The sequence below is a fragment of the Geospiza fortis genome, unplaced genomic scaffold, assembly GCF_000277835.1.
Source record: "Geospiza fortis unplaced genomic scaffold, GeoFor_1.0 scaffold397, whole genome shotgun sequence".
NCBI classification, from domain to species: domain Eukaryota; kingdom Metazoa; phylum Chordata; class Aves; order Passeriformes; family Thraupidae; genus Geospiza; species Geospiza fortis.
In genome coordinates this window covers 702005-754872 of record NW_005054537.1, presented here as the reverse complement: position 1 = coordinate 754872, position 52868 = coordinate 702005, and the positions used below count along the sequence as shown (strand labels likewise).

The 52868-nt window shown below is 37.2% G+C and overlaps 2 protein-coding genes across 2 annotated transcripts; one reads left to right on the top strand and one right to left on the bottom strand.

The window, feature by feature from the left end:
- Window positions 1–3375: 3375 nt before the first annotated feature.
- On the top strand, window positions 3376–37338 carry RGS7BP (regulator of G protein signaling 7 binding protein). The gene is made up of 7 exons (XM_031063872.1): window positions 3376–3455; window positions 3678–3762; window positions 6463–6629; window positions 25746–25876; window positions 33334–33481; window positions 34739–34809; window positions 36311–37338. The coding sequence occupies exons 1-7, from the start codon at window positions 3376–3378 to the stop codon at window positions 36400–36402; spliced, it is 774 nt and encodes a 257-aa protein (XP_030919732.1). The 3' UTR covers window positions 36403–37338.
- Window positions 37339–43865: 6527 nt separating this feature from the next.
- SREK1IP1 (SREK1 interacting protein 1) lies at window positions 43866–50696 on the bottom strand. The gene is made up of 4 exons (XM_031063871.1): window positions 50627–50696; window positions 49071–49211; window positions 46786–46864; window positions 43866–44470 (listed from the first exon to the last, which is right to left on the bottom strand). Exons 1-4 carry the CDS (start codon window positions 50694–50696, stop codon window positions 44281–44283), a joined length of 480 nt encoding a protein of 159 aa, XP_030919731.1. The 3' UTR covers window positions 43866–44280.
- Window positions 50697–52868: the final 2172 nt, after the last annotated feature.

Sequence of the window (52868 nt, the reverse complement as noted above, 5' to 3'; positions counted from 1 at the left end):
TTCTCCTCACATTTCTCAGAAATTGTCTCTCTTTCATAACTTATCTAGTCCATTACATTCTACACTCTCTTGAGAAATAGCATCAGAAGCCAACAACCAGAGCAATAAATGGACAAAGATTACAACAAAATGGAACAAGATAAACCCACAAGTTAAAAAAAAAAAAAAAAAAACAAACAAACTTTAATCTCAGTTGATGTTTTGGAATTACCATACAGGCTAGGCAGAGGAAAGCCCACATACACACTTTTGGTTCATTATGAGTTATAGAGCTGCAAAGAATTTGACTATAACAGGCCATGCACTTTCTGAACTTACTTCAAGGTCACCTGCCTGTGGTCTTGAGTGGATGCCATAGGAGGGGGCAACAAGCCCCTGCTTCCTGCAATCCATTAAACATCAGGAGATTAAGCTAGAGCAAGGAATAGGTGACAGAAACACTAGTTCAGACAAGAAGAAATAATCTCTTCAAGAAAGTTTTCAACATACATGCATCTGCTTTCAAGAGAGAGCATTTGTTTCCTGGTGATATACATTTTCAAACCTTGCTGTTTCTTGTTGCTTCCACTGCCTACCCTGCAACAGCCTTTGGTGGCTTAGCTTGGAGCTCTTTCCCCCATCCTCATTCCTGGGATGTCTACAAAAATCATTGTTTCTTATGCATCCCAGACTGAGTTGATACTTGTCATTCAGGTACCTGTCACTCATACGTTTCTCCAACATAATCCTGGGTTATGCTGATGAAGTGTCATCAAATTCACTACATTCCAGAGGTCAGCCAGAACAATTATGAAAACATGAAGTCATACAAATTACAGAATTACCATATCCACTTCCAAATGTGGACATATTGAATACACCATGTGAAGTGAAATAAGTCACTAAAACTTCAAAACTGTTCCAGATGCCGGCTGACAGACAAAATTCAGCTGTGACTCAGCTTTATACAGGGCAGATATATCACCAGGAACTAAATTCTAATCTTTCTTAAAAGCCAGTGGGACTTTGGTGCTGATTTCAAGGGACCAGAGCTTCAGCCAAGACAGGTAACGTAAAAGTAAATATGCTGGACTCTTTGATAGATTTATTGTTATTGTTGTTTGGTTTAGTATTAGCATTTTTTCATTACTGCTATTGCAGTAGCTCTTAATAAGACTAGAAATAGACTGAAAAAATACTGCAACATTTGACTAAAATGATCCTTAAGCAACAAATAAAACACTAGCACTGGTATAGCATAGTGTTGTATTTAATTTCCCTTTACAAATTTTTTTTAACCTGTATAGATGTGTTCATTTTGCTTTTTAGCAGTATTAAAAATATTTTTCTTGTCATTAGGAAATGTCATTTCTCTATATTGTAGCTGTACGATGTTCTGGCCCAAAGCATAATTTCATACATTTGCTTCCTATAAAAGAATTAAATTAACTATGGGAAAAAAAAGTGATGTCCTTAAAACTATCAAACTGCAAGTTTTTCTGCACAGAATGCTGAAAATCTAGTATTATGTTTACAAAAGTAAAGTTACAATTACAAGGTCATTTTAGCTTTAACTAAGCTGATGACAGCACTTGCAAGTGCTGCAAATCCATCCTTACAACCACATAAGCCTACATTTTTGTGAAAATAGTAGGAGAAGTCTAAAAAGAGTTTCAATGTAGATTCATAGGCCATATCCAAATTAAAGTGGATATTAGGTTGTCTGTGTTACAGTATTGTTCAGTACAGCCTGAAAAGAGCTTCTCAAGCTGCCAGAGTGCCATTGATGCCATATTGAAGCTCCCTGGCAAGATGGAGGTTACTCTGTGTGATGTGTTTAATGTTGCTTTGGATTCAAGAACATTACCAAAACACAAAAAAGCTCTTATTCAGCAGCCTGAATTAATACAATTATACCAAAAGAGAGCTAAACAGCCATAGCTCCCTGGGTACAGAAAGGAACAGGACCAGCAGAAGCTGAAGTTGGCTCAGGCCATAGCTCGTGCTGGGGCAGTGCAGTCCCCAGGAGCCCCCGGGGAAGGGGGCTGCAGGCACAGAAGGGGCACAGCCCCATAGCCCTCTGCACGGCAGGGGCTGTGCCCACAGCCTGGGAGCACTGTGAGCATCAGCCTGGTGAACTGCAACTGCACTGCGCTCCAGGTGCACAGAGTTTCTCCACTCAATTATTATTTAATCTTTCCTGCAAGTAACAAATACAATCTTGTTGCATCAAAAACACCAAACTTTTTGTTAGAGCCCCAAAATATGAAGTTTTTTTACAGACAGAAAGTCATAGTATCATAGAATCTGCTGAGTTGGAAGGAACCTATCAGGACCACTGAATCTGCTCCTGGACCTGTGCAGGACACTCCAATAATCCCACTATATGAATCGGAGTGTAGTCCAAACACTTTTTGAACTCTGTCAGGCTTGGCGCTGTTACACTTCCCTGGCAAGCCTGTTCCAGTGTTCACCACCCCCTGGGTGAAAAATTTTCTGATATCCAACCCAAACCCCCCCTGACTCAGCCTCATGCCATTTCCTCAAATCCTGGCACTGGTTGTGAGAGCGATGGGATTGGCACCCACCCCTTTGCTTCCCCTCATGAGGATGTTGAAGACCACAGTGAGGTCTCCCCTCAGTGTCTTCTTCTCCAGGCTGAACAAACCAGTGACCTCAGCTGCTCCTCATAAAGCTTCCCCTCCAGATCCTCCACCATCTTCGTGTCCCTCGTTGGGACACTATCTAACATTTGACTAAATTTGGTAAATATTGAGCAGCGAACAACACTTTTTGAACTCTGTCAGGCTTGGCGCTGTTACACTTCCCTGGCAAGCCTGTTCCAGTGTTCACCACCCCCTGGGTGAAAAATTTTCTGATATCCAACCCAAACCCCCCCTGACTCAGCCTCATGCCATTTCCTCAAATCCTGGCACTGGTTGTGAGAGCGATGGGATTGGCACCCACCCCTTTGCTTCCCCTCATGAGGATGTTGAAGACCACAGTGAGGTCTCCCCTCAGTCTCCTCTTCTTCAGGCTGAAAACACCCAATGATCTCAGCTGGTCTTCAAAAAGACTCCCTTTGAGTCCCTCCATCAGCCTTGTGGCCCTCCTTTGGATATTCTCCAATAACTTAGACCACTAATACTGAACAGACTCGACCAGTGGGTGGTTGGACACAAAAACCCACTGTAGAGTCTGATCTCTAGGAAAGAGCCAAGTCTAGGATTTCTGAGAAACTCATGAAAAGTAGCAGCACTGAACACAGCAGAGGGGAAATCATAACAGACAATCAACTACACATGTCTTTCAAGTGCAGTTAAGTGGGATCTCTGTCAGAATAGCTCGCCCAATTCTAAATTCTCGTCTCAAGGATTATGTTAAGAAACTGAGAAGATGGTGGCCAGTGGTAAGAGCAAGAAAATGACTACCAGAGATTTTCCTAAGGAGTATTTTGAGTACAAAGGCACAACATGGTACCATCAGACCAGAGTTATATATCTGCAAGGAATTCACAAGGCTGTTAATTATTATAGATCAAAGTACAACACAATCTAACGACCAGCACAGCAAGGTTCATTAACCTAAAGTCAAAACAACAGGTTTTTTTCTTAAAAAAAGGTGAAGATAATTTTTCATCACCTCTCTTACTTTGTAGCAAATTGGGTGGTATATCATTGTGATTTGTAAATTAATAGTGGCTATTTTTCCCCTCTAAAAAAACTTTCAAGCAGGAATGATAGCGCCTACCAGATCCAGAGAACCCTGGACGACTGTAAGATGGTGGGTACCCCGGACGGGCTGGCCGTAGTTTTTTACCTTTTCCGAGCTCTCCCGGCGCAGGCAGAGGTGTCGTTCCTCCCGCCACCTTGGCTATTCCCATCACGTGCAGTTGCACGGTTTTTTAAACCGCAGTCCCCGCCGGGGTGCTGCCCTGCGCCCCAACTCGCCGCGCTTCCAAAGCGGAGCCGGGAGGTTCGAGGAGACCTGCGGGAGCCGGCTGCGGGACAGGGAGCGGAGCCGGGCGCCTGGATAGTCCTCGGGAGCAGGAGTCGTCGCCCCAGTACACACGCCGCAAAGCAGCTGGAGTTGCTTTTTTGGTAGATCCGTCCAAATCTGTACCCAGGCTTAGGCGCACTGAAGCCTAAATGGGTAAATAGTTGCCTCCAGTGAATCACTGCTTGCTGTCTTGTGCAGCAACGGCATGTTTGCCCTAATATGCGTCTAAATAAGGAGACACAGAATTAGAGGCCCTGAAATTCTGTTCCTGATATATATGGTACCTGTTACCAGTCTTCTCAGAGTAGCTGGTTGCAGTTGTGAAACCTCAGGTGAAACACCTGTGTCTGTGTTATTTATGGACTGTCACATTCTGGTATGAGATTTTTCCTCAGTCATGTTCAAAATGCTTGGATTCTGACACTTTCCTCCAAATCAGCACTGTATGCCCCCTTTCAGGCTCCCTGAGCTACAGTCAGCCTGACACTGGGCCCCCAAATTACTCCTCTAGCTAGTGACAGATGTAAAAAAGAAATGAAGTCACTGCTCCTTTTCTGGGCAAATCTGTACCTGGCTAAAGCTCTGTCCAGTGGCAATGGAGCTGCTACTTCTGCTGGATTCTGCTGGATTCTGGCAATTTTTTTTTCCTCTGGTGCTGAAAAACATGCTGGCAGATTATCCGCTCTGATGCTTCAAGATTGGGAGCAATTCCCAGTGCATGGAGGAACAAAAGCTGCCACAGTAGCTCTATAAATATACCCAACAAGTGGATCTTAGTAGGTTCTGCCTGTTTTCTTATTCTCAACAGCATAATGTGGTTAATTGCAGAGAAGTTTTTAGAATTGACTGATTAGAAAAAAAGTATGTTTTATAGATGGACTATCAAGTTGTGATAGGATTTGGGAGATAAAATCAGTGTGGTTTTTTCCCTTGTTCTGTGTCTTGATTCAGCAACATATGTGTGGTTTTGTTTTCCTGGGCAGTGCTAAGGTGGCTGGATGAGTCTGTTTAAACAAGGGATGTCAGGTGAGAACTGGCAAAATGGGTCTGGTGCAACCAGTTACCAGTTGCAGGATGCGACATTTTTCTTCATATTGCAGAATAATCACACTATGACACAACACAGTACAATTTTTTTCCTCTCCATTGCCTTCATGCATTCTCTTAAGCTACAGAATGATAAAATTTGAGGACTTGTTTTGCAAATATTGTGCCTAGGGCTTTGTTTGGTGTGTGCTTTTGGGTTTGTTTGGGATCTGGGTGTGGGAGGGTGCAGATGCATTGAAATGCACTTGGGTTGACTTGCTGCTCCTGAAGCAGAGGAACCTATTTGCTATTCTTAAAATGAAATTTCAGAAAGCATGGTCAAAACTATTTTTGATTCCAGTTCTCAGCTCTTTGCAATGGAATGCATCAAGGGTATGAATATAATACTGCAGAAATGACTCGTTTATTTCCTGAGCATGAGAATTTGAGGATTTGGCTTTAAAAATTGGTAGCTCTGATAGACTCTAGGTTCTCAGTATGTTTTTATGTTGGGGTATGTTGAACTTCTGGTGGTAATGATGACTGCAGAATTATGAGCAATTACTCTTGTCTGTTTTTATATAGTTTGGAATTGAGGTCAAAACACAGATAAATAAATATTCTGTTCTATTACTCTAATCCTTCCACCCCCGCTACCATGTGGAGCAAATGGTCTTATATGTATTCTTTCAGAAGACAGCAAATGCTTCATTTCTTTAAAATATCATTCCATGTACGTGATCAGTGGAACTAAACAATAATGGTCTTTCCATCACGCTAAAATTATCCATTTATCCAATAAGATCTGTATGTATCTGCTGGATATTGGATTTCTGTACAGGTTATAGTGTTTATTTACTGATTTGTTTTTTTTTCCCACATTCACTTTAGAAAAGGTGCTTTCTGGAATTTTAACAGGAAAGTGCCTATCCGGTACATCTTCTCAGTCAGTAACAGCAGATGAGTTTTAAGTCAGAAATCTGGGTTGAAGGAAAGTGACAGAACAGAAATTACAAAATAAATTAGCAAAATTGCCAATTTAAAAGCAAATGCTACATTCCAGTCTCTGAACATGCTGTTAATCAGGAAGCAGGAGAAGCAAAGGCAATAATTTCTGGAGATATTTTCGCCTTTCATGATAGCAAAAAATAACCTCATGCTACTAGTAAAGCAGATGTTTTTTTGTCTGCTTAATATTTAATACTAATAACTCAAACACTTTCAGATATTAAAAGCAGAAACACTACTTTCCTCCAGATGAACATTTATAGCTCACAGAAGAAGCAGCTGCCACGGAGGCTCTAGTTGTTTACTGAATCGTGTGCTCTTGATCCTGTGTGCTATGAAATTGTGAGAAGCAGGAACAAGCCCTAGATTGGGCATGTTTTTAAAAAACTGAATTGTTTTTACCAGTGTAGTTAAAAATTCTCATGCCTGTAAATTGTTTTTGTTTTTCAGCTTGTCCAGGAGTTCAATACCCAGGTGGCTCTCTATCGGGAGCTGGTCATTTCTATTGGGGATGTCTCAGTCACCTGTCCTTCTCTGCATGCAGAATTGCACAAAACTCGAACCCGAGGATGTGAGATGGCCTATCAGGCTCATCAAAAACTAGCAGCAATTTCTGGGTAGGAGGCAACTTATCTTTAATTAAAGCCGTATTCATGTGCAAATCTTTGTTAAGTACTACATAATGCTTTGCCTGAGAGTTTCCATTAACTTATCTTTCTGTTTTAGGTGTAGGGGTGTATGACCACAAATTTTGCAGAATGTCTACATCCTTACAATAGTACAATTTTGGATCAAATCCTGGTCCCCTCACCAAGAACATATCCTTCTAATTTTGCTGGATGCTTTTATGTGAGACAAACAGGATTTTACTGCTTATCACTACAGATCAAAGGGGAACTCACACCCTTCAAGGGTGAAGTAGCAATAGCTTTCTGTCCAGTCTTTCATACCTTATTGAATAGTTAAGAGACAACTAGCTCAGTTCAACTAGAGACTCAACAAAACTAAACCAAAATTAGGTGCAAACCGAGTGAGTGTAATACAAAAACTACTCTGAGAACTTGTGTTTACCTTCTACATGTTTTTAAACCCTTGTTTGTGTTGAAATAAGAATGAAAGCTTTGCCTGCATATCATGTTTTAATTTATTCTTTGGTATTATGTACATTCCTTTCCATGGTGACAGAATGTATTATCACATACTTGAGACTATGCCTCAGTGCAAGATCAACCAGCATAAATAGCTGTTTCCTTAAAAATGGGAATTCGTGCAGCTAATTCCATGTGGGTTCTTCACAGTATGGTGACTGGGGCATTTGTATTTATCATGTACCCCCTGAGTCATGTCTTTCTGATTACACTTTGTCAGAACTCTTTGCATCTGTCTTATCTACCATAAGCTATTTTGCACCACTAGAAAAAGAAAACACCTTCTTTTTTTGTAGCTCTGCCTAATCCCCATTGAATTTCTTTTCATCGCTGTAATATATAAAGAAGTCTGTTATAGGCGTGGTATATAAGGGGAGCTCAAACTAACAAACCAAACAGAAGAGGATACTTGTTGGATATTTTAGTAGAATTTCACCATTTTCAAGTAAGACTTTGTGCAAAGTCACTTAAGTTGGTTTTGTGACCTCTGATTTGTTTCTCAAACAAATTGCATGCTTTTAAAATACTAAAGTCAGTGGGAACTTTTAAAAAAACAGCAATGACAGTACATTGAAAATGTGAAAACAAACAGTAGTGAAATTTATCTTTTTTGCTTTCAGACTCAAAAGAAAAAGTAGTATGAAGCAAAATAATACATTTGAATAGCTGAACTTATTTTGTAACTTTTAAATATTTTTTCCCTCTAAAGAAAACAATTGGTGCATGCTCATTTAGAAAGTACATGGGTTTTTTAAGCAATCATTTCGCAGCTGGAAGTCTGTCATATGCACAAAGATGTCCTGAAGGTTGTGCAGCTGCCGCGAGATTGACATTTGGCTAATCTAAAACTGTTTTAAATAACTCTGATAGTAGTGTGATATCCATAACAACTGGTAGGTGTTAGAAACTATCTGGAAATTACTGGTTTGGTTTGACACACATTTTACAGGATATGCTTTGCATCCCCACCCTTCTATAGCTGAGGAAAGCCATATGAGACATTAACTTTTTTTATGTATTTGTGAGGAAAAGTGGAAAATGGAAGATTAAAAGAAAGCAAAAAAGAAATAGAAGGAGAGGAGTAATATATAGTCGTAGAGCTTTAGTCTTCATTTCGGCAAAAAGACTGATAAAAATATGTATGAAATAGGATCTGGAATAGGAATCTAATTGGATAGGAAGAAGAAGTATCAGGAAGAAAAATGCTTAGGGACAGGAATGCATTAAATCATCCTTAGTATTAGTCAGGAGGGTAGTGTGCTGCTCAGAAACCACTCTTACTCAGCATATGGGATGAAGGCTTACTTAGTTCAAAATGCACAGCACTGCACTGGGTAACATGACAAGTTCTGTCTTCCAGAACTTATTAAAGAAAATGTGTTGCTTTTCCACCCAGAAATAGTAATAGCGAGTAGCTGTTTATGTTACCAGACTATAACATTTCACGAGGAAACAGCATTCTATTAATTAAGGCCATCAGTAATGTTCAGTTAGTCTCTAAGTGATCTACCTGAGGTGTTGCATGGCACTCTTACTTTTGAGAAGTCTGCGTCACTGTCTTAAGAGAATACTAAGTTTATCTTGTTTGTGCTGTTTTCCTTGGAAAATTAGCAGACACCTTTAATGTTATGCTGTTCCTCTTTGAATATATCAGGATTTTACAGAATCATGGAATTGTTAGGGTTAGAAGGACCTCTGGCGATCATCTGGAAATCACCTAGTCCAGCTCCTGTTGGCACTAGTGCCTGTGAGACTCTTAAATGCACACCTGACTTGGACAATTAGAAGAATTCCCTTTTGTAATTCACTTGTCCTACAAGACTAAGCAAGGTAACAAATAGGAAAGATGCAAAGACTTGGAAAGAAAACAAAAGCAAATCCTCTGTGGTGGAGAAGGGAGCTCTGGGAAGAAATCTGGAAATTATGGAAAGGGAAGGAAATGCTGAAGTGGAGATAATGCATTAGAAACTGAGCAGGATAGAAGTCATGAGGACCAAAAAAATACATTGGTCATGGGCATATCAGTTCTGGAATATTAGACAGACATCAGAGCAGGACAGCGATGTAATGTGAACAAGAAGAGAAGGCTGCAAGTGTACCTGTAGAAAAAGGCTACGCTGATATGCCAACAAAAGCAGATTCAGCTGTAGAATCAGAGGAAGTGAAAGTCATGCTTATGTTTTAAAAACTGAGAGAAAGAAAGACAAAGGAGATGATGAAAAAAAGATGAAGTAGCAAGGAAACATAAAACGTTATAAAGTCCACACTGAATTAGACCATATCACCCCATCTAGCTCAAACCTGACAGCTGCTGGTAGCAGTGATTTCATTAAAAAATAAGCAAGGATACAAAAAACAGGTTGTACATAGAACGATGGCTTCTCTCGGCAGCACTCAGTAAGTAAAGGCTGCATGTGAACAATCTGTATCTGACAAATGTGATTTCTCTAAACATTAAGATCTTTTACTCAAAAAATGCTGAGATTGAATAAGGACATCTTTACACTGTGATGTATTTAAAAACCTATTTACTAAAAAAATATTACTAAAAAAAATTTCAAATTATGTCTCCAACTTAATAGGGCCTCATAGATATTACATCTTCTTCTTTACTTGCTCTGATATTTTTTCTTATACAAGTAGTGAGATGTTAGCAGAGGGGAATAAAGATTAGAAATAAAAATAATCTAAATTGAAATATCCTAATTCTAATTAATGTTCCTTTAGGAATGCAAGTCAAAGTAAACCCTCCTTTCAATGTTGGTTTTCTTAGGACTTTAGGTCAATGCCTGCTCTTACACTAAAAGTTATTAGAGATTTTTAATGAGCTGCCTTCTGAAGAAGGTGAGTAAGATTCAATCCTTCCATCACACTTTCTTCTGTATAATGTAGCAGAAATTAAAAATCTCTAAGTCTTTACATTGTTCATCCTTATAGTATTAGTTGTCATGGTCAAAACTGGAGAAAGTACAGCAACAAGAAAATGAGTCAGCATGATTTTTTCCAAAGAAAAAGAACGGAAAAAATATTTGTAACAGTAAGAAGATGAGGGGAAAAAGATGTGAATCTCTGGTATGGAAGGGAGTCTGCTTTATGGAATGATAGAGTGATGATCTTTTAGAGTTCATCAGATGGGGTTTCATCAGCTGGTTTTATAAGTGGTGTCCACTGAGTCTGGAATGTTAACAGAGAGTTAGCTCAGAACTGTATTTTAAGATACAGGTCTGCACAACTGTGCACACGCTTTTGTAAATGTCCTTACATATTTTCAAGCACTTGATATGCTTACATAATGTGTGCACTTGGCACACTGAGACCAGAACTGGCAGTGTCTCTGTGACAGTCTGATATATATATGTTGGCAGTGGCTTTTTTTGCATGAAATAAAACTTGTGTGAGGAGCTCACGGGTGCATGGCAATGTACATCTGTGTGAGCATAGCTCTAGAAGTGATTTTTCTCTCTTTTTCTGACTGATGTTGCAAAGTCCAAAATCTAAGGAGGAATAAACCTACTCTCTACACTAGTACGTGCCGGGGCATCAGCTTTGCAGGAGAGGATCTTGGGGGTTCTGGTGAACATCAGGTTGAACATGAGCCAGTGCTGTGCCCTTGTGCAAAGAGGGCCAGCAGCCTCCTATGCTGCTTTAGGAAATGTTGCCAGAAGGTTGATGGAGTTCATAATTCCTTTCTACTCAGGGCTGTTGAGGCCATATCTGGAATACTAGGTCCAGCACTGGGCTCCCTAGTAGAAAGGAGGAAGGGACATCCAAATCAGGTCTAATCAACTACCGTAAAGATGGTTAGGCAACATCCCACGTACAAAGCAAGGCTGCTAGACCTGGGATTGTTTAGCTTGGAGAAGAGAAGGCTGGGAGAGGGATATTATCCATATGCATAAAAACTACCTCCTGGAACAGTGTGAAGAAGATGCAGTCAGACTGTTCTCAGTGTTACACAGTGGTAGGACATCAGGTAAAAATTGAAATACAAAGAAAAATTGATTTAAAATTTTAAACTCCTTTTTTTTCCTGTGAGGCAGGTAGAATATTGGAACAGGTGCAGTGAGAGGTTCTGGAGGCTCTGTCCTTTGAAATACTGAGAATTCAACTGGTCATGGTCCTCCATAACCCTCTGTAGCTGGCATTGCTTTGAGTAGGAGGCTTGGGCCAAATTAGTTCTAGGTGTCCCTTCTAGCCTGTGATGAAGTCATCATAGATCTCCTTGGGAAAATTCAAAGAAAGTTTCCTTGTTTGACACCCATGTGCATCTGTTACTTTTATTAAATAGTTGTTAATTTTAAGTTCCCCTAAGTTCATGAAAGGTTGAGAAAGTCAGCTAAAAATCACATCCTGATTGCAATCATTTGCACAAAAAGACTATCATAGGCTTGCTTTAAGTTTTTAATTTTATGTAATTTCTACTTTTGTTTTCCTTTGCCATCTACAGTAGGAATTCTCATGTTTTCAATAAGCACCAAATGGTAATTTTCTCAGAGCTAATTAATATTAGATTGTTTCTTAAAGCTGTTTTAAAACATTCTGCTGACACCCAATTGTGGCCAATTTTTTAATTGAACTGTCTGAATTTTCCCTGAATTACAACCCCACAAAATTATTATCTGCGTTCTAAAGGACACAAACAAAAAAGATTGCCTCAAATATTTTACACATTAGGTGAGAAGAATACTGCAGACCTATAAGTTATGAAAGCTGTAATCAGATAGGCATAAGAGAAATAATTTTAACTGTTTAACTATGTTAAATAAAGCTCTACTGGCAGTCAGTATTAGCTGAGCAGAAACAAAGCACAGAAACACTTAGCTCAACAGGGAAGAATTTTTATAATCGTGATTCAAAACCAACTTTATACCAGCAGTTAAAGCAACAAACCAGAGGTCTGCCCCAGCTAGATAGTGATGGAGCAGCATTTGTGGAGATCTCTGTCCTTCTTAGACATCTTTGCAGTCACTGCTGTGGTACTCCTGTCAGTGTATGTATCAGAGATGGGGAGAGTGATAATGTCGATCATGGGGTTCTGAATCACAGGCGCTGCTGGCTGTACTCAGCTCTGGGTTGGAGTTGTTAGCATTGTTTCAACTGCCAGATGGAAAGTTAAGAAAAAAGGTAAGTGCTTCACAGAGATTGCACCAGAATGTGACCTGATTAAAGTATAGTTAAATATCAAAAATAGCGTTATGATATGTAAGAAAACAAGGAAAGTAGTCAATATTCACTGCAAGAATCAGTAATGTTACACATTATAGTACCAGTAGCTTAATGCCCTCTGAAGGTTTTGTGATTTCTTGCTAAAATGTTGCAGATGTTTTAAATTGTAACAGCTTGAAGTTGTGACCTTAAAAATCCTGTCAAGTAAAAAATACTGAGATCCTCCACTTCAGAAAACTCTTGGAAATTTTCTTACATGCTTAAAATTTTCTTGTAGTTTTGAGCATATCAGATTCTAGAAGCAAATTATTACAGTGTTTATTCCACTTTGTTTGGCTGGCATATATTTACTGATTTGTACATCCTGAAGTGATTGCAAATGTAGTACTGTGTATCAGAAACTACACCTGATCCAGTGACTCAAATCCTGTTTTGACTAATGGGAGTTCCTATGCATGGGAATGGGAATGTTTTGACAAACAAGCTCAGATGTGGTTAGTTTAATGTACCCCTTAAGGACCATGAAGTACATGATAGTGCAGTAGGTATACCATAGCTTACTCTTTTCACAAGAGGGTAAGATGGACATGTATTGTACTGAATAGATTCCTTGTCAAAAAATTTCTCTGATTATATAATCCGCATGCTTCTAAAATGATGGAAAAGGAGAGCAAAAAGATAAAACTATTTTCTGTGGGATTGAGTTAAGGTACCTTTGCTTATTAAGAATAAAATATATTTACTCAATTTAAATGCAAGTTGAAAATGAAGTTGTTTAAGTCAGGCACCTGAAGTTCAGAAAGCAAGTAATGGAAGAAAAACAAGGTTATTTACTAAGGCTAGAACTCTCAAAATAGCTGACCTCTATAGACCGACATTTTCTTTGTACCTCTGGCTTTGGAGGAGCTTTAATAGGTGTTTGGGACTTGAAGATCCAAGGTATTAATATCTCCCTTTATAGATCTGTCTTTCATAACTGCAGGCCAGATTTAGTAAAGGGCAAGCAGACCTAAAAGTGGATTTATTACTCTATTATTTTTCTGTGTTCAGAACAGCATTTTGAAAATTCTGGAAGTTCTACATCTGCAGTAACACAGCATAAGTTAGTTTTGACAAAGTAGAAGAGCTTATGGCAACCTGCTTAATGATAAACCTCACCAGCAGTCAGAAGGACAGCATTCTTGCTTGTGCAGGATCTGACAAGATTGTTCCCAGAGGTGCTGGCAGAGCATCCTCAGAGTCTGACAACTTTGGGCCCGTCACAAAACGCAGTGGCCCCTGTCACTTCCTTTTAGCCAAAGCTGAAGGTGAGTCAAACTTAATTTCTAGACCACTTGCACCTGTGTAGCAGAAAAGGCATGAAAGTGAGAAAAGGGGAAAGTGAGTGCTAAAAGTAGAATGGACATTGTCAGTCAGTTATTTACCCCTTTCTTCAATCTGACACTCAATTAACACATTCACAGCCCTTTCCAGTGCAGTGCTGCCACTGCTGAGACACTCCAGGACTGCTGGGTAAGCCAGACAGGTAAGCCAGCTGCTTGCATGATGGGTCCCTCTAATAGCATGGAAGTCGTGTCCCAGCCCAGCAGCCAGGGAGGCTGCCCATGCTTGAGGATACAGCTATAAATAGCAGTATTCTCCCTGGGAAACAAAGCAGTATAGCTTTTCCTCTGTGACATGACCTGAAGCTGTGAGGTAGTTGTGGAGAATTAGGGGGCACATTGCCATTGTCTAACCCAGTGGAAAGAGTATTTTGCATGAGGAATCAAAATGATATTGAGGTCTGCTCTGTACTTGGGCTTCAAGCAGTGCCATTGCACATAAACACTGAAAACCACTAGGGAACTTCTTTTGTGGTATTCTAATCCTTGCTCCCATATTTTTTCCTATGTTTTAAGCAGATTAAACACATAAAGACACAGGGAAACAGATAATCAGAACTCAGGTAAATTCATAGTATTTTATATCTTCAACCTGGCAAACTGTACATTCACCTGCACAGTACCTTGGCCTAGGATCAGAGTATCCTGCAGATTTAAGGTGGTTTCCCTTCCATTTTAACATACCCTCTGCATTAATCACTCCCATTGTGGGTTCCTGGAAAGAAATACCAAAAACTAAGATATTACTGTAATTCACGTCCTTCAATGGACCGTTCTCTGCTGTACATGAACAGCATTCCACTACAGTTAGATTTTAGAAGGGTTATTTTTCAAACTCTAACTCATTAATAATGGAGTATTCCAGTTATAGGTAAGACTATCGGTAGCAATGGTTGAAATAACCAACCTGTTTCACATTCGTATTCTGAGGTTACAAACCTTTATATGAGAAATTTGGGTACTGAATTACATTGGCAGGGTCTCTTTAGAAATGCTGCAGAATCAGAGCTGATCTTTTGCAGAAAATTTGGTTTCTCTGCCAGCAGCCTCTAACTTTGTGCCCTTCTCTTGCCCTCTTTTGTCCTTTCAGAAGATCTGCTCTCATTGTTGAACATAAAAAGCTTTTCACACCTTTGCTTTGCAAGTGATTTTCTCAGGGAGTAATCAGCTAGAGGATCCAGCAGTTAGGTACATCTCTAGAAACAGGAACTATGGGAATTTTGAAAAGCCCACAGAACTTAAGTGTGGGCTCTGTTTTGACAGTTGCTGTTGCCTCTGCCTCACTCCAGATTTTCTCACGACCTTTCCTCCTTTGTCATTCTGTTTTTTTCAGTGTGTGTTGCTTTTTTTCTTCATAGCCTGTCTCCAAATAGTAATGAAATGAACATCTGATGTGCTACTGTCACATTAACTATTTGGGAACTTCTCATGGCTGTCTTGAATGTACATATAAGAAGCCCCCTGGAATCCAATGATCTTTAGATCTGTGGCATTACTGTAGTAAACATGGCTAACAAAAATAATAAAATTTTCAAACTCCTATGTTTTGGGAAAAGTCTGGAAAATCTCATTCAACCTCTCAGTGATGTTTCAGATTAATCACTTATTAAATAGGTGTACCAGTACTTACTATCTCTGAAAAATACTTATAATTTTACAGCATATTTGAGTCTTTCAAGGAAAAGCATTGTTTTCAAATCTTCTGTTTTATTATTGCTATAGTGTATGTAGATATTACATTTTTATCATTGTTTTCATAATTAATTTCTTCTGAAATTGATTTTTAAATGTCAATTTGCTGGAGAATTCTAAGCCCTAACATGTAAAAGCACATAGCAACTCCTGCTGCTACATCTTGTCATGTCATTTCACAAGTGGAATCAGTTAATAAGCTCTTCTTGAGCAAAAACCAGAGTGTTACTAATTTATGTCATGAAATAGCGCTTCACAAGGGGATCTAGAGATAAATTTTAGAAGGTATTTGAAGATAGAAGTGTAGCTGATTGTGAGCCTTTCAAGTGATGCTAATTTCTATGCCCACAAAAATTAGGAGTACCAGAGAAGCCTGCATGGTTCAAAATTAATGTTAGACCAATCTAAAAAACTTTTTTCATTGCAGTATTTCTGAAAAAAATAATATACGCTACATACCTATCTTCACAATGTGAATGAAAGTTGCACTTGTGCTAATCTGTAACCAAGATGGCCAAGAGGAGTGCCTTTGTTGTCCCCACTAGGCCCACTGCTTTGAGACGTGTTTCAATAGCATATTTCATTGTTTTCTCTTCCGTAGGTTTCTAACGAAACACAGCTAAAGCTAAAAATTTAGTGATGAGTTTTAAGTGCTTCTTTCCTGATCATTTTCCTAAATACTATTCAATTAAGAAATCCCACATGGCTGCAATTTTGGGTGATAGACACTTTGCCTATCTTTGTTCTTGGCTTAATATTGTTCTCAGAAATATTTTCTGATTCTCACTGAATCTGATAAAGCCAGACGATGTTGACAATATGTTTATATATCAGAATTCCACATATACTGGGATTTTGCTTCTGATTTCTTGCCTCCTTGTTTGTAAGTCTTGGACTGAGAATTGCCGGTTAATGGAAATGCTTTTACTAATGTTCAGTATTTCTCAACATTCTGGAACATTGCTCTTTAGTTAGAAGGAACCATTTGATTCAGTGCCCCTCACTGAAATCAGCCAACGACGTTGCCAAGTTAATTGTGCAGGGCCATGCAGTTAAGAGCATGTCCTTCTCACAATCTGTGTTTGATCAATCTCTTTCAAGTGCTGCACTTCCTGTCTAGTCAACTAGAAAAAACTTTACCCTTACTGTGAGCTGCTTGGTACATGGAGGCTTGCTCTAGTGAGAGTACCAAACAGTAGCTACGCTTAACAGCATCATCAGTACCTTGCAAGATCAGTCTCCAGCCATGGGAGATACCAGTTCTGTCAGGCTTCCACTGGAAAAAATCCAACCAGTTTCAACAAGGTGTACAAAATCTGTTGTAATTTTTCCAATTGCTTTATCACTCTGTTTCTGAACAATTAATTAAATAATTGAATCTGGGCATTAAGATCTTGTCTTGATGCAGCATTAAATGAAGCATTCCAGTCTTACCAGTTAAATGCTGTTTAAATTCATGTTTTAAAGTTAAAATATGCTGAAGTGTTGGCTGTTATTGGATAGAATTTTCTCCTTGATAGATATAATTATAGATTTACATTTACATTTTCCATATAATTTTTAACTATCAGAGAAATAATATACTACATTATTTGTACATTAAAATAGGAGGTCTTCTTTTCTTTTATATTCCATTTTTTATCTTACTGTTCTTATCTTTCATAAGAATGCTTCCATCATGAACATTTCCTGGCAGCAGATCTGGCGTAAGAATTCAAACACTGACATATTAAATTCTGTGCTCAAAGTTGTTGACAGAACTGCTTTCCCATTTCAAAAGAAAACAAGTTTGCATTTATTGTGTGAGCAAAGAGAAGCTGACACTTCATATCTCTGTCTATCATGGCAAGAGAGATCATTGCAAATGTACTGCTGGTAACCTTGGCAGCGTGGCAAATGGCTGAGTGGCAAAATATTTTAAAGTGCCATGTTTATACAGCAGCTTCCAATTATTTCCAACAGTTCTGGAGTTGTTATTGTGGTGAAACAGCACTATCCACCCATATGTGTTTATGAGCCCTCCCAAAAAAAGCCCCGACACCAACAAAGTAGTGTTTGGTACTTGGGAATATTATGACAACTGCAACCACAGTGTGTAAGACTGAGAACAGGGTGAGTCGGTGTGCTGAAGAAGCACTCCCTTCATGCAGAGTGAAGAGTCTCAGTGCACCAAAGTTGTGGGCATTCCAAAGTCTGGGCATATAATTTAGCTGCAGACCTACCCAAAGTAGTGTGTGTATAGCATTTTGTAATCAATTTTGGATCATTCAAGACTCAGAAACAAGAAGTATGTCTGTGCAGCTGCTAATATACAATACTGAATGCCTAAAGAAAGACTTCATGGAGAAATCCTTGTTTCCCAAGCAGAAAAAAGGGCTTTTCAGAGAGGGAAAAAACCAAAAGTAACACCAGTTCACAAAGTCAAGTGAAGACCAAAGCAGGATTAAAAATCTAAATGAAAAAATTGCAAAGTTCTTTTTGCTAGAATACTGCTTCCTGAACACATTTTATCAACAGATGGTTTTAAAAATTTCTTTCTCCATATATGAATTTAAATTCAGGAAGCTAATCTATTTCTTTTTTCTTTCTATTTCCCTGTATTTTTTTTCTTCTTTTTGACACATTCAAGTTTTCTCAGTCTCTCAGCTGTGATTTCTAACTACTCTTACAGATTTGATCTGTGAAGTATCTGGTGGAGCTGTGTGAGATTCTACTGATTCTATAACACAATTTCTTTTTCACTTGGAATACTTCTATATGGAGGTATTTGAATTTTTCTTTAAAGAATTTGAGTATTTCTTAAAAAAAAGATGAAAAATACTCCAAGGTATAAGCATGATATATTCAGGCACTCCTAGCAGCATTTGATACATAAAAAATCCCGAACACCAGCTTATTCTGAGCAACCTGGAAATATCTACTGTAGGCACTGTTTTCCTTCCAGTTGAGAATTGTAGCAGTCATGGTATTGGTCTATTTGACCAGCAGACAGAAAAAAAGGATTATGAAAATGTATAGATTTTTTCAATAGTTGTTAATGCAATATAGCTCTTACCAAATCACAGTGAAACTTAAAGAACATCCTTCTTTCGGTTTAAATAGTTAATTAGGTGGTTTGTAATATTTTTGAGGAAAAGCCAATGCATTATTCCTTGCCTCTTCTCATTTTAACATATCTTCACAACCATTCCAGTTTTCTCATTTTGAAATATGGAAAACTAAAAATCCAAGTTACAAACAGAAAACAGGCATCCAAATTACTCTAATGCTTTATGGAATGCCTTTTGGAAAAATATGTTGAAATTTGTATTCAAAGAAGGTACTAAGAACAAAAGTAAAATGACAAAAGGAAGTGTCACAAATCTAGGAATCATCTGGTTTAGTGTCCTGAGAATGGTCAACAGCAGATGGCATCACTTGCCTGCAGCAGAGTTCTTTCTTCATCCAGGATGTTTCTAGCCCATTGTGACCTGGATATCCTACAGCATCAAATGCCTGAAGCACCTAACTCTCCTTCAGGCTCTCTGGAAAGTTTGACCCTGTTTGTCCACACAGATCAGAACCAATTTCATAAATGACCTCACATCAGATACTAGTTTTCATAAAATTCTTGTACAACTGTTAATCAAAGGAACTGGATGGGAGTGTAGGTATGAATCCATATATATTTTGCAGACTTTTGAAAGGTAGAGTTTATAAATCATTCATTAACAAACAGTGAGTGATTTAGAGACATTTTAAATAACACAGCAGCTTAACTAAAGTCAAAGGGCAAATCCATGGGCAGCATGACTATCAGCTGCCTGCAGGGAATTTAAAAGAGGCTGGGCTTGAGCCTGTTGGACAGCACAAACTTATCTGTGCTTTCTCTACATTTTTATCAAATTCATTTGAGAACAACTTGTTGATGCTGACAAGGCAGTGTTCTGAATAGGAATTTCCTAGATAAGCTTACAAGTTATTGCATATACAGCTAATGTCACTGTCTCCTTCTTGGTTAGCACAGATCTTTTCTGGAAGGTCGGTGTAATGGTTTTGATTTATGTGTTCTTCGGTATTATATAATTTGAGGCTGTGGAATGTTTTTTTTTTGTTCAACTGAGGCTAAAGCTAACAAGGCTGACTTGAGAGCCCACCCAAAGTTTTCTTTCATCTAACTGGACACCACCTTCTCAACAGGTTGTCTGATAACCTGCCGAAAAAGGCCCTGTTCAGCTCATATTTGACTAGTGCAGAAGTCTCCTCGATTTGTCTAAAGTAGAAGCAAGGGTCAGACAGCTGAAGGAAGGAACAATGGGGTTAGGGTATGCTGTCAAGCCATGTGTTTGGGTTTTTTTTTTTAAATGTTATGAGAACTCAAAAGTGTAACTGAAGACACACATACAATTTCATTTGGAATTCCGAGTACTTAAAAATATCCTGCTAGGGATTTTAAGCTTAACTTATCTTATTTTGAGACAACAGCCAAACTCACACCCAGTTGCTTGCTCACTCACTCCTCAGCAGAATATGAGGAGAAGACAGGAAGAAGAGAAAGATTAGGTGGAAATAAAGATAGGCACATCGACTGTCTGTAGAGCAGGCTTGACTTGGGAAATATTATCCGCATTTATTGCCAATTAAAATTAAAATAATTACTAATTTAAGTAATGGGAAGAGGAAAGAAACGTCAAGCTAGCACCTCTTCTGCCTGGCTTCCATGCTAAACTTCACTCCAGACTCCTCTACCCACCCCCGCCCTCCTGAGTTATGTAGGTGGGGTGGGAATATGGGGTTACAGTCCATAACCAATCTGCTTTGTTTCTCCTTCCTCCTCACAAGTCTCTTCAGCTGTAGTGTGGGCTTCTCCACAAGCAGTAGTCCTGTCAGAAAAATCTGCTCTAGCATAGGTTCTCCACAGGTGGCAGTTCCTTCAGGAACATCCATCTGCTCTGCTGTGCTCCGTGGGCTGCAGAGAAGATCTGCTCTGGCATGGAGAGCCTCCTCCTTTCTCTTACCCTGATATTCCCTCTCTTGTTTCTTACTCCTTTTTTTCCCCCTCACTCCTTCTCCCTGTGGCTGTTTTTGCCCTTTTTGAAAATAAGTTTTTTGCTCCACAGATAGGTTCAGCTGTGTCCTGCCAAGGATCCTTTGCAGAGCTGCAGGAACTGGCTGTGTCTAGCACAGGGAAGACCCTCACCTCATCCCACAATGGGCACCCTGTTGCCACCATCACTAGCAGAACATTGCAACTGCATCCAACACATCTAGTGTTACCTAGAGTGGAGTTTACATGGAATCTCTTGTTTCAGTGCTGTTTTACTCATGTACTGAGTGATTTATGATTGGGTTTGTCCTCCAGTGGAATAGTTTGGATAGTGTTCTGGTAATTTGCATATTGCCCTTGCTTGAGTTAGTTCAGCCATTGAAACTGACTTCTGAGGAAAGAAGTCTAAAAAATTCTGGTCTCTGATTCTGATCATTTCAAACCTTTTTCTTTTTTTTTTAATGTTGTATCTAAATTGTTCTAGCATGGAAATATCTAAAATGTTATCAACCTGGGAGTTAGCAATGTGTGTCTAAAATATGAGCCACTGCATTGTGGTTTTGTTGTGCTGGTTGTATCATATACTCAGATTGACTCTATCAGCCTTATCAGAGTTACTGGAGATTTACACTGTTCCAACAAAACTAAACCTGATCATGTCTTCTGTTACTGCGAGCACTGTTGTAACTGCTTCAAAACAACAATCTGATTTTACAAGAACAGTACTGCAGTCATTTATGGGTCTGCTAGGAAGAACAAGCCATGCTTTTTTCCTGGCTGGACTGGGTGGGGAATAGCAATTGTATCACAGTATTGCATAAGTAGAGAACAACAAACCAACACATGGCGCTGAAGCTGACAGCAGTTTGTGTACATTTTTTTAAAAATAACCCCAGCAAATGGGAGGAACACAAATAAGAACATTTTCCCAGGAACTGCTTAGAAAAAAACACCATTGTTGGACAACTTCTCTACCTATATTCAAAATGAATTCACCAGTCTTTTGTTGCCTTCAAAGATGTATGGGTACATGATAAAGAAATAATCAATCTGAGATACAAAAGCAGGGACAGGTTTAGTAGGCTGTTGAACCTGAGCTGTAATCAGAGGGGCTTCTGGTACTTGGTATATAAGGGGATTAAGTGGTATCTCCTTCGCAGTATTTGTCACACTTTGTATCCAAACAGAAGCACATGTCTGAGGTAAGTTTGGTTTTCTTCTTTTTCATCCTTCTACTGCTTTATATTTCTAAACTACGGTATTTCAGACTTTAACTTAAAATACAATTTACAGGGTAATATTTGTGGACAATGATTTTTCACTACTCATCAAGCCAACTTACATTATTTTTCAAGGGAAGCACATATATACAGCATTAGACACAATTTGATGATTTAATTTTCACTTCTGACTGGACAAATGTTTGTTTTCCTTTCGCTTTGAAGACTGACAGACTTCATTATATGTCTAGATAGTTTTTTTGGCTTATAGTATTTTGGAACTATTAATACTTTTATTTGGAGTTAAGCATAGAATTTGTCAAAGCAATGCTTTTATAAAAAGGTTTACCAGACCCTTCATATATCTTAGCTGCTCTTTTAACCAGAGATAGTACATCTGTCTATATTTTTTATGTTGTTGATATTTAAAGTAACATGCTGTTCTGTTGTAAATGTGTGACTAAAAGTCTCAAGTTCAACCATAATAATTTTTCAGTTTTAGTAGTCTTATGTTTTGCTTAATTTCACTTAAATTTCATGAATTTTAGTGCAGCTGTGAATGTTGGGCACCTGTGGAAATTCAGGAAAATCTCAAGGTCTTTCTCAGTTGTAACCAACATTTTGGCAGTACAGTAAAATGATCTGTCAACTATTTTGGAGGGAAAATAATTTTTAAATGAATCTTTACTCTTTTCCTTTGCATTTAAGGAGGAGCATTTTAATATTTTCTTCTTTGAGTTCTAAAATAATTACCAAAATAACTTCATTTACCTCTCTTAATGCTAGTGGGTACTATATGTTTGGTGTAAGAGCTCCCTCTATAGGTTTTATTTTAAATCTCAGTTTAGGAAAGTGGAAAGAAGATTCCACTTATTCTCAGTGCTTTATAAACATACTCAGTTGAACAACATTACATGATTTTTAAACGGCAGGATTTTATGGAAAGAAATCCATAGATTTTACCAATGGTTAAAGTATGAGAATGTAATAATCTATTAGAGATTTTATAGACTTACTTTTCTTTTTACAAAAAAATTATACTTCTAATAGCAGCCTGATAAACTGCATAACTTAAGCTGCTGTTTTATGTAGGAGTAACACAGCATTTTCACTTTTGTAACCACAGTTTATACCGTCAACAATGAGTTGCTGGTCTGTGTTTCCTGGGCAGGTGCTCAGTGCTGTGCTAGCTCTCATACATCCACGTGCACATAAGCTATTATGTTATAGCTCTGTTACAAACACAGTTTAGCACAGCATTGTATAAGATCATGTTATATGAGGTTTCTCTTGAATAACTTAAGTGGTCTTATTACAAATGAGCTGGACTAACTGACCGGCTGGCTTGAGGGAGAATATTAGAAGTTTGCATTAACTTTCCTTTGTAGATAAATATTGATTTGGTGTATAACTATTAAATAATAGTTAATAATAGTTAATCGTAAACATATCGTAACAAACATTCTGAAATTTATGTCTGTACTAGTTCCCTATTCAGCATTTCTCATGGCATGGCATTGTACACACAGAAAAATTGATAATGCTTTAAAAGGAAATGTTAAGCCCTGTACACAAAATTCAGGGATTATAAAATCTTCATTGGCATTCATATCAGAGCATTTGGCTTTCAGAGATGAAAGTGAGGCCTATATATATACATAGAAGCAAATTGTTTGCTTGCAAACTAATGGAATTATTGTGGTCATTATTACAACTAAACACTAATTAAATAGTTTGAGACAATTAGTGAGGATATTGGGCTGGAAATTATTCTCATTGTATAAACTCTATATAATATTTTTCTTGGATATCACTGCTGTTACTCTGGATTTGCAAATGAGAGAAGAATTTTGCCCGTAGTCTAGTTAGAAATGTTCTGTATTCTTGAGAAAACAATTATGGATTGGAACATGCATATATTATTGATGTTTCTAGTTCTTAACTCTCATACTGTTCATAAATGGAGTTTGCAAATAAAAACCACACTAGATTTATGACAGCAAAAAAAGTCAATTAAAATGTCTATTACTATGCTTTTGAATACTCTTCCAACTTATTTGTAGATAGGAAGCCACTTATAAATCTGAATTGGCTCATGAGTCAAACATCTTATTTATAATTGCCACCTTCCCAGTCTTCACAATTAAAAATTCTGTCACTAAGAGCAATAATGTTTAAAAGTTTTCACATTTTTGCTTTATAGGAATTTACCAGCTGCATAAGGAAAATACTGTTTCCTGATACCTGTGTGCAGACCCTGAAATATTTTTGTCAGTGACAGCTAGAAAGGAACATTGTAAATTATAAATAAACATTGCAAACAATATTCCTGTAGTAGCCATGACTTCCGAGAGGGTCTGAGGACTGCTAACTATCTGAAATAGTGCAGAGAAAAATAGAACAATATTTTTGTTTTATCTAAATCTACTACAAGGAAATTACCTTGTCACAATGTAGTGTCTAATTCTCTTAGGGACAGACTTGTAGTTAAATAATTCTAGTGCTCAGGAGGGCTAGACAGATTCAGCTTTTCTTGCATGAAAAAGAGGAGTAGAACTGTATCTCCCAATCAAAAGAGCTCTCATAATTGAACAGAAAAAGCTAATTATTACCATCTCTGGTGGCTTAAATTTTTTGCAGGCCCCACTTTGCACAAGAATATGTATGGGCAAATCCCCTTCAGGTGGAATAGACAAGCCAATGGCTTCAGGGCAGAAGAAACCTTGGTCACAGAGAAGTGTTCAGACATCTAGGAAACTTAAGCAGAAATTGAATAGGCCTATGTGTCTATTGGTGGAGCTTCAGGACTTAGGTATTGCGTGAAATAAGCAGTAAGTTTGAAGACCTAAATTTTGGACGTACATTCTAAATATGGAAAGTAAATTGAACTCTAAAGTTTTTTCCTTTAAAGGAAGTAACTATGTGCTCATTGAGAAAAGGGCTGAAACAATAAGTGATGCACACATTGTGGGGTGGGAAGCAGAATTGTGGTTGAACCCTTTTTGTTCTGTACCAGAGCTTTATTCTGTATTTATGATAAGATGCAGAAAGTATCATGCATGATAATTTTTCAACAAATCGAGACTTCAGTAGTGGAAGAGTAGATGTTGCTTAAGGGAAATAAAAGTATTACAGTCTAGCCAAAATAAATAAAGCTGCTAGGATGGGCAGGTTTATTACCATAAGTTTGGAGTAGCTCCTGTAGTAATAGACCACAGCAATTGTAACTTACGCTCCAGTAATTTCCTGCCTCTGATGACATCTGCTTTGTAACGGATTGGCAGGTGGAACCAATCATCCTTTGTCTCTTCCAATTCCAGAATATTTTCTCTTCAATCTTTAGTGTGTTCTGGGGTGGTTTTTTTCTTTTTTAGCTTAATTTTTCTCTTGTTTAAGCATTGTACTGTTTTCTACTTCTGTGATTCCAGCCTAAAAAAGTGATACTTAATGTCTTATTTTACAACCAGGCATGAGAATTGGGTCCTGAAATGGAGGTGTAGGATTTCAATTTTAGTTTTCAATATTGTTGCTACTTCCTTGAAAAAAGTCTTGTGCATCCCATTCTCCTCACAGTGCAATATCACATCACTACTTTAAATATGGGGGAAAAAAGTTCAGGCAGAATGTATAGAATGAGTAGGCTGAAACTGACTTGTTTCTATTGAGAATGTCTTCAAAGTAGGATTGATCATGCTTGATACAGGACTTGTAATCTGAACAGGGACTGTTAAAGTGGCCTAGTAATCTCCTGCATCTGTGTCAAGACCAAGGCATGACAAAAGAAGGCTTCAGTCTCACAGAAAATACTTATCCAAAGCATTTAAAGAGAAAATGTCTCAGTCACTTATTTACCCATTTTCTAAAAACACACAGAGGAGATAATAGCAACATGCAGTCTTGCCAAAGGCAGCTCAAGTTCAGCTATGTTAAGCCTAGTTTTATAGTTCTAGTGAATTGTTTGTAAATACTGTTAGGTAGAAAAAGCGTAATAGTTTGTGAAGCAGATTCTGATGCCTTTGCAACAGTAAGGAAGTGGATTTTATGACCCTCACACCCTTCTAGTCTCATTCCTAACTACATTTTTCTCTTTTTATTTCAGTCCAGAAGATGGTGAAATCCATCCTGAAATCTGTAGACTATATATCCAGTTGCAATGTTGCTTAGAAATGTACACAACAGAAATGCTAAAGTCCATATGTCTGCTAGGATCGCTGCAGTTTCATCGGAAAGGTACTGGATTGCACAAATACCCAGATGGTTGTTTTAGAAAAAGAACAGTCTTTTGGGGCTTGTCTGGATATTCATAAAAGACAAAACACTGTCCTGGTATTGGATGGGGTGGAGTTAATTTTCTTTGTAGTAGCCATTATGGAGTGATGTTTTGGATTTACACTGGAAGCAGAATTGATAATACAGGGATTTAGTTTTAGTCATTGCTAAACCCACAAGAGGTCAAGAGCCTTTTTGCTCCTCACCCTACCCCACCAGCAAGGTTGCTGAGGGAGCCCAGGGAGTTGTGAGAGGACACAACCAGGACAGCTGATTCCAGCTGACACAAGGGATATCCCACACCATATAGCATCATGCCTCGCATATAAGGAAGGGGAAGATGAAGGAAAGTGAAGACATCAAAGTGATGGCATTTGTCTTCCCAAGTCATCATGAAATAGCCTTGTTTTTCCTGGGCATCGCTGAACACCTCTCTGCCCTTTGGGAGAGGTGAATAAATTCCTTGCATGGCTTTTGGTTTACTTATTAAAACTGTCTGTACCTCAACCCAGAAGTTTGCTCACTTTCACCTGTTCAGTAGCCTCCCTCATCCCGCCAGGGCTGAGCAAGTGTAGGGCTTCATTGATGTCTGAGGTTAAATCACAACAAGCACCAAACTGTAAAATGAATTATATATATATCTATAGGTAGGTCCTATAGGTATCTATAGGAACCTATCTATAGATTCATCATCATTCTTGCAGACGTGTGTCTTATCAGGTATGTATCACTATTGTCCTCACCATTTGAAAGTCTGATTCTTTTTTAAAAAGAGTAGTTCCTTAAGTTTCAGCTGTCATTAGTCAGATGAGTGGGCAAAGCAAGTAGTGTTGTTAGACATATTTGTCAGGCAAGATACGTTATTAATAATGTTGCTGTTACTATTAGTTTTCTTATCTCACTGCTGCTTACCTCTTATTGCTGCCTATCTCTTACTGGTTCCATTATCTGAACATGTGATCGTCACCTTTCATGCCTCCAATTCTCAACTCCAGCCTGCCCCAACAGAAAGAGGAAGAGGAGAGAGAGAGTGGCCTGTGGTTTAGAAGAATGTCAGTCATAGCACTAAATTGGGGAGTATCATTCCTAAAACACTACCATAGCAAAAAGTAGATAAATATGGTTCAAAACATGCCCACTTTTATAAAAACAAATACTAGACTTGGAACTGAAAGGAGATGTCCTCAATTCAGTGAAAATGCATCTCTCAAGTATACATTTCATACTTGATTAGGTGCCTACTGAAAGGAAGATGTAGAAATGCTGATAATTTACTGTATAGTTTACTTAGTAACCTCATTGCTCAGTGATGACACAGGCTGATTAGGGCTGTATCTGTGCTGATTGTAACTCCTCTTTCCTCAGATAATATCTCATCAATAAAAAACTAGGTAAAGCAAGGAAAAATTCTATAATGAACTGTAATAAAGATCTTGTAATGAACCTGTTGCAATTTCTGTCATGCTAAAAGATCCTGTAGTGTACTTTTCATATCTACCTGTAGAATACTGCTAAAGCCAGGGATATTTTTATTATGAAAGTAAGAATGGGAAATTTGTAAATGCTTAACTGTGGTTCTCAATTATTTTTTCATGTCAAAAATTAGTCTATAAAATAGGAACAGGGAGAATTAGGAGAGCCATTGTCGAACAAGATAATAGTAGCTGTCGAAATGAGTCATTGCTTTTAAGACAGATTGTACTGCATTTCCTAGTATTGGCAACAGTTGTCAAACCATCTGCTGTACTGCTGAAAGTAAATAGCTTAAAGTGACCTGAGTAGCTCTGAAATGTCTTGTCTCTCCCTTTTACTTCTAGATGGAATTTACATTAATAACTTAAGCTAAACATCAAACTATTCAATGTCTAAAGTTGGATTAGAGGAGTTACATCTTAGTTCCTACCTTGCAGTAGGTTAACTTTGATAGACATCAGTTTCTCAACTCACCACAGAGATCATCATGGTAGTTATTCTGGCCCTACCAAATAGTGATTTTTGTCCTTGCCAGACAGAGTGTTTAGAGATAAATACAGTAACTTGGCTCCAAGCTTCTGTGACATTTTTGAAAAAATACATAGTAGGCAAAAACTATATGATGACAGGGATTCAAATAATTTGAATACCCAATAGACAATAGCTTTTTGTATTAAATACTTAGTATTGGCAACACCTAGAAGTATTGCAAGGGCATCATGCAATGATGGAAATTCGAGTCCTGTGTTAATTATTTTTTCACCATGAAGGTAGCTGCATGCTAGACAGGCACCCAGAGGGGCCGTGAAATATCCATTCTTGGGGATACTGGTAACTCAGATAGTCCTGAGCAGTCTGATGCAAGCTAGCCCTGCTTTCAGTGGGATGTTCCACTAAATGACTTTGCAACTTATTTATTCTATGTTCTGACAGAACATACAGTTTTCAAAGGAGCATTCTGAACCCATACTTTTTGTTGATTTCTTTACTTACTGAGAATGATACTTTAATGTATGCAAAGTGCATAAATTTATCTCTAGGAAGGAAAGAGACAATAACTTCACCATTATAACATGTATTGTGATGCTGCTGTGTTTTTTGTTTCTCCATTTGTTTAGTTTTTCACAGTTTTTTATCTGAGTGACCATATAAAAAAGTTTCTTGTGTACAAAGAGTACTGCCCTTAACCTTTGTTTAACCCATAAGTGAGCATGTCTGGTGTTTGTATTTTGTATGTTAGGTTTTTAAACCTCCCATGAGATTTCACCAATGTTCTTACTCAGGACACAGCCGGAATTCAAGTAGAATGACGTGCAGACTGTTCTCAGCAACCTGTGGCTTATAAATAATAACGTAGGTATTGGTATCAAATAAGCTACAGAACTGATAAAACTAAGGCAGTTTGCTGATGCTGATGTTCTTTTCCTAAGAGAAACTCAGCCAGCACAAAAAAAAGATGTCTTACTAGGAAAGATACTCTCTTAAGGAAACACCACATAAAAATTTGAAGGTCTGAGATCAGGGTCTGTTGACTGTCTTTCACAGCACATATCTTCTCATATCTTCTTATCTTTCTTTCCAGCTGAACAAATATTCCTTTTTTTGCTGTAGAGATATATATAAATCTTCCTGTACAGAAATTTCTTGCATGGTTACAGTGTTTTAGAATAAATTACTGCTGTTATAGAACTGCTGCTAGAAAAGGCAGATAGTCTGTTATTTCTTTGAGATGTAATGGCCACAATGGGGCCAAAAGCCATAAATATTTGCAACTGTGTTATGCAGTAAGTAAACTGAGGTAAGTGCTCTTCAATAATTCTTTTTTTGTAAGATACCTACACTACAAAAGCCCAGTGTTGAGAATATATAATGATTCAACAGTTCAGCATTCAGAAAGTTTGCAAAGAGCACAAGGAATCATGCCTAAGTATCTTTAATTCAAGTGTTTTGTAGTTACTAAGGCTACCTGATCATTTATTCTATTACTCCTCCTTTTCATAAGGCCAGGAGATCTGGCTAACTAATACTCATATAAGTACATACGTGGGCCTACATCTTTCTTTTATCCTAATTGTTTAGTGTCATATGTTGTTGCACATCATGAAGAAAAAGTACCAGTTATTGAGATGTATGAGTCCCACCTGACATATATAAACAGGTGAGGGCAGAATGATACCAGCACTAACCAAAGTACCGGTACCTGTATAGTCATGCAAAAAAGGCAAAAATTGAGTCTTACAGGAAAATCAAGCATGCATACTACTTGTGTTTCATGTAAGAAATTCATATAGTTAATTATTGTATTTCCAGTGTGTGTTTTGTGATAAAAATATGTATTTCCTTAAAATAGTAGCTAAAAGTGATGGCTTATTTTACGAACTACAAAAATAAACCCTCGGTTCAGTGGAGAGATTTTTTGCTTTTTGGCTTTGTTTAAATGACATGCTTCTTAGAGTTTTGAAGGGGAAAGGAAGCATTATTTAATGGTTGTCCTACAATCTCAGTGTTCTATTTAAAGACTGGTAGATATGTATTATTACTTACACATATCACTTATGCAAGAGGGATAAGATGCAGGAGTGCAGAAGGGCACACAGGTATGGAGAAACAAAATCAAGAGACACCCATTCTTACATGCACCCTATGAAAAAGTGAAGGAATGAGACAAGAACAGCCATGGAAGGAGGGTAACACAACTTTCATCATAAAATAATTGTTCCTATTGCATTTTCTTTAATAATAGTATTTCCAGTGAGACAGTCTCCAAGTTCTGCAGGTCCTGAGTGTAAATGAAGAATTAAATTCCTCAGGCTGTTAGCCATATTTGTCAAATACCTTTTTTACTTCCTGCACAATTCTTTCCTATTCCCCTTTCTAGGTTTTCCTGCTTATGCACTTTAGCTGTGATATTATAGCTTGTGTATTTATCCTTAATTGCCAGGTTAGAAACCTGATGTAAACACTGCTCTCTTTTTGAGAGAGGGGGTCTCTCAGCTTTGTTAGTCTGGTATGCCACCCAAAAATCTCAAGTTCCTCTGCAGTGAAATATAACTAGCACTGAGGGACTTTTTTTTTTTGTATTTTCTTTTTTTTTCATTCATCACAGTTCTGTGAGAATTAGGTGATGACTAAGAGTAGGTGCCTAGGGTTACATGAAGGAAGCAAACACAGAGATCACCACAGAAGCAATAAGGGGCACAACAGGTAAGACACATAAAACCAGATGATGCATGTAACCTTACTGAACTGACAATTTTTTGCCCACTTATTTATCCGTACTCAAGTTTGATCCTCAGCATTATTTACTAAATTGATTTAATTTCATTCAGAAGCATTTCCTGCTTCTTGCAGTAAAAAAACCCCAAACTGAATTACTGATGAGAAAAGAAAGAATATATCATTGCAACTAAAATTACTAAAAATCTTTCCACTGACTACATTGAAAGTAAAATTAAGGGTTCATACGAATTTTTTGAAGTATCTATGACAGAAGATATCCTTACCCAGTGACTGTAAGGATGAAAAGATTAGAAGCTTTTGTTTCCCTATAGGCTGTGACCAGGGTAGAAATGTTATGCCTGAGTCATACATTATTCAAGCAAAGCCTTTATTATTAGCTGACTCTTTAACTGCTTTCAAGAGACTGAACAAATGATCTGAAGTTCAAGAAAGGCTTCATGAATTGCTCACAATACAACAGAATTACTGGTAAAGAGCTTTTTCCAGGTGAAAAGAGATCTGTGTAGTTCATTCTGCCAAATCTGCAAGAGCTTGTCTTTGTGCTGATGAAAAGAACATTACCATCTCTGCTTCTGTTATCAAGCTGAGAAAAAGAACCTTTACTATTATTTCATCTAGTGCTGTTACTGTTTCCATTGAAACACCTTTCACATCCCTGAAGGATGCATCTCTCCAGCATGTCACCAAAGGTCAGGTCAGAGTTCCACCATAACACTTAAAGATAATGGAACTAATCCACTAATACCATGTTTCATGAGTAATGCCTTGTGATATCAGTGGCACATAAGATGGTTTACCTGAAACCTTTTTAGTGAAAAAGTAATATGTGAGACATTGGTAACATTATGTTGTGTTATGGGCTTCTTGTGATGGGAAAAAATAATAAAGCTTTATGACTGAACAATGAAAACTGTAGCATACAAATCACCTTAAAATAACAGCATAAGCCGCAATTAAGGACAAGAAAAATTTGAAAGTTAGACCTATAGGGTGATACAGAGTATAAAACATGTAATCTGTGAAGCAGGCTTAGTGTGCTATTCCACAAGCAATTGAATAATCTTTCAGCATAACAGCTTGTAACCAACAGAAAAGTTTTGGTCTCTTTCTCTCTGTCTCCTCTCTCTTATAATGCCTTTACTTGTTCATTTCCACTGCTTTTGGAAAAGGAGTAATATGATCATCCTTCTCTGGAACATGCTCCTGGACATGTAGGGTTTTTGACTGACCTCACATAAACAACTTAATCAGAAAACATCACATTTTATTTTTCCTTTTGTTGGGGTAATCTATCATTTCAATGGCTAAAGTGGATTACAGAAGGATTTGACAAAGCATAAGTTGGCAGTGGATGCCAGTAAACAGCAAAGAAGGGACACAAGAGATTCTTTCATGGAGGCTAAATTTGTTATGGTCATGTCATGCACTCTTTAGGATTCATTTGGGTAACTGTGGGCTTCCTATTGGATTTGAAGAGCATTAAAACATAAACAAGTCTCCTCTGTAGCATAAGCAGCATCTAGTTTGAGACACGTAGCTAAGAATAACTGTTCTTCTTTCTTTTTTTCAAGGAAATAATTTACCAGAATGCAACTATTTAGATAACTTACCCAAAAATGTTGTCTTATGATCCATGAAGTTCTGTATTTTAAAGAACAAGTTTAGCTCCCTGATAGCAGGGATATGCATTTGTGATGTGGAAGAGCAGTATGCCATGGTCTGCAGTTTTGGTCTCTAGTGTCCCAGAAAAATGGCCTGAATGACCACAGCCCTATTAGCTGTTCTCGTTCTTCATATACTTTGTCAAACCTTACAGGAATTACTCAGATTTGTACTGATATCAAAACTTTTCCAATTGCAAACATTGTGAAATGAAAAAACATTTTCTATGCAACTTTTTGTACTACTGGTTTAAATGTTGACAGTGTCTGGGATGCTGCACTCCAGTGTGAATTTTCTTCTGTATTTGGTGCCAGAATTGTACTTGCCACTACAGAAAACGAATGCTGTCAGGTAGTCCAAAGGAGATTTGCCGGTTTACCAAAATAATCTTCTGATGGTTAACTTTCTTGAATGCTCCATTATCATGATCCAGTCCTTTATCCCATTCTCTTCCTCATAAAAGCCCTGGAAGATCTGTCATGAAGCACCCCCCTTCAATTGCAACACTATATTTAATTTTTATACAGGGAGCATGGATTAGGTGGGTGTCAACACAGAAATTCAGAATGTAATGCATTTGGGCTGTGGGTGGTGGCAGCTTTATATTGCTGTTAAATCATAAAGTACAAAATTTCACATTTTTGTCTTTGGTCTTCCCTCAGTATTGCTGTAGTACTTGGAGACATGGATTGCAGTGTTCTTTAGTGTCAGAATTTTGAAGTTGTTTCTAGAGTGTGTGTTGTAGCTTCCTCACTTATTTTGTTCTGTTTTGTTTTCTGGCTGTTATTTTGTGTTCCATGAGAGCCACTGGAATTTAACTGAACCCTTTTAAATTGGTAAGAGTAACATATGGCAGCACTGATTTCTAGTTTGGCGTGGTCTGCTCTGCTTCTGAACAGTTCTTACTCCGAGTTTGCATCTAAGCAGTCTTTTTCTCCATTTGTATTGTGCAAAGTCAAGTTCAAAGCATCAATTAGATAATTTGAGTATCTGTATTAATCAATAAATAATAGGCATACATGTTTTGTTTAAATATTTTAAAGGAAAAGAACCTTGTGGCCCACCCAAGATCTTAGATACTAAAGTGGAGGAGAGTTCTGAAGTACCTATTTTAGAAGACACATCATTATCACCAACAGATATTCAACAGCATCTATGGCAGGTTTCCACAGATATTGAAAACACTGAAAGGTATGTATAGTACTTCATTCCTAAACAAACAAATTTCTTTCTAGGATTTTTTTTAATTTGACAGCCAGTGTTGCTACTATGAAAATTGTAAGTAAATTAAATAACCTGTTAACTTCTCTGATACATTTAACAGAGTTTTTGATTTTGTGAAATACGCCTGAAATATGCCAGACTCCAGTTATGCATTTCAAAATCAAAACCACAGAATCTAATTAATTTCAGTTAGTTCCACCCATAGTTTTAAATTTGGAAGTTTTCGGAGGGGAAGGGGAATGTTGCAGCGGTATTATCTTACTCTCTTAACTATGCAGTTGAAAGGCAAAAATGAGACCCTTTACTAGAGAATAATCCTGATGGCCAACATTTCTGTGCAAAAAGTCCTATTTTGAGGCTTTGTATACTACGTTGCAGCTGAGATTTGAATTGTTAACATGCTCATTTGCGTAAAGCCAAGTTCTGTTCTACTGGGCCATAGTGTGGAGAATAAACAGTGCAATTTTTTACTAATCATGCTGCTGCATTTCTGAGAACCATTTTATGTGTAGAAGAATGAAGCAAGACCATATTGGATTTAAATCCTGAAAGCATTAAGACTTTACCAGCCTGTAGGTCTGCCATCTATGTGCACAATGGAAACCTTGGAAATTTCTGGCCTCTTTCAAAAAATATCAAAATGTGATTTGCTTTTGGAGATGAGGCGTTGTTATCATATTTTCCATCATCTGCCTTCCAGAAAATCTAATGCCAGAGTCCTCCTGACGCAGGTGAGAATGATAGCCCTGTTCCTAAAATTTTCATTTAATGTGCAGTGTTAAGTATCAAGGGTTAGTTGCATATGTTATAATTTTCTTCTGAACAGTGAAACACATTCATGGCACAAGCTACAAAATGCTGATAAGGGGTATGAAGATGATATTAGTACTAGCTAATATTAATTTTAAGACATATTGTGTATTTTGCCTCTAGGGTCACATTGTGCCCCCAGAGGCTTTTAATGTTAAATACTCAAGTGCCAGAGTAGGTCATAAATTTGAACTAGGAAGTTAGTATCAGACTTTCATAAAAGTGCTCCCCTATTAATTTCATTGCTCTTTCTTTTAGTACACATCTTCTGAGACATGTATGTAAACCAAATGCTTCCTCAACAGATTTTTGTATTTATTGCTCCATTGTTTTTGCATATAAAACTGTAAGCCGCACCCTGTGCAGTCTCCAATTGTTGTTCCATTGTATCTTTTTAAACTGTTGTATCCACAGAGATATGAGAGAAATGAAAAACCTTTTAAGTAAACTCAGGGAGACTATGCCTTTACCATTGAAAAATCAAGGTAAGTTATGAATTTTCTTTATTTAATACAAATTAAGATAATTTAAGGGTTTCCCTTCCTTTATATACAAAAAAATCTAGGGTCCTTTTATGGAAACTACAAAAAGAAAAATCTAGGCAAAATCTCTTCCCTGCTGATTCAGTGGAGCCAGAATCTAATACGTGATCTTTGGCCTCTTGAGTTTCACATGAGATATTCTGGAATTTATAGATACAATATCTGTAGATAAAATAATAGACTTTTCCTGGTGATACAAAGGCAGGAGCAGAACTACTTCACAGTGTCTGGAGTCCTTCTTTCTCAAAGGTAATGAAGGTGCAAATTGCACAGACTACGACAGGGATCCTTGGATCCTTCTGAGTGATGAGGTTTGCTTCACCCCCACAAGGCTTGTAGCTTCTGTGACCTGACATTGACTTTCTGTAGAAAAGCTACTTGCCCTGAGTCTGCCACCAGGCTGCTTTTCCCACAGACAGCTATCAGGCACCCCATAGAAATGCACAGGTGGGCAGGGTCTCCATCCTATGCATGTATTTGGCAATGGGTCTTCATTTTGTTGGCATGTTAAATACTACACATCTACAGGCACACTCTATTTGTTTGTGAGAACAGCATTAAGATAATAATTCTTCATTTTGATTTCTTCTTGATAATGGGTGTTCTTTAAATGTGGTGCAGTCTTTGCACAGTGGCAGCCAATGAAATGTACTGAATGTGTCCTAGATCTTATCCAAAGTAACTAAGCAGCCTGGCATTCATCATAATACGCTAAGAGATGAATATAGAATGATTGTATTCATTATTCAAGTAAGATTTCATGGCAGGATAGCTTGATTGAAAACTATGTTGAAAGGTAAAAGGGAATCACTTGTGATACAGATGTACAATTGTAAAGACTGGAAGAGTGATGAAAGGTCCAGGCTTAGTCTAGAAGAAGAGTGTGCTGGAAATAAGGAAGGTAAAGACAAATTGGGGGCATATAAACCATAGAGAAATCTGAATTCAGAACAGAGATAAAGGCATACAGAATTCTTCTTTGTTGCCTGGTGGCAACCCTGTCCTTCAACAATGACCAGAAAATCACTGCCCCTGTGCAGCAGGATAGGAAGCATCCCAGAGTTTTAAAACTCGGAGATATGCCCCAGGATCAGGTAATCATCATTATAATGGAGATCCTGTTAATTAGCATTGTAAGACTCTCAAATGCAAAATTCAGGTTATTATTATCTCTGTGCTCTATGGGATCTATTGCAGAAAGGGTTGTCAAGCATTGGAATGAATGCCCAGGGAGGTGGTGGAGATATTCAGGAAAGGACTGGACCTGGCACTTAGTGCCGTGTTCTGGAGATGTGGTGCTGATCAGTTACAGGTTGGACTCAATCTTAGACACATAAATGATTCTGTGATCGTGTAGGTGCTGCTAGGACACGTAAATGATAAAATCTCTTTTCTGTGCATATGTGTACATGCTTGTATTAAAACGTAGGGTTTTTCATCACAGATGATAGCAGCCTCCTAAACTTGACTCCCTACCCACTGGTAAGAAGACGGAAGCGAAGATTCTTTGGATTGTGTTGTCTTGTCTCAAGTTAGAAGATTAGGCACAGAAGCACCAAGGAAACCATGACTTTGATTAAACCACTATTATTTGACCACTGAAAAGATGAAAGTCGCTAATATTGATTATAAAGTATATTTTCAACACTAGGCTATTCATTTTTGTCTTCTGCTCCATCCCCCTTTTCAAATAAGAGTTTCAATACTTTCAAATTATGGTGATCAAAAATGGCTGTGGAATAGATCTAGCATATTTAAAACTTTTTAAAGTATGTTTTGCATGCTTACTTTCAATCACTCAAAGACACATTAATTATGATTCATATATAATTTTAGAGGGTTTTTTTCATTGTTTGACCTGCAGCTAAAGTTTGTGTGTAGTACAGTACTCTTACTAGTATCATATTAAAATCATACTCTAACAGTCTTTAAGCATAGGAGAAGAACATTTGATCATTCTCTCACAGTCTTTAAGCATAGGAAACTATTTAAGAGCAAAACTATTAAAGTTCTAAGACATTCAAACAATATTGTAACAGAGTTTGTACAAAATCTCTAGTTGCTTTTTTTGTGCTCTCATTCATATTTAGTCTTCCACTGTATCTCAACTTCAAAGCTTTATAGAAAAATATCTTAATTTATGATAAAAAAAACATATATGAAAATAGGTAGGACTTGTAAATACAGAGAAATCATAATATCTATAAACTGTACAATGCTTAGAAACAACAAATTTCTTTTTCAGGCAATAGTATATCCTCAAGCTTTTGAAAAAAGTAAATAATTTATTAAAAGAAGGTGTATTAAAATAAACAGTGTAAAACACAATGCCAACCCATTTTGTTGCCAGTAGAATTCAAAGCATGGTGTCTGCATATCAAGTATTGATCTTATAAGGCATGCCAAAATTATCGCAGACTGTAAGATACTAAACGTTTTACATTGTTAATAAAGTTTTTTATTTAAATCAAATGTTGTCTTGTTTCTAGTTGTATTGCCAGACTATGTAGTTTTTTCTAATTTTGTTGTCAGAGTACTACACAAATTTGTGACAATATTTCCATTTCAACAAGGATATTTACAAAGAGAGATTTAAAAAATATGCATGACTAAATTCTTTAAATAGCACCCAAAAAGGTAACTTCGGTGTGTTTGAAGATTTCAGGTCATGAACTATACTTAAGCATATATATTCCTAAGCCTCTGAAATGGGGAGATTCCTATAGACACAAAACTTGTGCTTGTGAGAGCAAATATTTTTAAGAAGAATGGAATTGAAGTCCACAGCACAAGTTTTTTCCGAGTTAATTCCTTAAAGTTTTCTGCACATTTCTCATGAACCTTGTGCTCACTAATCAGAGCTGTTGTCCTTAACATTTAGCACTGGCATGTTTTCATGAGAAGTCTCAAAGCAGTAGACTCACTCTATGATTCTATCTCCACAGATAGATACACTAGATTTTGCAACTGCTAAAACTTTGGAAAACAACTCCTGGTGTCTAATAGCTATCAAAAATACTGTCTGCAAAACTGATCAGTAGCTACAATTAAACGATTAATTTTTTTTCAGCATAAGTGAAAGACATTTATGCCAAAAAAAGTGTATGAATTCAAGACTGAATGTACAGTGATGCCATGAGAAAGAAAGGGGGAAAGAAAATTTCATAGATTTCTTTAAAGGTTCTGGTTTTTAGTACACACAGAGAATCAGATGGGCAGATGAAGCAGTGACCTTGTCTAATTCATTACCTGCCCATATATCATCACAAGGAATTTCTTGTGCCAAGTTACATGACAGCTCATATCTCTGTGTTTTAACCACAGATATTGCAATGGAATATACATTACTGACACAAATGTGTAAACATCTTAATATTACCAAGCTCTTGACATCAGTCATATCACAGAGAGTTCCTTAACTTCAGTGGGAAGTATCACATTCTGGGATAGACTTGAACATGTTCTCTTCAAAGCCCTTTAAGATTGCAGTATATTGAAGTGTACAGTGATATGTGTCCTTGTACCTTTCATTATTCTGGAAACTTTGGCAGTGTTTCTTCTTCCTCAGCTAAAGACTGCAAAAATCACAGTCTTTGTTCATTTTGAAGCCTTTCTATAATTCTAAGCAATCTAGCATCTTACCTGAAGCTTTTTGTATTGCTGCTAATCCTAATTAGAGACATGCTGTAATTCCCAAGCTTTATAGCCACTTAAGGAATATTGGTGCTCAAGGGTGAATAGAAGTTCTCTTAACATCTAGTGACATGAATCAAGTCCTGGTAAGTATCTGAATTGAAGAGGTGTCAAGGGATAAAAATTGGTTTACTTAGGAATGCAGTGGATTATCTTTTACTACTTCAAAAGGAAATAAGAAAACTTTTTAAGCCAACATGATATTGGTAAAAGAAAGATAAAAGTTAATGATATTACTACATTTTAGTTTAATGGAATACAGCAATGTAGGATCAAAGCTTAAAAGCTCCCTCAACGAAATTATATACAAATTATTTAGAGATTATTTAGAACTATTATTTACTTTCCAAGTACTTTGAAATACTTCACTTTAAACTCCTAAAGGTGTGGAAACAAGCAATTCAGAGAGAATACTGAGGAAAGCAGCACTTGCTTTCTAAATCCTTCTTGGAGTTTGAACTTTTTAGTTGAAAGCGTTATGAGTTAAAGGCACCATAATTATTTTGCAGGGCAGGAAGCAAGTAAAAATTCCTCTTCCCACCAAATATGTCAAGTTTCACCAACTTTTTTATTTTACTAAAACTTTGTGCAGCTCCAGCTTTTCAAATTCTTTATAGCCACCTTCCACTGATAGCACACATTTTTCACAGATATTTCATGTGAAAAAAATACCTTTTTTTCATGTGAAAATAAATATTTCATTTGTTATAAATTACCAATCTAAGAAATCAAATATCTATGTACACTGTAAAGTCTACATTTTTCAGAGCAGAATCAAAATGTGTAAGCTTACAGCAGTAGACAGTACGCTAACACATGTGGCAGGTTGCATGTTAATTTACCGGAAATGAGAACTTACCATGCAAAATCGGCATGTTAATTTACATAATAGATCCAATGTGTAGATCCAATAGATCCATAATGTGTATCCAATACAATTCAGAAAATCTGTGTCAGAGAATGGGAGAAATACAATAACCAACTTCTATCCCATCTGAGGAATAAATATACAGTGGTGCATTAAATGCCTATTGGTCTCACATCCATGTAATGGTGAAATTCCTTATTACCTCTGTAAGATATCATACCTATTGTCCAGCTTCATGGACAAAAGGCAAGAGAAGCTAAATACATCTGCTTCTGCTTGTACTTGGCCATAAGTTACTCCTGTCAATGAGGAGACTTGTAGCATTATCTTGGGAAGCTTCTGGTTCTGTTTAAGTTCTAGGACCTGCAAGGCACTGACTGACATGCAGGAAGAGTTACCCTTTACCAAGGGTACAGTCAACCTTTAGCACGATCAACCTTTTCTGCTTAAAAAAGAACTGAGCTGGGCTAAATATAGGTGGGCAGGACATATTTTCTAGGGATCATGGTGTGGCAAAGGCTGTAATAATGACTTTTAAATGTTCTACAGCTGAATAATTAATCTCAAACCCAAAACTGTTTTCCCTGAGATTCTATTTTCTTGTAGAAGTTCTACAAAAATAGCCCCAGCCATGTTTGAAGAGGTGTACCTTTATTCTTTAACTGATGGTTGTACCCTCTAATGTGGTGTTTGGTTTTTTTTCAACTTAGGCTATTCCCAGCATATGCATAATCTGCTGTCCAGATCTAGCCTCATGTTGCCAGTCTTAGCTATTTTCCACCCTGAACTCACTTGGCTTTGAACTACCAGTCTCCATCTCACTAGTACTTTGAGCTTTTACCTTATTTTGTGTCATCTGTAAAATTTCTTGGGAGTGGTATTTCTCTCACTTCCATTTTTTTAAAATGTATTAAGTTCCAGTAGTAATGGGAATTCTAGTGTCCAAGAGAGCCCCTGTTTCTATTTGTCCAGTCTGTTGATGTCTAATGCAAGCCATATCTTCATTTGACCTTCATATGTACTCAGGTCCCTCTTCCAGAAGTTATTTCCAGCTCTTCTGGGACTGCAGTTCTTTGACGAAAACAAATTTCTACCAATTTTCAGCCTAAATCTACTCCTGGACAATTAATAACATATACAATGTGTTTCTCCCAGGTCAACTTTATTCTTTGTTAAAATTCTCTGATGGTCAAAATTCTGCCATGATATTTTATAAACTGTTATGCTAGGTTAGAGCCTCAGGAAAATACACAGTACAGACAAATAAGGATTAATCACTCCTTCACAGTACACTTTCTCAGTGGGACAAATATTTAGCTTACGTAGAAAACTAAACCACATCTTCAGTACATCTTGCTGAAGTTTAAATGAACTCTACAAACAGCCTTTTTCAGATTTCTCTCCTTTATTACTATTATTTAAACTATAATGTTGCTCTTCTAGATAAACCTGTTCTTCTGGTCTTCTTTCTCAAATAATTTTCCCTTTTTTTCTCCCCTAATCTCTTTTGTTTCTTTACTCTTGTGCCTCTTTTGTTTTCTGCTACCACAACCTCATTTCATGTTCTTCTTTATTACCTAAATTAATCTTCATAGACTGTTATATAGAATTTCTTGTGAACAGTATAAATGTGCTGGCATTTTTAGTACAAAAGCATTTTTGACATATTTTTCTCTATTCACCCTTATTATTACTTATTGTGATTTGCATCTTAGAATTTCTGTTAATGCCTTTCTCAGGTACTACTGCCGTGGGGCAGAGGCGTTGTAGTAAGAGGCACCAAGTGTGTGTTTGCCCAAGACAGTCTGTGATGTGTGGTAATTTTCACAAGGTAAGATAAGTTGGCTGCCCAAGACATGGCAATGTCAGTAAAACCTTTTAGCAGCTTCAACACTGGCTCTACTGTGGAGACTTCAGAGCACAACTGAATCATCAGTTCAGTGAAAAAGTTTGGCATGTGTGACATTCTGTTTTGCATACACAGAGATTGTGTCCTTTTTTGAATGGGGAGAGATGACGTGAGGAATTGCAAAAGATGATCTTCTAAAAATACATCCCAGGAGTTCCTAGAACTGATTGTTACATGAAACAGATAACAAGCACCATGTCAGATTCATTACTCATGACACTTCTCAGAGGGGCCTGCAGCTATGACATTCTTTCCTGCTGTCAACTACAAAAGCACTGAGTAAATACAGAGTTCAATATGCATTATCTCAGCAGCTTAAAGAACAAGCCTGTAAATGTTATTAGTCCATTCCAAGTTCACAGCTAGATGCTGCAATTTTTTCTATCCATAATTGCGTTACTGCAATTCTGAGCTATGATTCTTCACTATGACTTATTTTTGAAAGGAAAAAGAAGCCAAAACCTTACAGTTATAAAGCTGCATAATAATACTGCATCACAAAGAATTTATATTTGTTTTCGTTCTAGCACTTGAGTACCTATGGCTAAGACTTTTTGTTTGTCCATCATTTATGCTCGCTTGCAGAGTGCACAAGAACCAACACATACCATTGAAGAGACAACAGAAGAAGTATCTGACTAAACTGCAGGAAATATTCAGGAAAGTGTCCTGTAAACACAAGCTGATGCTACCAAATGACTAAATCTTAAAGTAATATTCCTACAAATGTCAATGGTAGTAGAGCTTGTAGTGGTAACACCATTGCCTTTTTGTCCAAAGGGGATCTTTATTTGAAGGCCTTCAGAAGCAGTTATGGAAAGGTGTCCACAAAAAGCCCACTCCACCCCACACGGGTGAGTACATTTTTATAGGTTTTAAGAAATTAGCATAATTGATAAAAAGCACCAATTAGGAGGACAAGTGGTGACGCAACTCCCCCCAGGTCAAGCCCCTTCTCTGGAGCCCCCCTTCAGCACTAGTTTTACTTTTTTCCATGAGAATGTATCTCAAAGAGTTGGTCTCAGCCTTGGTTCACAGGAAGAACCAAGATAGTACCTTGCACCTGTCAGGGCTTGGAGCTCTGGAGTTTGTTTTATCTTTCTGCTTAGAGAAGGGCCATGGAGAACTGCTGGGAAAACTAGCTACTAACACAATAGGTGACAGCGTTACCAATATATGTGTGAAGAATACAGAGAACATATAAAAGGAAAAAAAAGGGAAAACCCAAATGGCATGAACACAGGAAAAGAATATTAAATTGCAATCAGTGATGTACACGCTGCTGTCCTCACACTACAAAATTATGCCAGTAGCAGGTAAAAGACTTGAGAAGTTTATGAAGATGGCAAGTATATTGTTAAAATGCCTCTAAAGACCATGAAAACTACTAAGGGTGGAAGTGTAGTTTTGGCAAAATTTAAAGAGAAAAATATTCTTGAATTGTTGTTCAATGGTCCTCATCTGATAAGTATTAAAAATAGGGTAATACCTGTTATACAAAATTATTTGTGTTCAAAGGAGCTTTCAATTATTCTAGGTACATTGAAGAAATGTATGTACTCTAAACTGTGAAAGAGACTGAAGGGTTTTCCTTGGAGTCTCACAAGTCGCAGAGAATGGTGAAGCTGTAATTTTTGTGTTGTGACTGGGTATTTCCTTTGGCTATTTGTGAAAAAAGAGCTTCCTTCAGTTTTGATTCAGCTGTTCCAGGTCTTGGTGCATTTTACAGCACAGTTTGTTTCCCAGCTTAGCAGCTCAATTGCCAATGTGCACATTTTTCTTCCACTACCTGGGAAAGATGACTGAAGGAAACACCAAGTATCTGCTTTTGTTTCCTGTGCCTATTGCCAGAGACTGATTTGCATTTCAGAGTTTACTGTAAGGCAAGTTGTTGACTCTTCACTACTCTATGCATTTGGCATGCCCAAACCACATACTACTCACATGCTTTATTCTTGTCTTTCTTTCTGGAAATAGGCATTTCATTCTATATCTGAAATAAGCTGACAGGGAATGGCACTCCTTTGTACTGGCATCGCCTTTGTATTGCAAGAGCTTTGGAGGCTGTAGAGTAGCAAGGATGCAGTCACTACTCGGGGCCTGTACAACAGCAGGAGAGCAGGAGTTATGCCAGGGTTAGCTTTCAAAAATCTGATTCATGCAAAGTGAAGCTAATAACAACTGACATGAACGAAGAAATAGTTTATCACCAGAAGTCTTGTTTTGATATGCAAACCTTTACATGTATTTCGAAGATGAAATGGCCCTAACATTTTGTAAAAGAACAAAACCCAAGGAAAAAGGACTTTAAAAATTGATAGCTTTTGCTTGCTTCTGTTTATTTTCAGCTTGGTTATAGTGATCCTGCCAAAATAATGTGTAATTATGTTTCACAGTCACTAGATCAATTTTAGAAGATAATTTTGAAGGATTAATCTTTTTTAGCTTCTCATTGCTCATTCTTCCCCTCTCAGGACCTGAACACTGATTCATATTTGCACTTACTGATTAATGTATATAAACAGAAACTGTTGTGTAAAACATACATTTATTTAAAGGATAATAGAAAATCTTACTTGAATTTACAAATTTGATGTAACCATTCTGACATTAAGCATATTTCAGTCCATATCTTTCTAAACAAAAGCTTGTGAACCGAAATTTACCACATCCTACTGTAACAGATTTCAAACACAATCCCAACTGAATTAAAAATAAGAGTGAAGAAGTAGCTGCATGGTTTAGTATTAATAAACCTGAAATAGCAAAGCAGGTTTTTTTCATATAATGGTCCATCTAATAATCTGATGCACTGATGTATGCTAATAGATTTCTCAAAAAAAATATATCCCATTTTTAAACAGCATTGCAAAGCATAAATAAACTTGCTATGAAAGGAAAATCATCTTCTCTGCAGAAGCGAAAGCAAAAATAGACCACCATGTCAGTCACTACTCGAACTGTCTGAACTGTTAGAAGATGAACTTTTTTCCTTTCGTCTCTTCTTTTTCTCCTTTTTATGATGCTTTCCTTTCTTTGATTTATGCTTTTTCCCCTTTTCCTTTTCTTTTTTGTGTGATTTTTGTTTTTTTGACTTTGGCTCATCCTCTTCTGCTGAACTTGATGAGGAAGATCTAGTAAAAAAAAAATGCAGATCAATATGTGTAATTAAAGGAAAATGACACAATAATAATTTAAGGTGTCAGCATGTTTGTAATGTCACAAATTGAATTTGGTGTAGAATTTGTACAGTAGCATCCACTGGAAAGCTTATGATATCTGAGTCTATATGTTTAACTTAAATGATTACTTTTCTAATACAACTTTCATGCCAGAAAAGCAGTATGTTTATAACGCAGATAAAAAAATAATGGAATAGGCGAGTTGTGTGTGTTTTTAGTTTTTGAGAAAAGATCAAGAGTACAGACCATCAAAAAATAAAGTATGACAACAAGGTAGAGCTTCTGTTTTTTAAATACCACATGATCAGTAACATTGCTAATTAATGCCTTCAGATATATGTCTCTGATGCAAGAATCTAAGAGAAATTGTTATGAAAAATTTTTATGTTCTTGCAGCTCATACTATTGGTCTCTAACCAGCAGTGATGAGTGATTACATACATAAATAAACTATGAGGATGATAAGTCATTAAATATTCATGAATACTAAAGAGGGGAGTTTTATGCTATTGTTTACTTGATTAACTATTACTTGAATGTAAAGAAAACTGTTATAGATAACTATCTAGTTGTTGGCTTTCACTATTATATATGGGCTTTTGCAAATTACTTTGATATTGTACAGTTTGTAATCTCTTTTTAACTGCTTTTTATATAGTATAATTTGTCAACCTTTTATGGGCAATACCCTAATCCCTGTGTAGATTGTATACTTCAGTGTGACAGATATATGTTATAGTTTAAGCTTTCATAAAATATTAAAATAGAGGCTATGTGCTGTATATTATAACATTGACTTTTGCAGAAGTAATTGTACTTGTGAAATAGTAATTAATGCCTTTATTTTTTTAACTAATTGACAATGGTGAAATAGCTAATATTAATTGAAAATACTTGTAAAAATGGCCAAAACGTCTGTATGTTAAGATAACATTGAAAAGAACCAGGCAAATAACACTGGAAAAGCAAGGAGAAATCTACCACTGACCCTGTGACTATCAGTAGCTGTCAAACCACAGACCAGGAGGCTTTATGAGAAAATAAAATACAAGACTCTCAAAGTCATATCTGCACTGTGGCACATACTCTAAGAAGATGCGGCCAGGAGTTGAACTAAGCTAAATAATTCCGGGAGCATGTAAACTCAAAGGAATGTTTAATCTTCATGAATATGCATTTGACCAATGCAATGAAAAAGTATGTAAGAAAAGTTGTTATCGTTAACCACATGCATCTGGCTACGGCTGTGCACCCAGCACTGTTACTTTTGCTTTATCCCTTATTAAACTTTTAAAAATTTTAAAGAGTAAAACTCATTTCTCACAAAACCAGCAACCAGATTGACTCTTTTCTACTTCTTCACAAGTGTAAGGGCTGTCTTCAAAAGTGAAAGTTGAAGCTACACAATGTAAATAAGGGAAAGGAAAAATGCAAATACAACAGGTATTAAATCCTGTTTCTTTGTTTTGGAAGGACATCTTCTTGTGGTCTCCATATACATTTTACAGTTTATACCTTCCAGTGTAGTTCCTGGCATATTGTCTTATCAGTTGTCTTAAGGACAAAACATTAGTTTCATCTATAGTCTCACTTTTAAAAAAGCAAAAAAAAAACTCAAAAAACCAAGTCAGTCCACAGGCCAGAACTCAGATCCACAATACATTGGGGTATTATGACATTTTCCTCTGAAAGTGGTGTAACACTGTTTTTAGGCTTCTATGTTAACAGGTACACTAAAACTCAACACCTGTTCAATATTACAGAAGTTTCCCTTTTGATAATGGCAAGATACAGCACATGTGTGTGCCTGCAGGTATGCTTACACATGCATGTCTGCACACAAAGAACCCTACAGTCCCTGAATTTCAGAGAGCCTTCTCCACCCTGGCTAGGCTGGGGATCAACCCCACAATCCTCCTGACTTGTTCTTTTCCCATCTCAGCTTGCCTAGAGTTGGACAGTCAGGGGCAGTTCTGCTTTCTCTGATCTGCAGGCCTGCAGCTTGCTAGAGCTTTCAAGACTCCTATGATCCTAACTGCACAGCAGAAAGCCTGTGACTCCACCACTGATCTGAGAACATTTACCTTACCATTATTTTACCATTACCTTACCATTAGTCAGTTCTCACTGGAAAACAGAAAACCTTTCAAATGGAAAACTTGCAGATAATGTTGCATCAATAGAAGCAGTATTTCCTGAGAAAACACAAGTATCAAAAATATTTCTAAAGCTGTGTTTTGAAATGAAAAGAGGTGTGTGAAGGTTACCTTTTCCTTGATCTTTTTAATTTTGTTTTCTCTTTGCTTTTTCTTTTTTGTTTCTTTTTTTCTTCCTCTTCATTTAGATCTATAGGTAGAAAGTTAAAGTTTACAAAACACTTGTCTGAATTAAGATCAGCATTAAAAAGTAGCTTCAATGGCAATGTCAAGTTACTACAAAATTCTTGTTAAAAGGCTTTCTTTTCCTTTCCCTAAATTCTGGTTTGTATAGCAATTTCAGTAATATATTGCAGTAGCAGCAGGACTTTTATACACAACTTACATTGTATTGACATTGATCTATGCACTAAGAATGAAGGAAGGCCTGTAAATGTAGCAAAAAGACCTTTTCGTATACATTTATACCGGATTCAGGTTTTCTTATCTGTTCTTTATCACAGAAAGGGTGATAAAGTACTGGAATGGTCTGTCCAGGGAGGTGGTAAAGTCCCCATCCCTGCATGTGTTGAAGAAAAGACTGGATGTGGCACTCAGTGCCATGGTTTAGTTCAGGTGTCAGGGCATGGGGTTGGGCTCAATGATCTTGAAGGTCTCTTCCAACCTAGTCATTCTGTGATTCTTCTGTATTTTAACAGTTTTAACATTTAACATACATGTCAAAGTCTGAAAACTAGAACAAATAAAATAGTATTCTGTTAGGTTTCCCTGAGTTACTTCCACACATCCCTATTTCATGCTTCACAAACAGCAATGCCATAAGTGAGACACATTTGAGTTAACTGTCAATGTACTGCCTACAGAAACCAGCAAAAGAGTCTCCCCTCATCTGGTTGTGTCTGCCCCCTGCCCTAATGCTCTGCAGTGTAGTATCATGATTTCACGTTTCACTTACAAGCAATGTTTTTATGACATTGATGAAATTTCTGACCTTAGATTTTTATATACCAGTTCAAAAAGTACTTTTGAACTCTCCAAAAGCAAATCCACCACATAAATACACATTCAGCTAGCAGGAAAATACTGCTTTTACAACTTATCCTTAAAAAAAGATAGCCATTTTTGAGTATTTAATTTTATTCCTATGACCCTTTCCATAAAGTCTGAATGCTGGTGCAGTTATTCCTTTGCTACAACAAATTATTGGTCTGTATGTTATAGAGTGGAACTTGAAATAATTTAGTATGACATAATAGAGCAAATTATGTTTGGAGCAATGTAAAAACATGAATGATAATGGGTGAACAAGAAGTATTTTTTAAAGAAAATAGTGCAAAATCTTGAGAAGATGAGAAAATGGCAAAATTCCACCTGGGTAAGTGACAGATACACATCTCCTTACAATATAAACAGCAGCCACAATTTGTAAAAGAACATATAATAAACCAGAAAGATTAGAAGATCAAGTAAGCAGCTATTTTTCCTGCAGATAACCATCTTCAATAAGCTTAGGACTGAAAAAACCCAACCTTTACATTCAAAAGTACCTAGTAAGAGGTAGAGTATTTTTTCCAAAGAGATTTATTCCAAGAAAGTACCATTGCAGTACCAATTCAGCACTCTTGATAAACAGCCCATCCATTTCTTTTGAAGTGTAAAACTAACTATAGGGTTCTATCTGCCCCTTTTCCTTTCTAAATAGCATCTTCCGTAGGAAATAAACGTCAGCACATATGAGAGCAAAAGAACAAAACATAATGAAAAGCAGAAGGGCAGAGGAGAAGAATGTTCATTCATTTAAAACACGCTGAGGTGAAACTCTCCTTTCTTACGTAGGTGCACAACCTCTTTGGAGTCCAAATTCAAATGAACTCAAGTATCTGATAAACAATTCATCTATTCGCACTCTGACAAGGAGTTGATACTCAGATATACAAATATAGAACAGTACTTCTCAAAATATGAATGACTGAATTACAGTCTACTAGCTGTTTCAGTCAAAATCCTACTTCGAAACTGGAAAGAAATTCGGGTGCCATATTTCTCAGTAGTTAGAAGATGTTTAAACTACATGTCATAATCAAAAGATTAACTCAGAACACCCATGTTATTTTCTTCTAAGCAGCTTCTTTGTAAAAGATCAATTAATCTCTTGTATTTAGTAGCCCCTTTTGAGATATTATAAACAGGTACATTAATAACTTCCTACAGAAGGAATTAATCATAATACTAAAAGAGTGTGGGTGTATCAAACCTCTGAAGTCTAAACACATAAAGTAAAAGACCTATTTTTAAATCACAGGCTAAAACAAGTAAAAGTAGTTATCAGAAAGGATAAAATGAGAGTCCCTGCATGTCAGAAGACTATTATCCAAAACCCACAAAAAACACCTTACTCTTTTTTTCACGCATGGCTTGTAATCTCTGCAGTTCCTCTTCCTCGCTGTCCTCACTGCTAGTGCTGCTAACGTCTAAAACAATATCTCTTTGAGGATCTACTCGGAGGAAGTTTCGACATTCAAATGTCAGATGACCAGCTGAACAAAATAAATATACAGAAAGAAAAATTACATTTTACCAAAAAAACATCAAAAACATTGATTTTTGTATTATTCAGTTTTGAGAAGTAAAAGGCAAAAAGGTAGGCTGTGATCTGTGAAAGGGACAGGAGAAAGCTCACTTTGAAAAACTCCAAGAATTTCATGGGTTGCGCAATGCTGTTCTACTCAATAGTGCTTTATGGCCTCTCTCCTATTCTGCTAATTTGAAGATTTTCTTCAACTTTAGGTTCTTTTTTTTTACGGTCTTAGGTATTTCTGAAGAGATTACCTAAAACTACAGGAAGTGTTGCATTGCTTAACTCCCTCTAGTGAAATTGTAGTATCCTACTTGCTTATGAGACATAATCTTTAACAGCCAGCATTTAATACTGACTAAACTAATGCCTGACCCATATTTTTAATTTTCTAAGTTACATCTTGATAATCATGACCAGCTAGAAACCTTGTGCTGAATTTACCCACAGAAACAAAAAAAAAAAAGTGAAATTTTAAAAAAAGGAAGATATGGTTTGGGAGATGCAGAAATTCGTGTAGTAATTGAAATAAGCTCATGTTCTTAGTAAGGATGATGACAAACTACCTACACCTTCAAGAGAGAGATTTTAGGAACACATAAACATGGATCATGTGATATGACTACAAGTTTCCTTTGCTTTCAGAAAGCTTCTGTTACTTGCTGCATGTAGAAAAAAAGTACTAAATCTATATTTATATCCACTGTTCTTTGAAAGAACAGATACACAAAGCAAGTAATTGACAAAATTTGTTACAAAAGCCTGAAGTGAAAGAATGAAGAAAATTTTTTTCCTGTTACCCAACGTAACACTCATATAAAAAACCCAAACAGCTTAACTCACTGTGCTCAAAGTTCAAGACAATTCAGTACAAAACAGTGTCTGTTCCTCCACTGTTCTAAAAATAAGAGTCAGTGATTAAAAATTTGAAATCTTCACTAAGACCTGTCTCCATTAATCAGGAAAGTAGCCACAGACATTTACAATCAGTGTCTAATCCAAAGCATGAGCTAAATGCCAACTGCAGAACCTGTAAGCAATAAAGGTAACTATATTCTTGAAATATACAACGCACAAAATAATATTTTCTTAGAATAAAAGATTATTTAAAAGATTTTAAACTATTTTTTCTGGTCAATTAGATTGGACTTAACTTCAACTGAAATACCTGCCTCTTTGCAGTCAGATAGAAGAAGCACAAGTGCTCATCTCAGAATATATCAAGGTGCTTTCAATTCAAAGTTTCTCAAGTAATTGCACTGAAATGTAGTATGTATGAATATAATAGCATAATTTTTTGGTGAGACACTCAAAGAGCATTGACAAGCATGAGAAACCAGAGAACAAACATGAAATAATAGAAGAAAGATAACTTACGGTAGCCACACTTCTTGCATCCAGCTCTGATATTATCCTTATTTCCACCTGAAAGAGAAAATTTCACCATTAGGTGTTGCTGTGGAGAACCTTCAAGTGTCTTTCAAATGTGGCTTGATAATGTCAGTACATAGCCAGAAGTGATTACACCTCACGAGTATCAAGTAACCCAAGATCTCTTTTAAAAACTGCATTTCTAAGGCTACTTTTCTGTGCAGTGACCTACCAGAATACACTTGACTAATTTAAACTGCTAGAGATCATTTGGTCTTACAAAATTTATTGCCATATCCTAATTTGATTTATTGTGACCTTTCCACTTGTTTAGCTACAGTATGAACACAGTAACAGACATCTAACATTCCAGTGACCTGTAGCACACAACAAAAATTCTAGCAGTGTAAGGATGTTGACAGGCATTCACTGGAAACTCTGAAGTTATATTTAAATAACAAGAACTGACTTTACAAGGCAATTAAAAAGACCAAACCAAATCAAAAATCAACCCCTGAAAATAAAGAAGGAAATTTAAAAGTCAACAAACTGTTAAATTATTCTGAATTCAGACAACATGACCAAACACAAAAAATGCAAGAAAGCAAATGTGTAAGAAAGCGAAGACAGTAACAGAAAAGTTTGGATTCTAAGCAGGAAGAAGGATCTTAATAATGCAAATTTTAGGTATTGAAAGTGTGTGATTCTCCCATGTGAGACAACAGTTAAGTTAAACAGACACAGTAGGACACAATGCAGGAGAAGCACCAGGGATTTGCCCCACCCCCCAACAGATCAATCTTAATTTTAATCATTTAAGCCATTGGTAATGAAAGTGACAACTGAATTCCCAAAATCAAAAGATGCCATTCTATGTCCCAGCCGAACACAGCAGAAACACCCCAGCACCTTAAGCAGTCATACACTATCAGAAACTGAGTACATCGGTCCCATTAATTTAAACTATGCCTTACTGAATCAAGCACTGTCTTCAGAAAATTCTGCTCAAAATAACAGAAACCTTCAAACCCCAAGCTGAAAAAACTGCCTTGTAAACTTGGACAACTCAGATGTATGCCTTAAAGAGCGTTGGAAAGCCAAGCAACAAAGATCCATACATTCCATTGTAACGGATTATTTTCTGCAGATCCCAAACCCTTAGTATTACACATCCCCTTCAAGGTCAGCAGTGTTCAGGTCCCTGTTTTGTGACTACCTTTAGAAGGCCACCCATGAGTGAGATAAGGAGATAGGGAACATAGAAGAAAGAGTCACAAAATAAAAAACAGAAGCATACGTGTAACTTGCAATGTCACATCCAAAAAACACTCAAACCGGCATTTGCTCATTCACTACTCCTTGGCACTAGAAAACAAGATCACCCAAGCCACCTACTTTGTCCCAATTCTCTGAAATATTTCTGAGTCAACCTCTACCTCACTGCATAGTTGACCCACAGGTAAAGAAAGATTTGGTATTCCAGCCAAGGGACGTCAGTACAGTCATGTGCACACTACAGAAATCTCCTGTGTAAGTCAGGATCTCCAAAAGAGACACCCAGCAGATAACAAGAATGCGAATACTGTTGCCAAATATTCCTACCAAATTCCTAGGACTGAAATTTTGTTATTGTTTTTGGCTTTAAATAATAATGTTAGAAGCAGGGGTTTAGACTAGATGAAATTTTAGCAGACTAAAAGCAAACTCGTTGCAAGAAGCTTCCTTTCTCACTCCTTCTTACCTCATCTTAATTGTCAAGACAATAAGTGGCACAAAACTAAGGACTTCATTCGTTCAGTGGAGCATAAGACTGAAAAGAAAACCTTTGGAAACCTTTGAATGCAAACACGTCTTCCTCAAAACGTCCTTCTAGAATGGGAACAAGCATATGAAAGCCTTCGTTTCATCAGAGAAGCAGATCACCGAAGCTCAGGCCTGTTCAGCCTCTCTCGAGCCACTCACTCCGGGTTTTTCAGGGCAAGAAAACACTACGGAGCAATGGCGATCGCGTTCACCTGGCAAATCGTGCAGGTGTTTCTGCCTACCCTGACTCACAAGCCCAACCTACTGGGACACAAGCACTAACCCAGAGCCGCAGCGGAGAGGAAAAGCCAAGTCTGACAACCACCTAACCTCAGAGGAGGCGATGAGAACGCAGCGCTGGGTCACCCAAGAGCTCGGGGAGGTCTCCGGAGCCCCAAGAGTACTCGCCCGCAGCGCCGCCCCTGCACGGCCCCGGCCCCGGCCC

Bases quoted from the DNA above. Each gene is read 5' to 3' on its own strand.
- RGS7BP (XM_031063872.1), top strand. From the start codon at position 3,376: ATGGTGGCCAGTGGTAAGAGCAAGAAAATGACTACCAGAGATTTTCCT. The intron at 6,630-25,745 runs GTAGGAGGCAAC...TTTTTATTTCAG, and splicing joins AAACTAGCAGCAATTTCTGG to TCCAGAAGATGGTGAAATCC. The intron at 34,810-36,310 runs GTAAGTTATGAA...TTTTCATCACAG, and splicing joins TTTACCATTGAAAAATCAAG to ATGATAGCAGCCTCCTAAAC.
- SREK1IP1 (XM_031063871.1), bottom strand. From the start codon at position 50,696: ATGGTGAAATTTTCTCTTTCAGGTGGAAATAAGGATAATATCAGAGCT. The intron at 49,212-50,626 runs GTAAGTTATCTT...TATTTTGTTCAG, and splicing joins ATGCAAGAAGTGTGGCTACC to CTGGTCATCTGACATTTGAA. The intron at 46,865-49,070 runs GTAAGGTGTTTT...TTCTACCTATAG, and splicing joins AGCCATGCGTGAAAAAAAGA to ATCTAAATGAAGAGGAAGAA.